General features: G+C 35.4%; 3 protein-coding genes across 8 annotated transcripts; 1 reads left to right on the forward strand and 2 right to left on the reverse strand.

Annotated features, from left to right (window-relative positions):
• Positions 1–16568: 16568 nt before the first annotated feature.
• Positions 16569–20989, reverse strand: LOC136210639 (uncharacterized). 4 transcript variants are annotated; one of them, XR_010678134.1, is made up of 5 exons: positions 20574–20988; positions 20137–20215; positions 18827–18895; positions 18143–18324; positions 16569–16873 (listed from the first exon to the last, which is right to left on the reverse strand). XR_010678134.1 is itself a non-coding variant. In XM_066001998.1 (5 exons), exons 1-4 carry the CDS (start codon positions 20885–20887, stop codon positions 18214–18216), a joined length of 573 nt encoding a protein of 190 aa, XP_065858070.1. In that variant the 5' UTR covers positions 20888–20989; the 3' UTR covers positions 16569–16800; positions 18177–18213. The 4 variants fall into 4 exon arrangements, 1 of the variants encoding a protein (XP_065858070.1); XR_010678133.1 differs by having other exon boundaries at positions 16569–16824; positions 20574–20987; XR_010678132.1 differs by having other exon boundaries at positions 16569–16723; positions 20574–20986.
• Positions 20990–21201: 212 nt separating this feature from the next.
• On the reverse strand, positions 21202–24442 carry LOC136210638 (probable sodium/metabolite cotransporter BASS6, chloroplastic). Of its 3 annotated transcripts, XM_066001995.1 has the most exons (9): positions 24067–24442; positions 23946–23990; positions 23725–23825; positions 23288–23418; positions 22688–22881; positions 22354–22606; positions 22015–22268; positions 21867–21949; positions 21202–21665 (listed from the first exon to the last, which is right to left on the reverse strand). In XM_066001995.1, the coding sequence occupies exons 1-9, from the start codon at positions 24185–24187 to the stop codon at positions 21600–21602; spliced, it is 1248 nt and encodes a 415-aa protein (XP_065858067.1). In that variant the 5' UTR covers positions 24188–24442; the 3' UTR covers positions 21202–21599. The 3 variants fall into 3 exon arrangements, with proteins under 3 accessions (XP_065858067.1, XP_065858068.1, XP_065858069.1); XM_066001996.1 differs by lacking the exon at positions 23288–23418 and having other exon boundaries at positions 24067–24161; XM_066001997.1 differs by lacking the exons at positions 23725–23825; positions 23946–23990; positions 24067–24442 and having other exon boundaries at positions 23340–23418.
• Positions 24443–32594: 8152 nt separating this feature from the next.
• Positions 32595–37845, forward strand: LOC136210640 (uncharacterized). Its single transcript, XM_066002000.1, has 4 exons — positions 32595–33131; positions 34378–34614; positions 34699–34916; positions 37293–37845. The coding sequence occupies exons 1-4, from the start codon at positions 32853–32855 to the stop codon at positions 37465–37467; spliced, it is 909 nt and encodes a 302-aa protein (XP_065858072.1). The 5' UTR covers positions 32595–32852; the 3' UTR covers positions 37468–37845.
• Positions 37846–72089: the final 34244 nt, after the last annotated feature.

Genomic DNA, 72089 nt, shown 5'->3' on the forward strand with positions numbered 1-72089 from the left:
AGCTTCTAAAAAGTTTTTCGGTTCAAGAACTGATACGAACGCAACATTATTGAGATATCTCCTGAGTTGATTTCTGGTCATCAAGGTGTTCTCAGCAGCATCAAGAATGGACTTCTCTGAGTGTCCTCTTGGAACCTTGATCTCTTTTGGTAGTGTGGAGTTTTCAGGAGTCGGTGTTTCAACAATCTCTGCGGGATTATATTGGTCAGCAAAAATAATTTCTGGTTCATTTTTACCTTTGGTCAGCCCTTGAGATAGTGACTCAGTGGCTCCATTTTGGTCAGCGGAAGCTGAGCATGGGTCATCTTCAGTAGGCTGACTTATCTTCCCTACAGGGTCAGTTTCATCGAACTTAATATGTACATACTCTTCTACGACCTAAGTTCGTTTATTAAACCTTGTATGCTTTGCAGTTTGTTGAGTACCCTAGAAAATAGCTTCATCAACTTTAGAATCAAATTTAGCAAGGTTGTCTTTAGTATTCAAAATAAAACATTTGCAACCAAAGGCACGAAAATATCCAATGTTGGGTTTTCGTCCTTTCCAAAGTTCATAGGGGGGTTTTCTTAAGTATAGGTCTAACTAGAGCCCTATTGAGTATATAGCAAGCTGTGTTGACAGCTTCACCCCAGAAATACTTTGGAAGCCTATTCTCACTCAGCATTGTCCTAGCTATTTCAACTGAAGTTCTGTTCTTCCTTTCAACTACCCCATTTTGTTGAGGCGTTCTAGGAGCAGAAAAATTGTGGTCAATGCCGCTGACTTCACAGAATTCATCAAACTGTTGATTTCTCTGCCATTATCACTTCGAATGTGAGCTAACTTTAGGTCTTTGTCATTTTCAAGTTTTCTAATCAATGTTGAGAACATCTGAAAAGCTTCATCCTTGCTACTCAGCAGGATAACCCAAGTATACCGAGAAAAGTCATCTACAATGACCAAGGAAAATCTCTTACCACCCAAGCTCAACGGCTGGACTGGTCCGAAAAGATCCAAGTGTAGTAACTCTAATGGACGCTTGGTTGAGACTACATTTTTACTTTGAAAAGACTTTTTGGTTTGTTTACCTTGCTGACAAGCATTGCATAATTGATCCTTCTCAAATCTAAGTTTGGGCAAACCCTCAACTAATTGCTTTCTTGCTAGTTTGGCTAGGAGGTCCATGCTTATATGACCAATTCTCCTATGCCATAGCCAGGAATTATCTTCCTTTGACACTAAACATATATTTTTTGAAAACTTCTTTTCTAGGTTTAACATGAAAACATTTTCAACAAGAGGGGCAGTTAAAATCAATTCATTTGTTTTTCCCTCGAGTATCCTACACTCAGTGGCATCAAATACAACCTTTCTACCACTATCACACAGCTGAGCTACGCTCAATAGGTTATATTTAAGACCCCTGACTAGGGAGACTGACTCAATAGTAGGATTACCACCAATGGTACCTGACCCTACTATCTTACCCTTTTTGTTGTCTCCAAAACTTACATTTCCTCCTCGTTTATGCACAAGTGTGATGAACTGAGTTTCATCACCAGTCATATGCCTCGAGCATGCGCTGTCAATGTACCATAGCTTTGACTTCTCCGTGCACCTCAGGCTCACCTACAATGTAACTAGTTATCTTTAGGTACCCAATTCTTTTTGGGTCCTCGTTTGTTAGAGTCAGCAGGTGAAGCATCATATTTCATTTTCTGACGGCATACATTTATGGTGTGGTCATCTTTCCCACAAAAGTCACAATAAACTACCCTTTGAGGGTATTTCCATTTTTGGTCAGCATAATTGTGTTGAGCATGCCAACATACCTTTGTGGTATGTCCTTTCTTTCCGCAGAAGTCACATTGGACATTCTGCTGAGTATTCCACCTTTGTTGACTAGTACCTGAGTACTCAGCTTTTGGATGAAACATCTTCTTAGCCGATGTGTTCAGCTGATTCTGTATTGATGTGATGTCCTTCCTCAGTTTCTTTGAATCTGATTGGACTTTAGAGACAAATCTATGCATGATTTTTAGATTCTCATCTTGCCTAGTGTTGTCCTGAAGGAGATGTCGAAGGTCACTGAGTTTAACCTCCTCGATCTCATCAAATCGCCTGCTGAGTGCTCTTATTTTCTTATTACACTTTTTGATCAGTGTATAGAGATCACTCAAGGCATTAATCATTTCATTTCTGAGCAAAGGTAGAGACATTACCTCAGTTTTATGTTCCTCATGATCAGATTCTTCAGAGAGATCAGCTTGCTCGGAGAGACAATGGTCAGCAGCTTCATCAGCCATGAAACAGATATTTGCTGACTCTGTGGCATCAGCTTCTGACGAGGTTGACTCATCACTATCACTCCATGTGGCCACCATTGCCTTTCTGCTTCCCTTCTTATCTTTCTTTAAGGTGGGACAGCTTGATTTGATGTGCCCAGCTTGATGGCATTCAAAGCAGGTAATGGGCTTTGAGCTGTCCTTTTTGTTTCTGCTGTCGCTAGACTCAGCTTTATGTTTATCACTTCTTTTGAATGGCCTTTTGTTGTATTTGTCATTTTTATTAAAAAGCTTCTTCATCTTCCTTGTGAACATGGCCATTTCCTCATCATCTGATGAGTCAGCTTTTGTTGAGTCAGCTTTCATGACAAGAGATTTTTGCTTCTTGTCCTCGGTCTTTTCTTTGGCCTCAAAATTCTTCATGGAGATCTCATGGGTCAGCAGCGATCCGATGAGCTCATCATATTTGTACGTGGTCAGGTCCTGAGCTTCTTCAACATCTGTCTTCTTAGCTTGCCAGCTCTTGGGGAGACTTCTTAAGATTTTCTTTACTTGTTCTTCTTCTGTGAAGGTCTTGCCGAGTCTCTTAAGCTCATTTATGATGTTAGTGAACCTTGCGTTCATCTTGGAGATGTCTTCATTATCATTCATCTCGAACAGCTCAAATAGCCGCATATGCTGATTCACTTTGGACTCCTTGACCTTGCTAGTTCCTTTATAGGTCACTTCTAGCTTCTTCCAGATTTCTTATGCTGACTCACAACCTGAAATCTTATTGTACTCTGCAGCATCTAACGCACAGTGAAGCATATTGATAGCCGAAGCATTATTTTGTAATTTTTTAAGGTCATCCTCTGGCCACTTAGACTCACTCTTAACAGTTTTTACTCCGTCAATGGTTTCATAGGGAACAAACGGGCCTTGGACTATAGCTAGCCATGCACTCATGTTTGTTGCCTGAATGAAGTTTTTCATTTTGTTCTTCCAAAATGTATAATTAGATCCAAAGAACAGAGGAGGCCGACTAATAGATAATCCCTCAGGGAGTATCTGTGTTGTTTGATTTCCTGGAAGGAAACGAGTGCTGTTCTCAGCCATTTACAGGGATCAGCTCAAGATAGTTTTATCTTGAATAATGAGCTACTGAGCTCTGATACCACTTGTTGGTCCCGTGTAACGTAGTAGGATTAGTTCCAAGGGGGGGTTAGGAACTAATGTAACTTTTTCGATTAATAATGCTGACTTAATTAGATGTTTGACAATTTAACTCAACTTTTAGGTCAGCAAGGCTGATTGAGGTGTGAGACAGCTTTAAGCAGACACTGACTAGAGTTGTTTCAATTGTGAGTTGGGAAGTAACACTTTAGGTCAGCTTCCAACTCAGCACTCTGATTACTCAGCGTCGGCTTGTACAAATTATTTACTGAGCAATTTAAGCAAGCAACACATACATATACATATATATCAAGAGAAAGGGTTAGAGATTACTCAGCAGACTTATCCTGGTTCGGCCTCACCGCCTACGTCCAGTCCTCAGAATCCCTCTGGGCTTTTTCAATCCACTACTGAGCTCTTTAAAGGTAGAGCACAAACCATTTACAATAGCAACTGAGTATGCAAGAGTACCGTCCTCTATTCGTCTACTCAATCCTATCTACCACTGAACACTATAACCAAGTATTCAGATTTTCTCTACCACTGAGTACTAGATAACCGAGTACTCAGCTTCACTCTTCTAACCTTTACAATTAATATAAGATTGTTCTCACAAAACGAAGAACACTTTAGATGAATACAATTCACTCTAGACTTTTACACAATGATTGGAATTGGGTGTAAGAACTTGCTTTTTCTATTCAGACAGCTTCTCTTTTGGATTTTTGACTTAGTGATGACTTTGCTTGTCTGTATCTCTCTTGTATATGTTCGGCAATGATCAAAGTAATGAACTTGTCCATTTATAGTGAATTCTAAAGCTTCAATGATTTGAAATCAGACATATCCGTTGAGAGTAAACGGTCTTCTTTCGTCATTCATTGGTCAGCTTCCAGAATTGCAGGCCAATCCTGTCGTCTGTTTTTAGCAGAGGCCAGGTTTGCCAGTTTCATCTTCTTGTGCTAGGTTCATCTTCTAGCGCCAGGTTTGTCTTCTTTCCAAATTCTAGATGGTCCATACATCTCGAAAAGGTATTTGAAACAGATTTTCGAGGCTTCTGAAATGTGTCAGACTTTGTCTCACAAGTTGACGGATAATTGGACACTGACTTGATTATCACTCAGCTTGACTTAGCGGCGTCTTGAATCTTGCTCAGCTTGACTTCGCAGCTTCGCCTTCAAGCTTTCCTGAAGAAGACATTTCTTTTGTAACGCCGAGTTGTGTTCCACTCAGCTTCTGGTGTGTGCCTTGCTCATGCTGACTTTGTTCTGTCTTTCTTTTATAGACTTTAACTTCCTGTTCTTCTTAGTTTAACTTACTCAACATTGAACAAACGTATTAGTACAATTAAATCAAAGCACTTAAATTGAATTGTTTTAATCATGGGATTAACTTAAATAATTTTGTCAAATCAAAATCATGTGGAAAGGTGTTTCAACAGAAATGAATCATAAGATTAGTTTAGATTAGAGTATTTAAGTTAGATAAATTCAATTATCAAATTAATGATTTTTTATAAGCTTCAAGAAAACAAATAAAGAAACAACATATGTTAAGTATCAATTGCGTTCTTTGTGGGATCGATATCTTTTATTACTACAAGCGAAACCGCGCACTTGCGGAATTCGCCTAACAGGTATCATTCGACTAGAGGTGCATTTCTTTGGTTCCAAGGTATTGCATTCATGTTTCTGCTTATGATTCTTTATCCATTTAGACTAGGTAAAAACCAATGGATATTTTATTATTTGAGGAGATTATTTAGAAGCATGTTGGGAAAGAGAAAAATAAAGGGATAATTGTAGCCCATTGTTAGTTCTATGTTTTTATTTCCCTAAACAAAAAAAACAGAGAAATGAGGAAAGATTGGCTAAGAAATTCAAGTCTTTGGCCAAATGAAGTAAAATGTGCCAACTAATATTGCTGAGGTGAGGCTTATTGCATTGGATATGGGTGCATTGGTTGCTGGGGCGAAATATAGAGGAGAATTTGAGGAATGGTTGAAGGTTGTATTAAAAGAAGTGGAAGAGGCATGGGGGAAGGTTATATTGTTTATTGATGAAATGCATCTTGTTCTTGGAGCTAGCTGTTCGAATAGAGGGGTCATTGGATGCTACTAAACTTTTCAAGCCTATGCTTGCTATAGGTCAACTAAAGTGCATTGGTGCTATAGCATTAGAAGAGTACCAGAAATATGTGGAAAAAGATGCAGCATTTGAGAGAAGATTCCAACAAGTTTATGTAGCTGAACCTAGTGTTTCGGATACCATTAGCATCCATAAGAGCTCGATCAAGAATTCGAACACCATGATGGCCTTCATATTCGGTCCCTTGAGCTTCTAATTTCTTTATCATTTGATCATCATGCGTTTATTTATTTCATAAATTAAACACATTGGGGGAAATTGAATGTTGATAATGCTTTTTTACATAGGGATTTAGAAGAGGAAATTTACATGGAATTACCATCAGGAATTCAAACAAATATTCCTAATCTTGTTTGTAGGTTAACTAGATCCTTGTATGGCTTAAAACATGATAGTCGTCAATGCATTAGCTTCAGCTTTACCATCTATAGGTTTTCAAAAATCTATTGCAGATCCATCTCTATTTACTAGACATTAGGATAACAAGTTTATAGTCATTATTATTTATGTTGATGACTTGATATTGGTAAGTGATAATGCATGAGATATTAAAGAAGTCAAAGATTATTTGCGTCAGTCGTTTACCATTAAGGATTTGGGTAAGTTAAAATACATTTTAGGAATTGAAGTTGCTAGAAGTAGTGAAGGTTTTTATTTGTCAAAGAAAATAGTTTTTAGAGCTTTTAGCAGATTTTGGGTTTCTAGAGTGTAAGTCATGCTCAACTCCTATTTCGATGGATAAAAATATTCTTGTAAATTCACCTTTGTTATCTGATGTAACACGTTACAGGAAATTAGTTGGAAAATTATTGTATTTAACGAATACTAGGCCAGATTTGAGTTTTGTTGTTCAACAGTTAACTCAATTCATGGATAAACCTACTGAAGTCAATTTAGCAGCATCACATATAGTCATGCGTTATTTGAAAGGTAATCCAGGCCAATGTATTTTTCTCTCTGCTAATTCTACTTTACAATTGTAAGGCTTTAGAGATTCGGATTGGGCAAATTGTTCTCAAACTCGAAAATCTATAACCCGCTTTTGTATTTTCTTAGGACAATCTTTAATAATCTGGAAGTCTAAGATACAACAGACAATTAGTAAATCTTCTTCGGAAGCTGAATATAGGGCTATCTTGCTAACATGTGGTGAACTCCATTGGATTCAATATTTGTTTTCTGATTTACAAATTATTGTTATATCTCCTGTTGTATTGTACTGTAATAACGTTTCAGCCATTTATATTGCTAAAAACGGTGTGCTTCATGAACGAACGAAACACATTAAAATTGATTGTCATTATGTACGTCAGCAAGTACAAGCTCGTAAGGTTCATTTGTTACCAGTATGCTCCAATGAACAACTTACAAACTTCTTTACAAAGGCCCTGCACACACCAACTTTTTTATTTCAGTTGCAGCATTCAGGTATCTGTAATATTCACCTTCCAGATTGAGGGGGGTGTTAACTGATATTTAATCAGTTGTTTAATTAAGTAATTAGTTAAATAGGATAAGGTTATAACGGTAATATTAATTTGATTAGTTTTGTAAAACTGTTATTATATAATGCAGATTAGAGAAACATCTTTTATTTTTTACTACTTTCATCTTCTATTTTTCATCTGTATATTCTTCTTTCAATTCAATGAAATTTTCTTTCAATTCTTCAATTCTTTAATTGTTCACATAGTATCAAAGTAATTTCTGATTTCTATGATTCCGCGTTCTTTATTTGTACATATCGCGTGTCAAAAATTGTGTCATGGCACAATTTTTAAAGTTTTACCACATGATACAATTTTTGACATGTGATATGTACAAATGATAAAAAAATTTCATTTTTTATTTATTCACATATCTAGTATATATGAAAAGATATTTAAAAAATAATTGACACGGATGTATGTCACATGTCAAACATTGTATCACGTGGTAAAATTAACAAATCATTAACTTTTTTTTTTTATCCCAAAATGGGTATATAACTTTTTTATCATAAACTTAATGGGTAAATTACACCCATGTCCACTGAACTTTACTCATTTTAACATTGTGGCCACTCAACTTCAATTCTTAACTGTATAGCCACAAAACTTTATACTTTTTAACACTCGTGGCCACTCAACTTTAACTAACTCCTCAAAATGATCATTAACGAAATGAAAATATTCAAGAATTAAAGTTGTTCAGAACGACATTTACCATGAAACCATATTTTTTTTATTTTTCAAAATCATCTTTTTTGGAGCTTTCTCTCTCTGAAAATTCACTATCTCTCTCCTAACCAAACAACACTTAAATGACCTCAAAACGAAATTTTTTAATAATTAAAGTTTCTTAGAATATCATTAACTCTCCGGTTTTTTTTAAGACCGTCAACGATCGTTTTGAGGTGTTGAGTGGCCACTGGTGTTAAAAAGTGTAAATTTAAGTGGCCATACCATTAAGAATTGAAGTTTTTTAGAATATCATTAACTCTCCGTTTTTTTTTTTGAGACCGTAAATGGTCGTTTTGATGCATTGAGTGGTCACGGGTGTTAAAAAGTATAAAGTGCACTGGTCATACTATTAAGAATTAAAATTCAGAGACCACAATATTAAAATTGGTAAAGTTCAGTAGTTAAGGGTGTAATTTACCCTAAACTTAATTAATAAAAATTGAAAAAATTAGAGTGTGCATATAAAATATAAGAGTATATGGGGGCTACATAAAAAGGTTCCTATATGAGACAGGTGATTTGAATTATGGATTGAATATATATTTTGTTCCAATAATATATACATAAGGAAATAATAAAGAAGGTATTAAGAAAATGTTAAAATAGAATGATAGAAGAGGATGATTACATTACATAACATAGATGTAGAATCATACTTAGTTTTTCCAAAAATGCATGATTTCATGCCCTCAATGTAACATCTGACTCTTTCATTTTTTGTGTTCAAACCAAGTATAATTAGCCTATACCAAAGTGGACACTACACTACCACCTCATTGGGAATGTACACCCTCTTCTAATGTTACATATATTATACATACCTACATGTATATTGCCTTAATATACTAGGAGCTCTTGTAATAGTCCATATCATTAACCTAATAATAGATTAAGGAGATATTTGGATAAGTTAAACATATATCACTTTAAGTAAATTAATGAGATTAATAGATTATTGTAACAACTTAAGAAAGACAATACATGTTTGTTGTTATTGTTTGCTATTTGTTGTTGTAAAATACTGTTTTTTCAAAAAGCAAAAATTCTTTACTTTTGTAAAAAGCTACTTTCATTACATAGAAGGCACATAAAAAGTCTCTAACCAAACGTTCAATACTCTCCCTTTCAAAATGAAAAAAAAAACAAACATGAGGAGAAAAACATAAACAAATATCCCTTAAGGGGGTGTTTGGTAGCTCATTTACATGCTCATGTTTGTCTTTTCACTTCAAAGAGAGAGTTTTAGGTATTTGGTTATTAAACTTTTGTTTGCTTTTTACCCCTAAAAGGTAGCATTTTACAAAAGCAGATACTCTCTGCTTTTTTGAAAATCAGTTTTTTCCAACAGCAACAGCAAACAGTAGTTAAAACAAACGGGCCCTAAGTTATTTTGAGCAACTCTAGGAAGTCAATAGGTCATTATAAATAAAAGGACTAGTGAGGTATCTCCAAAGTTTAAAGAGTCAATCAGATCATTTGAGCAAGTTTAGGGATCTTTGATAAATTAAGCCCATATATATTTGATTAAACTCTTAAAAAAATTGAGAAAAACTTTTAAAAATTATTATTTAGTGATTTTTTTGTTACATATTATTTAGTGAATTAGTATCGTGGTTGTTATGTTATGTAAAAATATGTTTTTTTAATGTGGTTGTTATCTCACTATTTATGAAATTTGTTATGCGTAAATTGATTGGAATCACTTTACTGAAATAAAAAAAAAAAATTAGTAACTTTATTAAAATAAAATGAAGTTAAATAATCTTTATCAACTTACCCCCAAACATCAAAGAAAATAGATGCAATTACCCTTGTAAATAGGAGTGGTAATTTCTGATACGAAAATATGATTTACGGAGAAAAATCAGACCGATACGATATTATTAACATGAAAATTATTTTTCTAACCATATAAAATATATATAAGATAATAGGAAATACGCAATTACCACTTTTATTTACAAGCAAATGGTCCTAAATTAATTCCAACAATGCCGATTAGAATAAGGCTATCCATTCTTGAATCACTCACTTTTTGGATGGTCATCTCAATCCCACCATTTTTTTTTTTGTATGCATATGCATGATAGCTACTAGCTCCTGAATTTGTATGCATATGTATGATAACATTGTTGATTTTTCGTTGTATTTTAATAGTATGATACACTGAAACTTTACCCTGGCTGGTCAATAATTCTCAACAGTATGCCACTGAACTTTGCACTTTTTAATATTGGTAGTCACTCAACACTTCAAAACGACCATTGATGGTCTTAAAATAAAAAAAAAATTGAAAAGTTAATGATATTCTAAGAAACTTTAATTTTTGAAAATTTTCGTTTTTAGGTCATTTAGGTGTTGCTTGGTTAGGAGAAAAAAAAATGAATTTTTAGAGAGAAAAAGCTCCAAAAAAAAGTGATTTTGGAAAATAAAAAATGTGGTTTCATAAAAAAAAATGTCGTTCTAAGCAACTTTAATTCTTGAATATTTTCATTTTGAGGTCGTTAACAGTCATTTGAGGAGTTAGTTAAAGTTGAGTGGCTACCGGTGTTAACAAGTGTAAAATTCAGTATCATACCGTTAAAAATTGAAGTTTAGTGACCACAATGTTAAAATGAGTAAATTTAAATAGCAATAGATGTAATTTACCCTAAAAACAATTGTACATAAAATTTTAAATAATATATATCCTAATAAATTTTATATTATTTTTAGCCCCGAATATATTAATATATTTATAATAATAAAATAGATACCTAAAGAAAATTCTTGGATCTAGACGGTCACACTTTTAGGCTATACTTAGGATTGTTCTTGTATTTCTTTTGTTTTATGTGTCAGCCTAAATCTGACGTATCGCTTACGTATCAATTTTATTTAACTTTTATAAGGCATGTATTTTTCTGCAACCGATATATTAATTCATTATATTTTAAGTAAGTTGATGGAGGTATTGGGATATTTTAAATCAGTTCAGAATATTCTAAATATGCAGAGGCCACTCAAATCTTTTTGGATAAATTTAAAATCGGGAGATGTATTAAGCCAATAAAATAAAAAGAAATTAGCAAACCTACCAGCATAAACATTTCATTGAACAAGTGCCTACAAATTAATCCCATATATCTCATTACAAACACTATGCATGTTTAAAGACATGAGCACATGATTAAATAATATTGGAGATGAACTATAATTAGTTAATTAATTAATGAATTAGGAACTGTTCCAAAGAGGGAAAGATTGTGATTAACACCTTAAGTAAGCATTAGTGATGAGTCAGTTCTCATTGGCTTATTTTTTAATGTTTTGAAGCCCTCTCTACAACCAAACCATTAGGCAGGCCAAAAGATGGTGACATTGGAAAGCATATATGTATAGAAGCTTCTATTCACCATATCACAGACACCTTTTTTTATTAATTTATCCAACAATATTTTTTTAAGTATCTAAGTTAAGTTTTACATATTATGCTATTAAGTCCTTTAATTTCAATTTTATTCATTTGACACCCTTTTATTTTATTCGTGTATGCTGTTAAGCCCAGTGTATTTTTTTTAGCTATATTATGCGGTTTTCATGGTGCGGACACACTGTTTATGGAGAAATTTTAGTATAAAATCAGTGCACAGGTAACATATAATGTATCGGATGAAGAATTTGATGACACGTCATATATTTAAAGTCTAAAATTTATTTTTGAGGGTTTAGGATTTATATTTTAGGATCAAAAATTTTATATAAATAATTAACTATTTCCGAAATTAACCACACAATTAAAATCTTTGAATGGCAGTTTTTTTTCTTCAATAAAACTATTACAATAATTTGAACATCGAAAAAAAAAAATCTTTGAATGGCAGTTCTTGGGCCATGGGTGCTCTCCCCGCTCAAGTTCTGTCTCGTCCCAATTTCTATCAAAAAAAATTGAACATCGATTTCTCATTCATTATTAAAAAAAAAAAAAACCAATTGAATTAAAAGTTTAAAACTCATAGTTAAAACTCAATCATAACTTTTATTATTATCTTTAACATACTCTCACGATGAATGCCTCTCACATGTACAACACAGACTCATCTTACCATGTATTGAGATTAGATCAACAAATAAGGTGTGTTGAGATTAAATCAACAAATGCGGTTGCCATGGATCAAACTCTTGATCACGTGGTCAAAGAGCAGACCTATCTTACTATGTGTTGAAATTTAATCAACAAATATGGTTGTTAGGATTCAAACCCGACCACTTGTCTAAGAGGTTCTGATAGCATTTCAATGAGTCAATTGAACTAAAAATTTAAACTAATAGTTAAAGATCAATAATAGCTTTTATATTAATCTCTCACAATTATTTATCTGTTTTGACACTATAATTTATCATCAAATTATTTATCTGTTTTGACACTATAATTTATCATCAAAAAAATCTCATAGAGTAGTTATTCAAAAATTCATCAATCCATGAAATTGACAAATAACCACAATATAAAAAATCAAAATTTCCGACACATATATTTTAGAAACACTTATAATTACTACTCCAATAACTTTCTCTCAAAAAATTTAATGTGAGGTTAATTCATTCTGACTTCCATTATTATTCATTATAATTATTCCTTATTGAGACTTTTTATTATTGTTGAAGATTTTGGTAAAATGGCTCTTTAGCCTTTGTTTGTCTTTTGTGACTTTAAGTATCCCACATGGGAAACTTTTGAGATAGTTGAAGAGTTTATATTGGGTTGGGCTAGAGGAGTTATTAAATTGTGTTTAGTGGGTTTTACAAAATAAACCACACGCGCGCGCTCGCTCTATATAGAAAACTTTCCGATTACATTTTTCATCTTCATTACGCTTTCTTCTCTGGGCAATTAATTATTTTGCTGTTCCAAAGCTTCGCCCTAGAGTGCACTAGTGCGTCGCTCGCTGTGTAAACCTTGGTTGACGATCGGACTTCCAGATTGCACAAGAGTTTGTCGTAATCGTTTTCAACGCAGTGGTTCTGTCCACGACACAGTTTTTCATTCCGATAAGTTATTTCGATTCCCTCTTTTGTACTTACAATTATGACTAGGGATGAACATCTGTTCGGCTAACCAAACCGAACAAGAAAAAATTAACAACTTAACCGAACTAAATTATTAAAATAACTTAACCAAATAAAAATTTCCGTTCGATTATTGATTTGGTCATCCCTAATGATGACGTCACCCATTCTAAATCCTCTCGTTACAACAAAGTTGAAGGAAACATGTAGATAAAGTTAGAGAAACTTATAAAAGAAAAAAAAAAGGTTTTGGCGGTAATATATTGATTAAGTTATGTTGTTAGATGGACAAAAATGGGGTTGCTTCCCGTGGCAATGATGAGTCCAACTTCCATCATTACCATACTAAGAGAAAGATAAATCTCTCTTTCTTTCTTTCTTTCTTTAAATTGCACCCACCATTTCCATAATTATTTACATAAGCTCCTTCCTCTTCCTATATATATCCATACCAACTTACTTAATTTCTCATTTCTTTCATAAGCCTTTCTTAGACTTGCAAACTGATAAACATGTGCATAAACAGACTACAAAACTTCTCTTCTCCTGCTCAAAGAAAGCAAAGATCAAAGAAACATAAGCTTCAGGTTCCTGCCCTCATCACCAGGTAAATTAAATTAATCATATATACATCATTATTCTTAATTTCTTGTTAATTTTAGTTAATTGATTTATTAATTTGTTTATATTCGACAGCAGGAGGAAATCCCATGAAGAGGAAGAAGATATGGAGCTAATGAATTTGAAGCTTTACTTGGAAAATAAAACTATTGTTGAAGAAAATGAGAAGCTAAGGAAGAAAGCTATTCTTCTTCATCAAGAAAATTTAGCTTTGCTTTCTCAATTTCAAAAGAAATTCCCTCTTTTGGATCTTTTTCTTTTACAAAATAATAACATATCTTAATTTCTGTTTTCTTTCTTTCTTTCTTTCTTCAAAGATCATGTGTATGTTAATAAGATGAATTAATGGAAGTAGTAGTTTGGTTTAATATATATTATTCTCTCTCTATATCTATATCTTTATAGTTAATTAGTCTTTGAGGTTGATGTATGAACTAGCTGGTTAGAAGCTTAATGATTCTTGAATTCCCTTAGTTTTAAAGCCTCAAAATCAAATTATTATTTGTTTTCTTCATTTTTACTTTTATCTGACTGCAATAATTACCTAAATTGAATTGAAGAAACTCAAAATGTTTCTATTATCTAAGCAGTTTGAAAAAAAAAATCACATTGATCCCAGCATATAATTAGACAATAATGTTTATTAAATTAAAATATTAATTATGCGTTTAAAAAAATCAAAGAAATAAGTATAAATGAAATTTTTTAAGAATTCTCGAAGCCAATCAGGACTTGACCTACCATTCGTGGTGAAGTTCTAGAATGATCCCGAATTAAATGAACCACATGGACACTATTTATATACTCTCTTTGTTTCATATTATTACATGGAGAAAAAAATTATTTATCATTTTAAATTCTTAATTTAAATTTCTTCTATTAATATTTAGCATTAATTTTTCTTTTTGTCAATTTTAAGTTTTGAAAGTATAAGAGTTGTATAATTTAATGAAGGGTAAATTCAAAAAAAAAAAAAATAGTTACACGAATTTTCAAATGCATATACAGTATGTGGTTTTTTTTAATAATAATAAAAATACTAAGGTTTCTCGCTTTGCTAAAAATGATGATCTTTTAATTTGACACTGTAAAAACGACCGTTAACGGGGTCAAAATGAAAAAAATTCAAAATTGAAGTGTAAAGTTTTGCTAAAAATGTTGATTTTTTAGTTTGACACTTTAAAAATGACTGTTAACAACCTCAATATGAAAATTTTCATTTGATGTCATTTATGTGTTGTTCGGTCAGGAGAGATAAAGCTCACAAAGTGATGATTTTAGAAAATAAAAAATATGATTTTATAATAAATGTGATACTTAACAATTTTAGTTCTTAAAAAATTTTATTTTAATGTTGTTAACGGTTATTTTTAGAATGTCAAACTAAAATATCCTCGTTTTTAGGCTTTTATCAGACCGAGGAACCTTAGTTCTCTCTTGGTTGTATAAAAAACCACAGACATGCGTTTGACAATCCATGTAATCACATGAGACTTTTTTTTAAAAATTTACCCTTTAATGAATGTAAAAAAAATGAAAATTATTAATAAAAGGATATAGAGTATTTTAATTTATTTTCTATAAATTTAATAAATATCATGTGGTGGGAATATGGATGAGAGAATGTAATATTTAGGCAAAAAGCATGATTCGGATCCATCTTTCAATTTTTTGGTCGATTAAGTCATTGATTTTTTATTTTGATATATTAAACTCCTGATTTTTTATTTTTTATCACATTAAACTCTTGATGTCCAAAAAAATCAATTTTAAACATAAAACTTAGTTAACAAATTGTTATTCATTACACATGCATTCGAAATTTATATATTTTTACTGTTTGAAAGAAATTTTGATGTGAATGTGATTATAGAAAAACTGTAAAAAACTTTAATTCAAAATGTAAAAATTATTTTTGTATAAAACTTCAAATACAGATGAAATTAATAACGTATTTTGAACAGAACTAGATGGTTACAACTTACTAATTTGGTAAGCAAAGGTTTAATGAGATCAAAAATAAATGATCATGGACTTAATGTATTCAAATAAAAATGAAGGGCTTAATAACCAAAAAATGAAAGATCGCGGATCTAATGATGTTTTTGGCTAATATTTATGTGTTGATTTTTGATTGGTTGGAATCAACATGGAGACCATTATAATTTATAGACTACCTAGAGTGTTGACTGCTTTAAGAAGTTGCACTTTATTTTCATTCAAAAGAATTAGCATTAACTATTAAGTACAAAATTAAAACTGTTAAAGTAAGATTTGAGTTTAATGAAAATTTATCTTCAATTCCTTAATTATAATGCTTAAGTGTAAACAAGAGTTTAGTTTATGTTAATCAAGAGTTTAGTTTGATAATAATAAATTTGCATTTTCAAGAAATTGAAAATGAATTAAACCAATATTTCTCATTATTTTCATTTTAACATTTCTTCCAATTGTTTTTGTTAGTCATTGATCTACATCATTTCAAGACCCTTTATTAGCATTGAAATCAGTGCTTGATTTGAAGACTCCAGTCTCAAATTCTCATTACGAAGTTTTTTACATAAAGGTTTTTACTCCATATTAAAAAAAAAATTACATAACTAAGTATTAGAAAAACTTTGACAAATCAATAAACTAATTAAATACATTATTTAGTAGAAATATAAACTTTAAAATATATATATATATTGTTGGGATCAGGTATCAAAATAGGTCTATGGTATCTATGGTTTTTGAGTAAGTATCAATTTAGGCTCCACGTATAAAATAACACCAATATAGGTTTAATGTTGAAAAAATGGTACCAATTTAGACCTCGATGACGGAATGAGACACATCATTAATATTACTCCGTTAAGTTTTGTCAATTGTACGTGGAGAGAGAAATCAGAACTTAACGGAGTAATAGGAATGACGTATCCAATCCGTTATCTAGGCCTAAATTGATACCTTTTGTAAAGGTTAAACCTATATTGGTGTTAATCTAAATTGATACTTCTCCTCTATTTTGGTACCTTGTCCCTATAGTGTTATGATAAAAAGAGACCAATACAAAAAGAGACAAGAAAAACATGGAGTAGGCCAAAATTGTCTTCAAACAAGAAGGCAGATAGAAGAATCAAACACACCCAATGAATTCATTTATCCTTAATTATGATTAGTATATCTTTTCAACATTACATTTTAGGCCCTTGCAATTCAGCCCTTGTATGTTTATATATTTGCTTTAAAGTCCAATACCTTCTTCTTCTCTGCTTTTTCATCCCTGTAATCATCTTCAATTGTTAGCTTGTCAAAAACTCAATAATGGCGAATTTGAACACCCAGCAACCATTCAAGGAAGTTTCAGATGCATCATCAGCAGCACTTGAGTCAAGAAAAGCAATAATATATAAACATGGGTTGGGTCTCACTTCTCCATAATAGCACAAGAAAATATGTCATTAATCAAGTAGATGTAGAAACACTCCAGTCAATCATACTTTATTGACAAATATTAAAATCACCTAGCATAACGTTAAATCTTTATCATTATACACACAGTTCTAACTGTTTTGTTTTGCTGCCGTTTAAGCCTTCTCTCTCCTAACTGTTCCATAAACGGTTATGCATGTTTGGACAATGTTTTGATATGGTCACAAATTTTGTCTCAATAGTATATCTTTGATATTGTACCAATAAAGTCACATGGTATATATTCCACATAAGCACCACGTAAATTCACTTAAAACAACGTGGCATACATAGTCAGACTTAGCTTTTTAGGGTTAAATGGAGCGTCACGTGGAATGGATGACTTGAGTAACATCCATATCAATTCCAGTGTGTAGCTGGAGAACTTTCAATATGACTTTATCGTAGTGTTATTTTATTGAGATAAAATGAATTTTTATGGTATTATTAAAACATTGTTCAAACATATGTGGTCCTCTGGGTCAAATGCACCATTAGTCACCGAACTTTCATGGTTGTCTCAAAATGATTACTGAAAAAGTGATGTGGCTGCCACATTAGCACTAGTCAATTTGTTTCAATAAAATCATTCAACTTTCAATTTTGTCTCAATAAAGTCACTTCGGGCACTTCCAAATCAGAAAGACACTGAAAAAGTGATGTGGCTGTTACTTTAGCAATAGTCAACTTTCACCGCTGACTGAAATGACACATGGCTGCCACCTAGATGACACGTGGCTTCCAGCGTGGCAACCACATGTCGTTTTGGTCAGATAGGTGGAAGCCACGTCTCGTTTCGGTCAATAACGAAAGTTGACTAGCCACGACATATTTCCGGTGTCTTTTTGCTCTTGAAGTTACCAGAGTGACTTTATTAAGAAAAAACTCAAAGTAGAATGATTTTTAGTAGGACAAATTGAAGTTGAGTGGCCATTTTGAGACAATTACGAAAGTTCAGTAACCAATGCTGCATTTAACCCGTGATCATCTGTATAATTTACAGCAAGCACAACATAATTAGGTTACTCATTCACTTGACTAAATGTTCTCTTTCTTAACAAAAAAATAAATTCAACTGTGGAATTTTCTGCCTTCTATGTTCATCCAATGTCCTAAAAGAAAGAAATTATTCTGTAAATATTGGGACTATATATGTGTGTATTTATGTGAATGTGCATAATTGCAGCAACTCAACTTTCAGTTAAACCCCTACAAAATAAAGCAGTCTTACCTTGAAATTGAGTAAAAGATACAGGGAAGGATATTCCTTCAGGCACATAAAAATCATGCACACTTGCAAACTCAGAGATTCTTCGGCCGTTCCTCTGAAGACGCTCTGTATATTCGGAATGCAGCAATACACATTGTGGCATTACCTATTACTGTCAGTGCTGCTTGAAGAGCTACCAACACCTACAAACCGCCGCTAAATTACTATCTTTGAAACATATACATAATTATATCAGCATCCAATAAGTGTCTTCGAATTTATTATACAGGATAGAGGGACCAAAAAACAATACTAAGACAACTGAACATCTCTTTCATTGCATCCAATACACAATGGTTATGCAAAGGAGAGCTGATTTATGATCCACTCTGCAGGCTGACTCGAGGCCCTTTTATAGGCAAGTTCGGTTAGTTATGTTGGTCGAAACAACAATTTTCGTCAAGCAAATTAGGGGCGAGGTTCACTAGTCTATTAACATTATGGCATAGTAGCAGTTCCTACTAACTGCAAAAATGGTTATAGTGAAGCCTGACTGTATGAAATAAGGTGTGAGGAATAAATAAGTTTTGAAGTCAATCAACTAGGACACTTTCAATATGAATTACATAAAAGGACATACAATCTGCAAAGAACTGCAGAACAATTGTGCAGGATTTAAAGGTAAAGTATCAAAATGGCTCTTACCTCCAGAGACTCAGAATTATAAAAGAAATGCCATGTGCATGCACAAAATGCTCCACCAAGCAGAGGTACCTAAATATTTAATTGTATTAGAAAAAAAATGTACAGTAAACGAGAATCAAATAGGTTTTGATTAAAACAATAGTATTTGTGTAATCAAATCAACTGGGAAATGTATGTGAATTATAGAGACCTGAAGGAGACTAACAAAAGAATATGTGGCCAAACTTTAATTGTAATTCCTAATTGATATATGATCCAGATCCCTCTGAAGGGTGACACTCCTTAATGCCAATCTAAGTAAATTAAGGGCAGATCTAAAGCCATTATTAATCTAAACCAGGGGAATCAATAAAAACAATAAATGTTACTAATCTTCTTCTGTTCAATCTTCTAAGAACTATATATTTTACCTGTCTCAACACTTGTAGGGCTTGAAAAATTGAGCAACAGGCTTTAGATCAAGAGGGAAAATTACAAAATAAACACGGGCCCTTGGGAATGTAACAGAACCAACATAAAAGTCACTATCACTCAAACAAATGGAGGAAACTGTTGATTAAAATTAACAGACCAACTTCAAGGGCAACCAAATGTCCGCGGCACTGAAACTGCGATTTCCATGTGAAATGAATTGTGTAAGATTTGCTTCTCAAAGTAAGCTGTTTAGGCCGCTTCCTCTATGTTCCCACGAATAAGGCAATTTAAGGCATTACACTAAAGAGAGGATCGTAAACTTTTAAATTAAGGCAATGAAAACAAATTTGTGGCAGTAACCAAAAAGTCTTAGCCATTAAAACATTTCTTTTCTTTTTTTGGTGAACAAGGAAACAACAAAACCAAAAAAGAAAAACAGAAAAACAGAAACATAAAAACTAGTCACAAAGCATTCTGGGGAGGCTAGTCCTGCCAATCTTCAAGCAGAAAGGAGTACAAACCAGCAGGAACTTGCTGGAAAAAACGAGAGGCCAAACCGGGCTGAAAGCCATTGAAACATTTCAATTATCAATTCATTGCCTAGAAACTGCACCGCAAGTGACTAGGTACAATGTTACTCAAGGCAAGGTGATTCATGAAGTTGCAATGCATAAACAGAAATTTATCATACGAAAACAGCTATTTAATAAATGTAGCGGTATTCAACACTGTAAAATCAAACAAAAAAAAGAATTACAATCTGCAACACTCATTTCCCAAATAACAACTCGAAATTCAAAATACTAACAGGTTGTTAGATATGTAATATTTCCTAAACAATAGGATTTTCCTAAATAACAGGATTATTTAGGTATCTAACACAGGTAACTACTCACCATGCCCCAAGAGAGTCCCTTCCAAGACTCAAATCCTGATTTCTCCCCATATTGCCACACCAAAGCCATTGCTGTAATCCTGTTTTCAACGGACTATATGGTATTAACATTTAAACTATGTCCAGAAAGGTATACTTACAAATAACCTAAAAGCAATAGACTCCAAATATCTTCCCACATTTCTAATTCAACCCACTATTAATTTTAGAAAAAAAAGATCCAATTTCATTCAATTAGTTAGAATTGAAGCTTGGTTCGTTTTCTCTGCAGCATTTAACCAAACACTATAATTGCAACGACAAAATCAACAACCTGGTTAACTAAGTAGTTCAATTTGAAGCTAGACTTGAAATGAACAGGGTATTATACTTGTACTATCAAAATAAACAAAACTACTGAAATGCGAATAGAAAAGAGAGGGGAAAGACGAAAGTCACCACTCAGCAACACTGGAAACGTGAATGGCCCAAGTAGGCAAAGAAAGTGCGTTGGCAGGCTCACTCAGTTGACCCAGCAACGGTAAATCAGCAGCAAAGGCGGGTCCGACTAAGGTCAAAGCCAAACCAGCCCCAAATATGCCCGCAACAGTATCATAACGAGAGGATTTTGGCTTCACGGGGCGGATTTGAGGAGCAGCAGGAGTACGGGTAGGTGGAGAAGAGAGAGAAGAGAAAAGGGTCTGTTTCAATTTGGGAGAAAAATTGGGATTCACAGAGAACAGCGATGGGAGCATTGTAGTTGTTGATGCCATGGGGCTTCGTAGGCGGGTAAATTTTGAGAATTTCTTTATTTTCAGTTAATTTCCGAACTTAAGTTAGGTACTTCGTCGGTGAGTCGAGTTCATCTTTCGGCTGATATTAGTCAAATACAGAAAGTGGACGGTTGAGATCATTAGTTCAGTATACTTTTTTCTTTAACGTCTGTTTTATTGGATTCAACCTTTATTTTGGATTACAATAACTATGTGTTTGCCAAATTAGCAAAGTTCAACATATTAGATATATTTAATGCATCTCAAACATGTAAAATGAATGGTTCAAATTTAATTAAAATTAACCCCTCTCAAGTTCTCAAGTTGAAAATTAACTTAATCCTAATCCATTTTTGCATATTTTCAGTTGAAATTTTAAAATTTCAAGGAAATAATCCTGAGTTTACATCTGTTCATGCAGCATGCATGCATCACTATTCAATTCGAATCCACAATGAGCCCAGGATACTTCTCGTAGGAGCAAGTTCATGTAATGGAAGCAAGCTTAATATTTCTCAGAAATGAATACAAGTACATGCAATCCAAATGATATTATCTTCAAGTGTTGTTGGATGCTCCAGCAATTCTTGATTCAACCAAAAACCTCAAACTTGCAGGAGCTACGTTTTGATCACCATTGCTGCTCTTCTAACTCAGCTCAACCATGCATAATCGCGATGCATCATACTTGAAACAAGGGATGCAAAATCCATCATAAATCTTTCTTCTTAGCCCAAATCATGACAAGTAAGAACCCCATCAAAGACATCAATACAGTCTGCAAATCACACAAACAGTATATGTTTTGCAACATCAATATGTGATTCTGAAAGCTAGCTAATGCAGATAAAAATGGCAACATAGCATGATCGATCGTTGCTGTCAAATTAAGTTTTAAAGAAACAGAAAAAAGGAGCTACAAAAAGGAGAACTAAACAGACACATGACTGACGTAGAAAATAAAACGTCTTTAACTTACAGAGATTGCTGGAGGCACTGCTACAAGTGGATCTTGGAAAAACCTATTTGCAAGCGCAAGGGCCAGAAGACTGCTCTGCATGCCTGCAAATGAACAATAATATCAGCTACGGCGATTTTATCTTTGCTATTGATAATGAAGGCAGTACCTGTCTCAAAAGACATTGTCCTTTGAAGTGCCTTTAGGTCAGGTGTTTCGGGAAAGACGAGACCGGTGAGAAAATAACCAGCAACAAATGCCAGCAGATGAAATGAAATAATGACTGCTACTAGGGTTGCACCAAAAGGAGATATGACAGACTCAACATTAATAGCAAGTGGTGCTCCAACACAACAGGCTGTCACAAGGACTGAAAAAGGAGGCAAAAAGGGCCTAATAGTATTAGAAATCCTGGGAAAGAACCTGTACGAGCAATTCTACAACGGTAAGAATAACTTGAAGAAATTTAAATTTCAGTCTCAGCAAGGTATTCAGAGCAAGTAATGACCTGTTAAGAAGTAACCCTGCTGCAATTGGTGTCACTACTATCTGCAGAATGCTCGATACCATTCCCTTTACATCAACAGGAAGTCTCTTTCCGATAAGCAAAAGTGACAATAATGGTGTAACAAAGACAGCAGTAGCAGTAGATAAGGATGTCATGACAATACTTAGAGGAGCCATTGATGGATCGGTGAGAAAAGTAGCATAATTTGATAGCTGCGCTCCACTAACACAAGATACCAACATAACTCCAGCACCTGAATCATAGGTTCACAAAATATTAGTTTCAATCAATCTCCAATTCTAGAGCTCGTAATGGTAGATTCTCAGTTTCTCACCTACAGAAGTAGGAAGACCAAGCACTGATACAGAAATTATGCCAAAGATATACCCAAGAATAGGCTTCACAATAAATTGGCCAATATAACCAGCCAAAATAGCTGCTGGTCTTTTGAATGCTTCAACAAAATCCTTTTCACTGGAATTCACCCCAACTGCAAACATTAGAAACCCTAATGCAGGAGCATAGTACCTAAAATGGATCAAAGTTAAGCATATAAGTATATGGCCTTCTCGAAAGCTTATTTGCATAGAAATCTAATACTCTAGTTCTTATAATTTATGCCAAAACCCTGCATACCATACACTAGTTTAGAGGCAAGCTTTAAGAGTCATTTTCCTGTAGCTATGCTGAAATAGTTACAGAACTTCACGGATGCAATCAGACAATAAGAAAATCGATAAACAAGATATCATGAAGTCATAAACTCCCACACTCTTAATAAACAAAAACATAACTCCTATTTTCCTAACGATCAATTTCTGCCTCAAAAGCGTATCATACAAACAAGTAGATTGAATAGATAGCTTAAGTATGTATAGTCCCAAAAACAAAAACACATTCCATTATTGACTTATCTAAAGTAACACTAGACAACCTCGTAGTAAACCATGTAAATGAAGGAGGATAAACAAGAGCCAAAAGTGTACTAGCAAGAACCACTTGAGGGAGGAGCGAATTCGATTGCTTCAAGATGTTCACAATAGAAAAAATTTCCTGCTCAACCATCTGAAATAAGAAATGTAGCAGTAACATCAATATAAACCTAGGACAACCAATATACCCCAATCAAACACAGACTGTTACAGAATTCCTGCAAATTAAACATACACATGCAATTTTCAAAAAACCAATGCAAACTGAAATCAGAGTAGTATTGGATACAATGAATTTCTTTTCTTTTGCATACAATTCAGAAAATATATATCTGCCCTAAACACAAGAATTGATATTGAAAAAAGGACATTCATTCTTTGAAAGGACAAATCAGCATTCAAGATAAACTCAAGCAAAAACATAAAACAAAAGAAGCACCTTATTCTTGTTGTTGATAACATTCTGATCCGGATCCTGCTCAAAGTTATCCGAGAACTTATCTGATGCGCACCTGCTAACTAAAATCCTTGACCCCTGGGCTATTATATCAGTAACGAAACAGAAGTTAGAGTTAAAAGAATCCATTTACACCATGCTCATAAACTGACTGAAATTAAAATAAGAAACTAGAAAAATAGAAGCGAAGAAAATGGTCTCACGTTTATTTTCGTTTAATTGAACTGAAAATCCGAGATTGCGCAACTCTGACAAAAAAAAAATTGAGAGCAGCACAGTCCGAAATAGAACAGCTAGATAGTGCTGAAGAAGAAAGATAGCTACCTGTAGGCTTAATGAAGCAATTTTGCGGCAAGAGTTGGAGAAGACTATAATTTCTATTACGGAAAGGAAACTGCGAGGTATGCGAAGATTGAATCAACCATCGCTTAACGTTGACATTCATTTTCGCTTTGATATGTTACAGAAAGCAGAAGGGAAATCTTGTTCAAATTCCAACTCCGCTGCTCTTTTTTATGATTATATAATTGCAACTTTTTTCTTTGCTAAAATCATTTTCCATATGCATGGGCTCACTATATTGTACTTGATCTAGTATCCCATATGCATGGGCAGCCGGCCTATCCGTCCCCCTAAAGCTTTCAATTTAGAGGGGGAGAGGGGTTTAATCTGCAAATTAGGTGAAGCGCAAGAAATAAATCAGGTATAGAAAATTAGGATTTTGCCCCAAATGGGCCGGACCGAGGATTTAATCCTCAATTGGGTCTGTATTTAACACCATTATCCACTGTACGGCTTCCACCCATTAAGAAAAAATTACATAAAACTGTAAGTTTGAAAAACTATTTACAATAAAGTAGCCCTACTTTTTGAATTTTGTCATATTATTAGAAACTCTTTTGGTTATGTCAATTACCAACCACGTTTAGTCCATACTAATAATTAAATATATATTTTTTCTCTTCATCCATTTTTTTTCCTTTTACCCTTTTTGTATTTTCCATTTTTATCTTTCTACCATTTTCATTCTTTGGTACTATTTATAAATTAAAAATTAGAGTTTACAATTTATATTTGAAAATTTAGAATTTATAAACTACAGTCTAAAATTTACTTTTCAGGATATAAAATTATGATTAATGATTTTATTTTTCAAAATATATGATTTATATTTTAGGATTCAGGGTTAGTCTATGGTTTATTGTTATAGTATATGATTTATTTTAGTATTTAACCTTTTTTAAATTAAGGTCTAAAATTTATATTTTTAAAATCTAAAATTAAAATTTTAAATAATTATATATATATATATATCAAAATCAGTCAATTATCCTGCGTGATTACAAATTCAAAAAAAAAACACATGACAGTTTTTTTTAATAGAAACCACGTTTTTATCCTATACAAGAATTAGAAACCACCACTTGACAATTGTAAAATAAAATCATTGTTTTTTATATATTAAGGATTATATTATCAATATTGATTAAAAAGTAGATAATACCATTATTTGTGATGTTTATGTAACCAACCCTTCCCAAGACGAAATCGATAGGTTTTCTAATGGTTTCAATTTACAAAGAACCCGATAGAAGTTTTCCTGGTTTCCCTTCAACCGAATTAAATTTATTATTATTTTTTAATTAGAAACCGGTAGCAAAGCTATTGGTTTCTAATTTACCGATACAAATTTTTCTTTTAATTTTTTTAAATTAAAAACCGGTAGCTCTACTATCAGTCTTATTGATGTGTCAGCCTACGAGCTGATTCAATTAAACTTTTCAGCGAGATATGTAGCACCTGTCGGTCTCGTTGCTATCTTTAATGAGATCGGTAGTGGAGTTGTCGGTCTTATTGAAGCATTTATTGCTCCTATCAATGGGAGTAGTGACTACATATTCACATGTGATTAACCATGAATACGTAGATTCTCTTCTCAATTCATCCAAATTGAGAAGGGTGGGTTCCCTGTATAAATACAACCCACTCTATACACATTTCATCCCACCACACTATTAATATAACCCACCTCATTCTATTTCTTTCCCTTCTATTTTCATTCTATTTCCATTATATTTCTTTCCATTCTATTTCCTTTCATTAACACTTAATATCCTACCCTTAACACTTAAAAATTTTACAACATTAATCGCTCCACCTATTTGAAGAGTTGAGAAAAAATTGTATGTTTTAGTATTGTTTTGCGTATATTCACTCTGGGGGATCTTCTATGGGTTGACATTGGCATGGCAGTCGGGATTTAGACGAGTTATCCTTGAACCTGACTCGAAGACGGCAGTGGGTCTAGTTGCTAGAGTCGGTAGCTACTACCAGAGGTATTTCTGGCTGATTGAGGAATGCAAGTCATTACTGAAGCAAAATTGGGATATTACAGTGGGTGCATACCTTCAGATAATGTAATAAAGGAGTTAAATGCACCATCGGTCAATGAACTTACATGGTTGTCTCAAAATGGTCATTCAACTTTAATTTGTCTCAATAAAATCACTCAACTTTGAGTTTTGTCTCAATTAGATCACTCTGACGATTTCAGTGATTAAAAAATATCGGAATGATGACATAGGTGATACGTCAATATGAGACAACTCATATTTCTAACCGAAATGACACATGATATCCACATATGTGACACATGGCTATCACGTATCGGGTATTTTTATGAAAAAACTAAATTTTATTTATTTTTTCATAAAAATAATCGACATGTGGCTGTCACATTTTGTTTCGATTAGAGATTTGAGTTAACTCATGTTGATGTGTCACATATGTCATTATTTCGATGCGTTTTAACCACTAAAATCGGCAGAGTGACCTAATTGAGACAAAACTCAAAGTTGAGTGATTTTATTGAGACAAATTGAAGTTGAGTAACCATTTTGAGATAACCATATAAGTTCAGTGACCAATGATGCATTTAACCCTATAATAAAGCTACTGATTGGTTGGCGAATTTCACAGGATCTCTCTCTTTAGGTCATCACGAGTGTGTTGTGCCGCCTATAGGCCTCCATGATATCCTTGATGCTAATATGAATGGTGCCTCCACTATTTGCCGCGTTAGGATTTAGGTTCTTTGCTTTCTGTTTTCTTTATTTTGTTTCTGGGGCCTGACCCCTCCATGTTACCAAAAAAAAAAAAAGTTAGTATTAATCCATTATTTTTTTATATTTAGTTAATAATACTATCTTTTTTCCCATTGTGGTGCATAATGGAAGAAATCTACAAGGGTTAGGTATCTAATTATTATTTATTATTATTATTATTTTGTGGAATAAAGTTTAGGTAATAGTAGGTCTATCCATTCCCAAGGTCAGGAGAAACCACAGGCCTCGATGAGGATTTACAGTGGAATTTATAGATTACCAACCAATGAGGGCTAAATTTTGACGGAGTGGGGAATCGAACCTCAAACCTGTCAAGCAGAGGTTAAAATAATTAGTTATGTGTTAAAATTAGTTAATCCTATGTTTAGATGATATGTTTAGCGAGTTCGTATCTTTTTCTGCTTCGGATTGGTTGCAGGGGACTATTTCTGCGGACTTGATTCAAGGAATGAATTACTATTTGCTAAAAAAAAAAAAAAAAAAAGATGATATGTAACATAAACCTGAAATAATATATGTATGAATAAAATTAGTGTTAAAATATGTTTTAGATATGTAATATAAATATGAAATAATATATGTATTTTTAAATAATATATTTCTTGAGTTAAATTGTTTAAAAATGAGTTATGTGTTAAAACGATATGTAAAATATATGTAATTATTAAAATGATAGAAAAATTATATAATGGTTATGTGTTAACATGATATGTAAAAGATATGTAATTATTGAAATGATAGAAAAATTAAATAATGAGTTATGTATTAATTAAAATTATATGGAAAATATATGTAATTATTAAAATGATAGGAAAATTAAATTAATGGGTTATATGTTTCGAATGTAAAGTCAGGGTGGCTAACATCTGTTATTGATCTTTCCTTCTGTTCGTTTTAATTTGAAGGGCTTATTTTCAAAAAAAAAAAATGGGTTATATGTAAAATATATGTAAATAATGAAATGAAAGAAAATATATGTAAGTACATTGTAATTAGTAAAATGATAGAAAAATAGATGTTTAATTAGCCAAGTTTGGTTGAGCATAATTTTTTTGTATACTTTTTTATAAATTGGAGTTTTTTATGTATGTGGAAAATAGATATGTTGAGGTTTAAAATGATATATCAAACACTCTATTAGAACAAAAAATGTTATATCAAACACTCTACTAGAGAATATTCAAGGGTTGTGGATACAAAAGATGATAAAGGGGCAACATTAGGGATACCATAGAATTCAAAAGTATTTGATGGAGCTATATTGAAATCCATCATTCCCGTGGTGAAAGCACCCATCTTAGGTTACTTGTACATATTACCATCGACCCTTTCATCTTGAAGGCTAACATTCACATCAACCCCAACCTCTTCCTTTTCGTGTTCTTCATCGCCATAGTCAAAATAGTCCTACTCGGATCATTACCCCCTTGTATTGAAAGTGGTAGATACAATAGTGAGTGGAAGAAGAAGGAGATTTAAGTTCGAACAGGCGTGGGTAAAGGAACCTGAATTCGAAAGTTTGGTGGAGAAAGTATGGGTGGAGAGTAAAAACAGGAATGTACAAGAGAGACTTGGGGCATGTGTCAATGCAATGGATACATTTGGGCTTGAATTTTAGAGACGGTTTAGGGGAAGGACTGAGTATCTGAAGAGACTAAGTACAAGATACATAGACATGGAAGATGGTGAATCATTAAAAAGGTACAGAGATATACAAGGGCAACTAAACACGCTTGGAGTAGGAGGATAACTATTGGAAGCAGAGGGCAAAACAATTTTGGCTAAAAGGGGGAGATATGAACACAAAGTTTTTCCACTCATGTGTGGTAGCCAGGAGAAAACAAAATACTATTTTATCCATTGAAGATGGGATGGGGAATACCTTGGTGGATCAGGTTAAGATTGGCAATCATGTTAGAGAGTATTTTCAGATAGCCTACAGTCAGAGGAGCGAAAGCCATCAGACCACCACTAATGTGTTATCCCAGTGTATCACAGAAAAGGAAAACGGGAAATTAACAGCACCATTTAAGTTGGAAGAATTTAGAGAAGCGGTCTTCCAAATGCATCTAGACAAAGCACTATGATCGGATGGACTGAACTTGGGATTCTATCAGCATTTTTAGAAGTATATCGGTCAAGAGGTATTTGAGGCGTGCACGGGGTGGTTGGAGATGATGGAATTCCCTGTTAGGGTGAATGACACGGTGACTGTGCTAATACCCAAAGGTGAAGTACCTAAGTCTATGGTAGATTATCGACCTATTTCATTATGTAATTTAATTTATAAAGTTATATCAAAAGTATTGTCAAATAGGCTAAAAATATCCTTCCAATGATTATTAGTGAATGTCAATCTGCTTGTGTCCCTGGAAGGTCAATAATTGATAGTGTGCAGGTAGCTTTTGAAACCTTACATTATATGAAGAAAAAGAGCAGGGGAGTGGAAGGTAATGTTGCCCTTAAGATTGATATAAGCAAGGCCTATGATAGGGTTGATTGGAAATTTTGGAGGTTGTGATGTTGAGACTGAGGTTCGATGTAAAATGTATAAATTGGATCTCTTTATGTGTTACAACAGTCACGTATTCAGTTTTAGTTAACAAGGAATTGATAGGACCAATCATCCTGGGATCCTCTGTCACCGTACATGTTCATACTATGTGCTGAAGTAATTTTAAAGGAAAAAAGATCATGACTAATTTGATGCTGTCAAATTTGTAGAGGTGTGTTTGTGGTTTCTCACATGTTCTTTGATAATGACAGTTTCTTGTTCTTCGAAGCATCAAAGGAGGAGACATGAGTAGTATTGGAGATCCTGACTACGTACGAGCAGGCATCGGGGCAAGCAACTAATGTGAAACAAGATGTAAAGGATGGGGTGTGTCAATTACTTGGAGTGTAGGCTCCGTTGAATACGGGTAGATATCTGAGGCTACCTTCTTTGATTGGCAGGTAAAAAAGAAGTGTATTTACCTTCCTCTTAGATAGATTGCGAAAAAAACTTGGTTGTCGGGGTTTTAATTTTTTTTTTTCTAGTGCATGAAAAGACATTTTGCTTAAAACGGTAGCCCATGCACTACCAACTTTGTATGAGTGTATTTTGTTACCTAGGTTTATTTGTGAGGAACTGCAACGTATGATGAATTCGTTTTGGTGGGCAAAAAGGAGGATGTCAGCAAGAATATTCATTGGTTTGGGTGGGAGAAGTTGTGTACATGTAAGAAGAAAGGTGGGTTAGGGTATATGGACCTGAAGATGTTTAATCTATCCTTATTAGGTAAGCAGGGTTGGAAATTCTCAATCATTAGTGAGTTGCATGTTCAAAGCTAAATATTTCCCTAATGAGTCTATCTTGTCTTCAAAATTGCTAGTTTTATTTGGAGAGGAGTGTGGAAGTCGATCGAAGTAGTGAGAAGAGGGGTAAAATGGAGGGTGGGAAATGGGGAGCGAATTAGAGTCTGGAGGATCAATGGGTATAAGGTTTCAATCAGAGATTATGAGAAGGAAGAGGAGTGCAATGAAGGGAAGGGATGATGGTAAATGAATTGTTTATGGAAGGGTCAAGGGTGTGGGATATGGGTAAATTAGAGGAGCTTTTCTTAGGACATGAGGTAGAGGAGATTAGCAAAATTATTGTACCATTTCGAAATATTCCTGATAGGTTGATATGGAAGCATACAAAAAATTGGCAATATTCGGTCAAAACTGAGTACAGGGTCTTAGAAGAACAAAAGCGGGGAGATATATCAGAAGTGGCTTGGAGTAGAATGTGGGATTTATCGATTCCACCAAGGGTCAAATTGTTTATGTAGAAGTTATGCTCTAAATGTTTACCACTATGATCACTCTTAAGGTCACAACACATTAACATACCTAATAACTGTGTAGTGTGTGAAATTGATGTGGAATATAGTTGACACCTATTTTGTGCTTGTCCGTTTGCAGTCTCAGTATAGAAGGAGGCGAAGGATGGTTGAACCTGTTGGAAATTATGATGATTTGATGGAGTGGATTGAATTTATGTGCAGGTCGGTGGATAGTGACTCTTTGATCATTATAATCAGCATTGTATATACTATATGGAAGAACAGAAATACCATCATGTGGTAAAATGACCCAGTTAGTGCTGCAGAAAGTTACAGACGAGTCATGAAATTTATTGTGGAATGACAGCAGGCAAAGGAACATAGAGGTGAAGAGGTGAAGAGGAGAACATGAGGGAGAATGGAAAATGGAGAAGGTGGGAATAATAGTGGTTTGGATTTGCAAAACGAAACCAGGGAAGGGGCGAGGAAGAGATCAGGTTTTCTGAAGGGGCTATGTCGGCTAGGGGAGGATGGCAGCAGTTCGTCGGACCAACAAGGAGTTAATGAAGAGGGGCGAAATAGGGAGGCGGCGACAACCTGTGAAGCAGGAGGCGGACAGACCAGTAGGGGCGGAATTCTGGGCAGCCAACAACGGAACTGTGCAAGACGGCAGCAACAAAGCCGGCAGGTCCAGTAGCAACGTCCTGTGTGGTGCTGGTTTAAAATTAACATAGACGGCATACTGTTTCAAGCATAAAAATATAGTGGGTGGGGAGCAGTGGTTAGGGACGAGGATGAGAAATTTATGGCAGGAGCAATGGACAAGATAGACGGAGCGTACAAAACACGAATGGTGAAAGTATATGTGACGAGGGAAAGCCTAAAATGGGTCAAGGGACAGAATATTGAGACAACCACTTTCGAGACAAATGCGAAGGAGATAGTAGATAAAGTAAATAGGTAGCACCAGACGTTTCGACATTTGGAGACTTGATAGAGGATTGTAAAGAAATTATACAAAGTAATGCATTTTCAGTATCATTTTTTTCTAAGCTAGCGAATAGAATGATTCATTCTGCAGTCAGAAAAGTTATTTCTTATGCCAGTATTTTTTATTTTTTTATTTATCAGACTGATTATGATGGATTGATTATGAGTTGTTATTCCGAAAGATATTACCGTCTCGTTAATACTAATATTGATTAAGTAGATTTTTTTAATGAATTTTTACTAAAAAAACATATAGTGTGTGATGTATGTGTGTGATGTATGGATTTAAAGCTAGTAGTTAACAGTACAAAATTAAAAATTAGTCTCTAACAATGAACGAAAATAAAATTTAAAAATCTAATAATGTATTTTTTAAATAGTACAGTCTAAAAAATGAGAGAGCGGAAAAAGAGGAATAAACTTTTGGGATACTAAAAGAGGATGCCAGCTAGTTGTACATCACACGTGTCATATCCTGGTGGATTTGTCCGCAGAAACCCGCGTCAAGCAGGAAAAAGCAACCCTACAAATTTTAACCTATTAGGCTATTACAACATGCGGTGTTTTATTTTCTGCTGTCAGTGTCACCTTCGCTAATACAGTAAATAAATACCGACGTTAAACAAACACATTCTTAACTCGGTACTGACTCAGTTCCTCACATAAAAAGCCGATCCTTCACGTGGCGGTGAAGTCACGATAACAGAACACACCACTCTATCTCCACTCCACGTCACCCACCACTTGTTCTCCCTCCACGCCACGTTAGTAACAGATACCTAAACGGCATCGCTTCCTTCTGCCCGAAAAATACAGATTATAACTGATAATTTGGTAAAGGTCGAAAAATACGGCACCGTTTCGCTTGCGGAATCTTTGTATTAACAGTAACGAATATTATTAACGGATAGTCTATTTATAGGGTCTATCAAAGGAGTTTTCTTTTGATATTTTAATTTTTTTAATTCCCTTCCGATAATTTTTTTTATTTTATTTTAATTCCCGGATTCGCTTCTTTAATGCTTTGTTGATGTCTGTTCTGCATCTACCAGTCATCGGCTTTTCTCTTCTTTTTGGCTCCCCTGAATGACCATGCATTGAGATTTTCTCTCTCTGGTTTTCTCAGGAGCCAAACAGAAAGTTGCAAATTTTTCTCGCTTTTTTTTAGGGTTTTCGTTTTGATCGAATGACTTTTCATGATGACAGTACAGGACCGGAGCTGATATTGAAAATGGAGGATGAAAATAATATTGTGTATGATACCAAAGGGGATTATGTCGAATTGAGCGAATGTGATGCGGAGGAAGGTGGGTTAATTGGGGTTTCAGAAGGGTCTAGTTTATGTCTATGGAGATGGAGAGGTTCTGTTGTTTGGTATTGGTTTAAGTTGGCTTTCTTGTTTACTTGTTTGGGATTGTTAGCTGCTGTTGTTCTTAAATGGGTCGCCCCCTATTTCATGGACAAGGTTTGCTTTTTCTCAATTCTTTTCAATGTTTTTATTATGGTTTCCAAGCATATTTTGCGATTTCAGTTCATTGATTTTGTTTGTCCAATTCGTAATTTTTCTGGGATGCCTTATACTGATTACTGCTTTTCTTGAATTGGGTTTTTCCTTAATATCCTTGCTTGGTGGTTCGGCTGATTCGAACATTGTCCGCTTTTACGAATTTTGTTTTCATGGTGCTTTTCTGGGTTTTTTCGCGGTGGTTTGGCATACTAAATTTTCCAGTTTGTTCAGGTAGAAACTTGTAGAGAGATGATAATCGAATTGAATGTTCTGTTAAAATTGTTATTGTATAGCTGAATTTACATGTATGCTCAGGGTTCATATGTGCACTCTCAGTTCTTGGTTTGATTTAAGTTTGCTTGATTTGATGTACTTTTTTCGTGTTGATTAGTGTTTCAATGTGTATAGAACCAAGGATAATGTTATACTCTGTTACCAACCCTAATGATGGACAATCATTATTATTAAAGCTCTAATAGACTTTTGTTCCGTAAGTTCCATATATGGGTAGTTGTTATCTCAATAGCTGAATGGTTAATGCAGAACACCAACATCATATTTATAGTCTTTTCCTAATGATGGAAAAAATGTTGTATTGTAAGGGATAGAAATCATGTGTTTTTTTTCCAGAAATTAGTCAGTTGTTATAGGTATTAATTACATGTTTTAACATGCCATTTATAATCTCTGTATCAGCTATATCAGTATATGAATATTTCCCTCTAATAGTTTGTCTAAAGTTTGTGATCTTCAGCATTTACTTCATCTGAGCTGAATGACCTTTAGCGATTTTCTGGTGCTATACTTTCAATATGGAATTGGTGTTTGAACACTTATGCATATTGCTTTAGGAATATTATCATAATGCTAATGTTAATTGTGCCTGAATGTACTTTAAATTTCCTTCCCCTGCCAATTTATTTGGCAAGAGGCCGCTCCTCAGACTCGAACCCGTGACCTCTTGGTCACACGACAACAACGTTTACCGTTGCGCCAAGGCTTGCCCCCAGTACACCCTTGTGGTGGGACCCCTCCCCGGACCCTCGCTAAGCGGGGACACGTAGTGCGACCGGGCCGCCCTTTTTATGAAACTCACAGTAAAACCATTGCTCTAAACCAGCCAAAAATGCTAGAAAATTTGTACCGTTTGTTGAATGTTCATGAATATTTAAAACTTGTCTCTGCCTGACTAGTTAATTTTCAGGAGGTTATTCCTATCATAAACTGGGAGACGACTACTTTTAGCACCCCAGTGCTGGCAGTTATGGTCTTTGCTTCTGTGGCATTGTTTCCTACTGTACTTCTGCCGTCTACACCTTCTATGTGGGTAGCTGGGATGACATTTGGTTATGGCTTTGGATTTTTATTGATCATCTCTGCAACAGCTGTGGGTGTATCGCTTCCGTATTGCATTGGCTCTTTGTTCCTTCATAAGATTCGAGTATGGAATTTGTCCTACAGTTTGTTTTTAATCATGTAATTTTTTTTTTCTGCATGTAATGTAGTTCTATAATAATTAATGCAGGGGTGGTTAGAAAATTATCCAAAGAAAGCTGCCATTTTGAGAGCAGCTGGTGAAGGAAATTGGTTTCATCAGTTTCGAGCAGTAGCATTGATCAGGATTTCTCCATTTCCATATATTTTATATAACTACTGTGCTGTTGCCACACATGTTAAGTATGGACCTTACATCTTAGGCTCATTGGTCGGAATGGTGCCAGAAATTTTTGTTGCGATCTACACGTAAGAGCTCTCAACCCCCAAATGCCCTTTTCAGAAAAGAAAAAATTATATGCATGTGGTTCTACTTATGCCTCGTAATACATGTTTCTGTCATCTTATTGATGTTTGCCTGACTCTTTTTGTGGTGGATGCTTACTTCATTGTTTGTTGTCACATGTACTTAATGTCACACCCATACAGCTTTCTTGCCAATTCCTTTTCGGGATGAATATGCATCTGAATTCTTGTTGCTTATTGTGTCTTTTGGTGTTACCCTCCGCTGTCACCTGATTAAACGTTAAAACTCTCCAAATTGTCTTCATAGTCAATGTTCCATCCCAGCAAACTATGATATTGCAAGAATTTACAATCCCTAAAGGATTGAGGAAGCCTATACTATAACCTAACTTCACTTGAAAACCTTTTTTGTATCAAGGTGACTGATCATTGAACAAATAGTTGTTAGAGAGAGTAGCATTTCCCCCTCATATAGTTGTTAAAGGCGTGGTTAAGGCTCCAGGTGCAAAAGGCACTTGGTCGAGCGCCTTAGCACCACCAAAGGCTTGCACTGTCGCCTTGGCAAGGCGTGTCTTTGTGTGCCTGGCCATGGGGCGCCTATATGCCACGTGGGTTTTCTTTAGGGTTTTAATCTCCACCATGGGATTAGACATATCTAGTGTCCAAAAGAAACATTGAAAAAATAAAGAAAGACTTTGAAGAGATGCAAATTCACAACCGGAAACTAAACTACTTTGTAAATGAGGATGATGAGGATGAAGAGAATCATATCCTTGAAGAAGAATTTGATGATGTTGGAGATGAGGAGAGAGATGATTGATGAATTTGGAGACTGTTGATCAGAAGTAACTATTAGTCAACTTAGGATTTACTCCCTCCATTTCAAAATAGATGACTTTCTAGAAAAAGGTTTTTGTTTCATACATAACATTTTGATTTAATCTATACACATAAATTGATTTTTACCAAATATTCCTTCATTTAAGTTGCCTTTATAAGTGATTCATTAATTAGTGGATGCAATTAATATAAAGGTAACAAAGTTTTTAGTTAAAGTAGTAAACCATTTAATTACATTTCTTAGTTCTTGTACATTCTCCTAAAATGTCATCTATTTTGAAACGGAGGGAGTACTACCATAGTTATTAATGGCGCGCGAAAGGCGCATGGCGTGCCAGGCGCAGTGCTTAGTGCCTTAACACCCTGAATGGCAGACGCAGTTGCCCTGGCGCGCGCCAGGGGCGCCATTGTGCAGTTGCCAAAGGTGCGCCTCTGTAACATAGGTGCACTTTTTAGAAGGGGAAAATACAAAGTATTCATTGCATTTATATTTTAGTTCTATAGTCTTATAATTTTTATTTTTGTAAGTGCGCCTTGTGGCGCTATGGCGAGTGCCATCGCCGTCCGCCATGTAGCAAGGCTGCAAGCCCCTGGCGTCTAAGTGCGCAATGTGCGTTTAATAACTACGAGTACTACTTAGTTGAAGAATATGGTGTTCATTGCATGTTAGAATCTATGATGAAGAATATTGTCATGATTTAGTATTTATTGCATTTTGTTTTTAGAATTTTTCATTTCTTATATTTTGAATAATCTTTTTATGGTTTTGTATATTTTTATTCTTTTAGTGCGCCTTGTGTCACTCAGGCCTGTGCTTGCACCTTGGGCCGAGGCTTCAGGACCCCCTTAGCCTTTCATAACTACGGCCCCTCAATATCATTTTTCCCACTTGATCACCTGATGTCTTCTTTCACACCAAAAATGCCTTGCATACCAATGTCATTAATTCTTGTAAATAACCTGCTTTTTGAGCCTCGTATTTCTTAATAAATTACATCTCCTTGTTTACCCTCTCTCTACACTGCTAGTGAATGGCTTTTTTCTTGAGCTGCATCTCTTAGCACTACACTTTGTCGCTGCTAACCAGATGGCTGCATGAGACCCGATATATGTATCCTAGGAGTTTTTGCCTGTGACCATTGCTGCGGCATGGACACTTGTGTTTGTGTGTGTGCTTTTGGGAACTTAGCATCCTTCAGACGAGCTTGATATTGTTGTATAACAATGTCTAGAATGCTGAATGCCTACCAAACCTTAATGCCATAGGGAGCTTCATTAATCCAGATGTTTAACATTGTTCCATTGGCATTTTGTCTGTCACTCTAATTTTGTGATGATATGAGATCCCCGTCCCCAATCCTCGCGTCACAAGCCTTTGTCTGGTCATAACTAATATGCGGGCTCAGCAGGTGAGTTTGACTATGTCACAGGCTGTAGTATGCACATTCATCTATCAAATTGATTCTTGAATATGGTTCTTAAGCAATACATATATACACATTGGAGCGGTTGTTGAACACGTGCTTTGATATATTGCAGTGGGATCCTAATAGAGGCGTTGGCAGATGCTTCGAACGATCAGCATTCACTTTCAGCTCCTCAAATTCTATTCAATGTGATTGGTTTTTGTGGAACAGTGGCTACCACAATTATCTTTACAGTATACGCTAAAAGACAGCTTAAGGTATTGCAAGATGATCCACAATTGGAATAGATTCTGGTATAGTTTTAGATTTGTTCAAACACAAATCTGCTGTCAGTATCACATATAAGCTGAATTGGAGAGGATGAAGTTTTATTTTATCGAACAACTTTATCCGTGAAAGCAAGCAAGCGTCATTGCTTGAACAAGTCAATTGTGAAATATACAGAAAATGTGGAAGAGAAGAAACATCTAACATAGTGCAAGACTATAGAGAGAGAGCCACTTGTTTTTTCACACTATTTTCTATATCAAATCCTAAGTATGTATATGTTTGATGTTTCTATATTGGGAAGTTGCAAGCAAGGCAGGGCAAATTTGTTGATTGTAAATGAAATTACAATGAAATCTTGTTCACTTGTGTAGCTAATATATATTTTTTGAAGTGTATGCCACTGGTGAATGCAAGTTTCTTCTCTGTAAATTGAATTCACGAGCTTGCTAACCTTTTAATAGATCATGGACTATTGGATTGCTGGAACTTGTGCGGTTGTAATTGCACCATTTTACAAACGTTGAAGTTAAAATGATACCAGTTCAGTTTCAAGCTCAGAGCTATAGTTGCACGGTGGAGGTGCTATTTTATAGGTTGGGTTAAATCACTTTCCTGAAACTTTTGATGCCCTGTTTGAAACATTTTCAAAGTGAAAACTATAAGCTGCCAATTGATGTGGTTAGTTTCAACAATTGTGACGGTGTGAAAAGCTCTGTGCTCCATTGGCATTTCCATATGTGCAGAGATTGATTTTTATCAAATTCTATTCCACATGTTTAAAGAAAAATGACAAGGAAAAAGAAAAAAAGAATTGGATTAACTTTGATAAATTACATTCATAGTGATTTAACTTTGCGCTTACTAATTATGCACCATGGTCACCAATTAAAACCTGACATAAAATGGAATAAAATCACCCAACTTTGCTTTTTTTTTTTTTTCTCTTTAATTACTACTATCTTTTTTCTAATCAATTAACACAAAGTTGTTTAGCATATTATTTAATTTAAACTCAATAATTGAATCAACTTATTATTGGAGATACTCCATTTGGAGTACTGCGCTTGTTCAAATTCAAATTCTCGTGACAATGATGTCGTAAGGTATTTTCTACCAGCTCTAAGTTTGGGGGTAGGGGAGAAGCGCTGCTCAGGCTAGGGTATGCCTCTGCCAGAAATTAGCCCCCCTCTCTACACTATAGGGGGAAGCCAAGGAAGTTATAGAGGATTGGCTGGCCCTCCGGTCCCCAGGGGTGGTTCCTACAGACTCCATTGTCTGCCATGGCTGGAGCCCTTAGCAATCGTAGAAGCTCTTTTGAAGAAGGAGATGAGTCCATTTTATTTTATTTTTAAAGCATCCTGAAACAAATCGATGTCGTTTTGGTTCAGGGTGATTTAGAAAAAAAAACGAAAAGAAACATAATTGGATCTGTGAGTGTAAGATTGAATGAGGTAATACAAAAGCCTTTTAATTTCTCATTAAAGCTTTAGTGAATTAATATTTGGGACAATTATAAAACTAGCACCTTTTAAGGGACTAATTTTCTTTTCTAATTCATTTTGAAAAACTCACCAAAACTAACACATTTCATTAACAAAATTCCAACCTTGCCCTCATTTCTAACACTCCGCTCCCCGCTCTTTAACATTCGAATCTCTCTAACCTAACACCCTGCTATTCCTCTCTCTAACTTTCCGACGATTCATTGCCCGATTCTGTACATTTCATCCGGCAAATCTCTGTTACTTCGAGTGGACATGGCGAGAACACGAAGCTCAGACAACGAATCGAATTCAGAAGGAAGGACGAAAAAGAGGGTAAATAACTTGACTTTACATTTGCGATTCTCTCTTGTATTGTATGTACATTTGCTGTGTTTGAGAAGGAATATTTCGTTTCGTTTCGTTTCGTTTACTTCTTCTGGTGTTAGGGTTTATCCGGGTTCGTCTGGCGTTAGGAAGTCATTCGGTTTGGTTGAAGTGTGTCGATATGTATGTTCTATCAGCAACCTAATTGTAGAGAATACATAGATATAGACAGCCTAATGGCCGATAGAACATTCATATCGACGTTCAAATGTCGATAGAACATTCATATCGACGATCTAATGTCGATAGAACATTCATATCAACGATCTAATTGTCGATAACTCTCTTATTTTAGCATACGTTAGCTCATTCTAGCTCAACGTTATAATTAGCTTAATTGCATGTTCCCTGATGATATGTCTACAATAAATTTCAGCATGATCGTGTAGACAAAAGGAAGAGAGATGAGCATTTGGAACGGAAAGCGTCACCACAGTTAGGTGTAACCTAGACGCAGCAAAACATATAAAGGAGGTGTTAACACCAAACCAAGTAGATCTATTTAGGAAGAGTTGCTTCGGGCAGTATTTGGATATGACCAATACAGTATTTGCCGGAGTCCTCTGTCATACCCTTTTAACAAGGGAGATCATACGTGAAGACCTCAAATCTAGGGAGCTTTGCTTCAAAGTTAGAGGTGTTGCGTTAAGATTTGGGGATTGGGAGTTTGGACTCCTAAGTGGGTTACGGTTTGGAGACATGGAAGCATTTATCGAAAGGTTTAGTGCGATAAATAAGCCATATAGATTTAGGAATAAGTTTTTTCCAGCCATCCCTACACCAACCTTTAAAGACGTGGACACAATTATGCTGCAAACTGTTTGGAAGAATGAATCTGATCAGGATGCAGTTTCATTTGCCATGTTGTACTTTGTCATTGGCTGTGTGTTGGATAACACTGCCACGAAACATGCTCTTCCTTGGGTTTTGGAACTTGCTGAATTTCCAACATTGTTTAACGAGTTCCCGCGGGGTGTTGTGGCCTGGGATGTGACCTACAGGTCTCTTGTTAATGAGATAATTGGTGGAAAAGATCGAATTGATCAGTTGTGTGCTCATAGGGATCGTTTCAGGACTAATCGTGTCTCATACAACCTATATGGTTTTGCACACGTATTTCAGGTATGATGTGTGTATACTCTATATACTAGAAATGTTGGTAATAGGCATAAATAATGAATTGGCACTTTGTTGCAGGCTTGGCTGTTCAAAGTATGGGATGCCACCCACGCATGGTATGACAAGAAAGGCACTCGCATCCCACGATGGATACGATGGAAAAAGACCGGTATCGCTAAATTGCCCAAAGTTCTAGCCTTTTTTGAAGTAAGTTGACCAATCATTGTGCCTATATGTGTCACTATTATGCTATACATCTGACTGACTTGTTTATTTTTAGTCGGGTATAAAACCAAATGCCACGCAAGTTACAGCTGAAGACAGGGAGAAAGAAAGCTCATGGTATCAACATCTAGTAAACCATGTGGATGGTCTGCCGTGTAATTATGAACAAGTGTTTACCGATTTGGAAAAGGGGCAAGAGGAGGAGAAGGGGAAAGAGGAGGAGAAGGGGAAAGAGGTTGCAAAGGGGAAAGAGGTGGAAAAGGGGCAAGAGGAGCAAGAGGATGAAGGCATGGAAAAGGAGGGACATGAGGGATTGGGTACATATGAAGGAGGATATGCTGATGTAGAGGATGGCAATGAATCTGAGACTGATAATGATGAAAATGCCTTCATTGTCTCAATGTATGACAATCGTACAGTCTCATTTTTGTAGTAACGATGCACCCACGCATATGCATTCTTTAATCGATGCATTGATGCAATCTTACATACATGTCTGCATGGAAACTGTGACAATTTCCATTTCCTACACGTGCATGTTCCCGCGCGCAAATTCACTATTCCACCCTTACCTCGATCGGCGATTTCAAAATTGTGAGCATCAATGGGCTTATATGAACACCGAACTGACTTATTGACATGTTTATGCATCTTCTTGTTATAAAATGCGGACAAATATGTCTCCCGTTCTCCTGCAAAAACATTTTTCATATATTAGCATATAGGAACTCTTAGTACCTTATACTAGGAATAAGGTCCTAATATCAAACCTGCTTTTGTGCGTCTCTCATGAAACCATGCTTGGAGGATTGTCCTTATATACTCAACCAACAATGTGATCGGTAGACGTCTACCATCTCCCATTCTCGCGTTGAATGATTCTGATATGTTTGTCGTCATAATGTTATACCGACGTGCGCAAAAGTACGCACGTGTCCATTTCTCTCTCCGAGCTTCCTTTAGGTAGTCCGCTGCCCCTGGACATATACTACGAAGTCTGGCAAATCTTTCCTGAAAATCAGAGGTCCGCCAGGCTTTTGCAACTTGCCAATACGCTATGTCTAACTTTTTTCCGCCCCCAAATTTAGCCTTCACATTCTGTTTCAAATGCTGAGCACAACTTCCATGTACCGCATTTGGATACACCATATTGACTGCATAATCAATGCTCTTATTCCTGTCTGATATTATGACTAGGTCTTCAACATCACCAATACATTCTTTCAACCTGGTGAAGAAATAAGCCCATGATTCATTACATTCATTCGGACCAATTCCGAATGCAATTGGATAAATTTGATTATTACCATCCTTTCCAACTGCAACATAAAGTACTCTGCCATATTTAACCTTTAAGTGTGTTCCATCTACACATATAACGGGGCGAATATGTGCGTTAAAACCCCGGATTGAAGCACCTATAACCATGAAGAAGAATTTGAAATGATCTTCATCGCCAGTTTCAATATGTGTCACCGTACCTGGATTAACAAATTTCAGTGTCTCACAATAGTCAGGTAACAATATGTACGATTCTTCAGGTGAACCACTCGTGCTATCTATCGCCCAACATCTTGCTTTCCAAGCTTGCATATAGGATAGGTTGATTGAAAATAATTTTTCAATCTCCCAAATGATGTGGCTTGGACGGTACACCCGATTCTCCATATCTAACTTCTCACTAAGTATGGTACCTGTGATTCATTTCCCCGCTTGCCTATGATGCGGTAATAGTTGTCCACCCCTATCACAAGTGTGACTGTCCATACTGTCAATTCTCCGGAGCATGAACATATCTGAACCTAGTATGACTCCACCTCTAGCCCGCCACTTGCATGTGTCAACATGCTTTCATCGAACCTCAAACAAAGACTTAGTTGATCTGTGCACCTTCCATTCGAACATATTATCAATTGAATATATCCCAAGTGCATCTTGCAGTTCTCGTTTGCTTTTGAACATATTATGCGCCTTCAACCCACCATCCCCTGAAGATTCTGTAGTTTTCATCAGAATGTCTCCCTCCTCTGGTACTTGTGGAACAAACCGAAATGGACCCATTCTCCTTCTCATTCCTGCTTCATCATCAATCTCATTCAAACTTGGTTGAACATTATCAATCGATGGTTCTGAAACGGATCTTTGGCGATCATCGTTATCATATACGTGATCATCATTGTCATATCCATTGTAATCGTTATCATATCCATGATCATCGTTATCATATCCATTACCATATCCTTGATCATCCCCGTTCACTACATTATCATACCCACAATTGTGATCCAATGTAATATCGTCTAGCCCAAGAGGAGATTGGGTATATGGATTCATGACATGTTTTGCCGGAGCACGAGTCTCAATTGCTATGTTGGGAACACAAGAACTTATTCTGGTTGCCTCTACTTCAGCAACATTTTGTGGCCATAATTCAACAACAATTGGTCGTCTTACTTCGGCAATAATTGGTCATCTTACTTCCGCAACACTTGGTCGCCGTACTTCAGCAACCATTGGTCGCCTTACTTCCGCAACACTTGTTCGAGGAGTCATAATAACATATAATGGCATCACATCGGGTTTATTCCATCTACAAAACTCAACGAATCCAGCAATATCACTGTCATCCACTATGTGTGCTAATCTTCCAAAAAGTTTATTTGGACCGTATGTTGTGTGCATTGCCATTTGTATGTCAAAACAGGTTGCATCAACGTTCAACGAAGCGTGAATTCTATCTCTCAAAGTTTGATAATCAGTTGGCGTTGAAAAATGGAGCACCTTCGATTGACCACCAACGTATATCATTGTGTCCATAGGCCCCTTCTTTTTCCATTCTCCATCCTACGAAAGCATACACAGACAAGTATTCGGGGTGGACATATTTCTGCATTATCATAAAAACAGCTTGTAAATTATATATTATTTGTAACTTAACGAAGAAAGCTAATGAAGCATATCATGGTATACACATTTCAAACTATAAGATATGTCGATATATGTCGATATATGTCGATACAACATATATATCGACACCTATCGGCACATATCGACACATAAGACTGGCTACTCCGTCGATATTTGACATATATCTACGATGCATTCTCGTGATAGCTGTCGATAGTGATCATATATCGACTAATATCGACGGAAGATCAAAAGACGTTTTTCTAGAATGATCTGTTAATGAGCATTAAATGCATGTAATGATCACTTTGACTTTCACTCTTCTTCGAATACCACTTTAAGCATTAAATATGAGGCTTGTCTGTTGAGATTCCCCATGAACAATACGGTTTTTTCTCCTATAAATAGACGCTTTGTCTGTTCATAGTATATTCATTCTAGTAAACTCTCAAACACTCTAGTTTATCCAAAAATGGAAGCGCCACCACCACCACCTCCTCTGCCTGAGTTCGAAGCATTAATAGCTACATTCGGCGAATCCTTCCGTGAAGGTGACACGGACGAAATAGTCCGATTCATGAGGGGCATGGCGCACACCATGTATTTTGCTGCTGAGGCCATGGCTGACCATCTAGAGTCAGTTAGGAAAAAAAACAGGCGGCTCAGGAGGACAATTAGGCGCCTCAAAAGGCAGTTGGAGAAGTCCAAGATGGACTACGCTGACACCCTTTTGGGTCCTGAGTACCTGAATGTTTAGTTTATGTATTTTTTGTGTTTAATGTTTATGTACTTTTGTTGTTTTGTGTTTGTTTCTCTTTTCTTTATGTGTTTTGTGTTTGTCTATTATGTTTTATTGTGTTTTTTTTCCGTTTTTTTTTCCGTTTTGTGTATTTTTTTCTTTATTTTAATATAAAAATATTGTTCTCATCTATGTTTATGTGTTTTGTGTTTGAATATTATATTTAGAATGGAAAATCTCATTTAATCGAGGTCGATATACGTCGATATTCTTCATCTATCGACGCCGATATGTCTGTCGATATTAATAAGATATCGACGGTTATCGACCTTTTCGGTAAAAAAATCGCTGAGTGAAGTTCCAAACGAAATGCATCTTCCTACAACAATGTCACTGTTTTTAGGGATTCGCACGAACAGGAAAAACATGAAAATGCAACAGCAACAATATACATTGGGTTTTAGAGAAACAAAATGCTACATCTTAACCATGAATATGACGAAGCTTTAAATATTGTAAATAAATAAAAAACTTACATGATTGTGTATAAAATCTTGAAGCATAAACTGTGGGTTGGATAGATTATTGTTCGTTGTCTGTAAATTGATTTGTTCTTTAGAGAGAGAGAGAGAGCGAGAGCGAGGGCGCGAGAAAAAAGAGGAAAATGGGGGGAAAGACAACGTTATAAAAGGATAGAGAGGAGGACAAGGTTGGAATTTTATTAATGAAATGTGTTAGTTTTGGTGAGTTTCTCAAAATGAGTTAGAAAAGAAAACTAGCCCCTTAAAAGGTGCTAGTTTTGTAATTGTCCCTTAATATTTACATTCTTATACTAATGCTAGGTTTGCTCAACAAGTAAACAATCAAGGACAGAAAACAAGTGACTTAATCATAACCTTTGATCAAGATAAATTATGATGAGTGGTTGACATGAACTGGGCATTGTTAGCATATGTTGTGATGTATCCTACCATGATGGGTTGCTTCTGGAATGTGCTATTAATGAAAGAAGTTTAAAATACTCATTGGGTATTTGAAAGGTCTCGCGTGAAGAGACTTAAAGTCTCAATTGATTGCTTGTACTTTATCTAACCAGAAAACTCTTCTTCTTCTACCTTACCCTTCTCTCTCTTCTTTTGGCCTTTCATTTTCTTCTTGTTTTTTTTGAAGCTTTGTGTTTCTCCTTCTTCATCTGTTCTTTCTCCATTTTTCTTCAAGATTATTCTAGGAGCAAGACTCTTCTGTTGATTCGAGTTTTGCTCCATATTAGCCTCCCTCAAACTAGACTTGCGTAAGGATTTTGTAAGCCTAGTTTGCCAAGGAGAAAATGGAGATGAGGAGAATGTTGAGGTTTTGTGAAGAGATCAGCGAGTTGCAGAGCTGAGGAGATGGGCATCAAACTGATAAGGTCGGACTGAACACGTTCGTGAATCACATGGCAGTCAACGTCGATGTGTTTGGTCCGTTCATAAAAGATGGGTTTTGAGCTATGTGCATGGCGGAGGTATTGTCGCAGAAGAGAAGAGGCGTTTGGGGTGAGCTGTAAGTCGCGAAGAATATTTGTGATCCAGTGAAGTTCACAGGAGCTAGAGGCCATAGCCCTATATTTGGCCTCAAAAGAATACTTGAAAACGATGCTTTTATTTCTTTGATCTCCATGAGACAATGGTGGAGCTGAGAAAGACATCATAACCAGTATTGGATTTACGAGTGGTGGAGCAAGTAGCTCATTTTGAGTCTGAAAATACCTGGTCTGAGATCATTGCATGCAGGGAAAAAGAGGCTCAAGCTGTCACACCCGACCCTAAACGACATCGGGTAGGAAAAATAAGATAACAGATGTTTGTAAGTAAAAAAAAAAAAGAACCGATTTTCTACGAATAAAAAAAATTAATTTGGACAATTCTATTAAGCTTCCTACGTATCCCGAATGTCTTTTAATCTTTAAACCGGGAATCAAAGCCACGTAGTGCTACCAATTTTAGGTAGTTCTCTTAACCTATTGGCACGTTAATGATTTAACTGTATACTTCGCTTTATTACTATATAATTTTATATATAAATTATTTTATCAAAACGAATCAAATTAAATAAAGTTTTATCAAAACGAATTAAATCGAATAATATTTTATCAAACCAACTCGTAATGAAATAAACATTTTATCAAACCAACCCGTACTCAAATAAACGTTTTATCAAACCAATTCGTATCCAAATAAAATCATAATCAAACAAATTGTTTTAACAAACTAACTCGTAACCAATCAAACGTAAAACATTATAATTCAAATCATCAAACATTTTCAAAACGTAATATAAAATTTGTGTTTGTCCATCCTCAAATTCCACCCGTGTAGCTTATCATAACATCAATCATATCAACAATCGAGATATCCCATTCATATCTCGCATTGCCTAACGTTAGGACTATCAGCCGTGCACTCTGGCTATACCGCCCTTAGGTATGGTCTTACAATTACAACTCCTACCCCGGACAATCCTAGATGAACAAAACCATTTTATCTATCTTTCAAAATATCACAACTCTTGAAAATCATATTTAGACTTCAATCCAAAATAATAACCACAATCGTAACAATTTTCTCTATCCAAAAACAAATCGTATAAGATCATCAAATTCGTTATCTTGACCAAATTTTAAAAATACCACGATAATAAATAATTAATCTTCAAATTACATCTTGAACAATCTTGAACAATTTAATAAAACGTATTCAAAACCATTTAAATTATTTAAAACTGAAATTATTATTTAAACCGAACATACCGTTGGACTCGTTATATGGTCATAAGTCTATTTGAACTAATTTTACATTCATATTCTTGTACTAATTTATATTCAACTTTATACCGACTCTAATTGGTAAATATCGGTATTAGTCCTTTATAACTTATTTTAACTCGACAAAATAAAGTCACTTAAATATTAATTAAATAACTCAAAACTAAATTTTACACCAAACACTTTATCGGACTATTCTTGTTTGTCACCGAAACTGTAACGTGTAAACTAAACTGATATCTCAAATTCCGACCGAAGGTTCAGTTAGACTCGTGACACTGCTATGAGTGTATCCGTACAAATTTTTCTTTTCAATTTCTTTACATTATTATTATTTTTAATATATAAAAATTCAGACAGACAATTTAATAATTAACTAGCACCAATTCTGCGACAATTCTTTCCGTGTCAGAAACTTCTAAATAATCGTCTATTGTAACATCTAACTAGAACAGTAGTAAAGAGAAAATAATATTAACTCTTAAACGTTACAAATAATATTATCTCGTGAACGTTGCAAATTCTAATATGTCCACACGAAACCGTTTGCTTTAACTCGAAATCAATCAAAACCTTTAATCCAAATTTTCTTTTCTTTTTTTACTATTTTCTTTTCTCCTTCCTATTGGAATAACCCCAATCTATATATGTTCAGCAAAACCTAGGTCTCTCCCCTCACTTTCATAATCCCACTCCTCTCTCCCCTTTCTCTCGATTTCTTACATATATATTAGAAGAATAAATTTTTTTTTTAGGGAAAATTACAAAACTAGGTCAAATGGGAGGCTCATTTACATATTTAACCCATTTACTCAACCTATTACATATTTAACCCATTTTGTGTGACTTTCCAAAAATACCCCCAATATTTACGCGCGGCTCGCCCCATCCCGTCTGACTTCGCATATTCCATACTATGCGAAGTCTGCGAAGTAAATGTTTGGGTTTGCTTGATGAATTTAGTTCGCATATGCGAAGCCTGAATGTGTTTTGAAGCTAATTCGCGAAGTGGTATATAACAAAAAAGGGCAAACAACAACGGATTCTAACATTAAAATCATAACATTATCAAAATTTACAACAAGATTGCCACAATAACGACATTCAAATCATAACATTATCAAAATTTACAACAAGATTGCCACAATGAACTCTACTAACATTATCAAAATTTACAACAAGATTGCCACAATAACGACATTCAAATCATAACATTATCAAAATCTACTAACAAGATTGGCACCATGGGATGGACGTGTCCCATGGTGCACCCCGAGATTGACACAACCTCTCCTAACGAATCATTTCAGGAGTGAATGTGTCAATCTTGGGGAAGTTCATCCCTATATAGGAAGGAAAATCATCTTCCCTGCAGCTCAGTACGCCGCCTTCCAGAAAGGGATGTTACGTATTCAACCATCTACAGAAAAAATTAACCGTGTTAGTTATGAAAAAGGACGATTTTGGATTCGCGAAATGAAAATTAGCGAAGCATGTGAATGTAAATGTGCAGGGGAAGAGGTGATTTTACTTCGCATAACGATTTTTTCGCGAAGTCTGCGAGGTCTGAAACGTAAGGATCTATTCGCAGACTTCGCGAACTAATAGATTCGCGAGGTAGATCCATACGTTTCAGACTCTTTCTCTTCGCAGAACGTCGCGAAATCATCAATACACGAAGTATATCATCACTTTCCAGGCTCGTTCTCTTCGCAAAGCTTAGCGAAACCATCGATTGCGAAGTGAATTCATGATAAAACGCAGAAAAAAAAACAGATACTTACATTTTTCGCCCCTTTCACCCCCAAAAGCGACAATAACAATATGATAACATGGGAAGAACGAAGGAAATAACGTAGAAAAACCATTTCTTTGATGGTAACAAGAAGAAAGAAACCAAGCAACGAACATGAAGATGAAAAACCATGGCTTCGTTTTCTAGGGTTCGGAAGTTGCAGAATCAAGAGATGAAAAGAGGAAAATGAGAAATTCATTGTAATTTTGACGAAATGGTGCAGATTTCGTGCAATTTAAAGGAAGAAATGAAGATCAAAAGTCTTGAAATCATTAATGCAAGAGCAACTTTTCGCATAACCAAGGAGATAGGGGGGAGCGGTGATTCGCGGAGATAGGGGGGAAGTGGGAAGGTTGGGGGTATTTTTGGAAAGTCACACAAAATGAGTCTAGATATGTAATAGGTTGAGTAAATGGGTTAAATATGTAAATGGCCTTCTCATTTGACCTAGTTTTGTAATTTTCCCTTTTTTTTAATAAATAATGAGATACACCTCATTAAACAAGTGTCCACCCCTTTCCTAGATTCTAACGCCTAACCTACACATGTCACTCTTTTTTGTTTATAATAATAATCATGATAATTTAATTATCGGTCCGGCTAACCTATGCCATAAGGCAGAGGTTAAGATATAATTAATACCACTCAATATTTAGATTTGTTAGATAATCATATACCATTAATAAAGGTAAAGAGTATAATTAAGTTCTTAAATTTTATAAGTTTTAAGGATTAAACTCTTAATCAATTATTTTTTCATATTGAGTCATTCATCATTGATTTTGTTACGGATTTAGCCTTTATTTAAATTTTCCGTCGAGTTTAGAAGTTGAAAAGATCGATTTGACGATTCTAATGTTAAAAATCACAAGCCGAATTCTAATTTCGTTTTAGCTTTTAATTTTTTTTATCTCTCCTAGTCAAGGAACTCTTATTTTTATTTGTCCATGTCAACAAGATGAATCGCCCTAACGATGTATGCAGTCCAAACTCGATGAAAAAGTTAAATAAGGGTCCAATCCATAATAGAATCAATGATTAAAGGCTCAGTATGGAAAAATAAATGATCAGGGGCTTAATCCTTAAAACGGCCAAAGTTCAGGGACTTAATTATGTTTTTTTGCTATTAATAAAACATAATTAATATTTTCACATAAAAATAATAAGCACTATACTCATTTGGTAATTTTATAAAAAATTATAGTATCTCAAAGGTAATTTTGTCCCAAATTTTCAGTTCCATGCAATAGGATGGAGGAGGAAAAGGCTGTAAGTGAAAGAAATAGAAAATAAAGTGACTGTTATGAGAAAAAAAATTCAGTTCTATGCAATAGGATGTAGGAGAAAAAGGGTGTAAGTGAAAGAAATAGAAAATAGAGCAAAGTATGCAAAAAATGTTCGTGGTTTGCCTTATTGGCAAATAGAGGTCCGTAGTTTAAAAGTTTGCAAATAGAGGTATGTGGTATGCTTTTTTGTACAAAATAAAGTATTTAAAATTAAACTTTTAAGTAATTGATGACAATAAGAGCATTTTTTTTAATTTTTTTCAATTATATTTATATATTGACAAAACACAGATCCCAAAATCAAATTGAAACGGTGTAAAATGAATTTAAATATCAATTTAGTTCATAAACTGTCATATTAGTAAAAAAACGTAAAATTCCATTATATTATTTATTGTTTCGATTTAGAAAGTTATTTTTTTGGGGTTATATGTTTTGCTGATATGTAAGAATAATTTTTTTTAAGATAAAAATGTCTTTAGTTGTAATCAGAACTTAACTGTGTAACTATAATACTTTGTTTTGTAAATAAAACATACCACAGACCTTTAATTGTAAATTTTTAAACTACCTACATCTATTTGCAAAGTGGGCAAACCACATGCATTTTTTTCATACTTTTCCCTAGAAAATATAGTGTGAGAAAAAAAGTGCTGATTTTAATAGAGTTTGAAAAAGCATATGCATTAATTTTTTATTTTTTTTTAAAGCAATATACCTGTGCCTTATGGCACAGGTTAGATTTGGCGTTCAACTATACCTCTTTCTTATTTTGTTTTACTAATAATACAATTCTTTTGTTCTATTTTTTTTACAGTAAAAACGTGAATGACAACAAAAAATACAATTATATATTATTATTTATGAAAATATTAATTAAGATCCTCTAATTTATAACATTTTATAAAACTTACTCATAATTATTAATTTACGCTTAAAAATATTAAATTAAACTCAATAATATATTTAAATTCATAATTAATTAACACTATCTATTTTAAAAAAATAAGTATTAAATTTTTTTAGACATGGACGTGACACAAGCCGATAGTCCCTTTGAGGTAACGTAACACTCTGTATGCTTTGTTGATATCATCTGATGTGGGTTGGGTGAGGTGTTGGGATAACTGATTGGCTATATAGGCAATATCAGGTCTTGTATGGGTAAGGTATATTAATTTGCCAATTAACTGTATGTATGGGGTTATGTCGGGAAGATTTGTGGGATGTGTGCTAGGTTTTTTGTTTGGTAAAGATGGGGAAGAAGCAGGATTACAGTCTAAGAAGTTGGTGTCCTGAAGTAGTTCTAACACATATTTTCTTTATGACATGTGCAAGCCCTGTAGACTTCGGGAGAATTAAGAAATCAGAAAATAGTGCAAAGCACCCCAAATCTTTGATGCTCAAGAGGTGTCTAAGTGTCTTTTGGAAAAGGTGATTGTTGGGAAATGATCTCCAACAAGTATAACATCATCTATGTAGATGAGTAAAACGATGGTGTGATTATCCTTGACCATGACAAGTAGAGAGGGATCTGCTGTGGACTGAGTAAAACCCATATTCCGGGCAGTTGTGGTAAGTTTGGCATTCCACTGCCTGCCAGTCTGACGGAAGCCATAGAGGATTTTGCAACTTGCAAACCTGTTGTGGTGTGGCTTTGGGATCCCTGGTGGCAAAGATATGTACACGTCTTCGTGAAGCTCTCTGTGTAAGTAGGTGTTGTCTATGTCTAATTGTTGTATATGCCAATTTCTTGCAGTAGTTAGTGTTAATATGACCCTGATGGTGGTAAACTTGGCTACAGGTGCAAATGTGGTGGTAAAATCCACTCCTTCTTGATGGGCGTATCCCTTCGCTATGAGACAGGCTTTGAAGCGTGCAATGCTTCCATCTTCCTTATGTTTGTGCTCGTAAACCCTTATGTAGCCAATGGGCCTTCTGCCTTTAGGTAATGAGACTAAATCCCAAGTGTGATTTGCCTATAGGGCTAGTAGTTCTGTATTCAGAGCTTGCCTCCAGTTTTCATCTAACCGTGCCTCTTTATATATTGTAGGTTCTTTGTGGTATGTAACATTGATGAAGAATGCTTGTTTGGATGGTGATAGTTTGGAGTAAGATAAATGTTTGGAGAGAGCATGGGGAGAATTGGTAAAGCAATGCAAATGGGAACTTGCTGCTAAGGCTATGTGATAGTCTTGAAGGTATAAAGGCATTCTTCTTATTCTAGTGGGTCTACCAATTGTTGGTTCTGTTGTTTGAATTATTTGGTCATTGTCACTCTCATCCACATCCTGTATAATATTTGGTAAATGTTGTTCTTCTTCTGTGTCTAGCTGTGTATCTTCTTCGTAATCAATGAATGATGCATATATTGTGCCAAGGCTCTCCTCGTTGCAGAATGATGTGTCTTCCATTTGATTGTTGTTTGAGAATGGAAAGTGCTGCTCGAAAAATTTAACATGCCTAGAAAAGAAAACCATGTTAATGGTTAAGTTTAATAGTTTAAAACCTTTAATGCCATGTTTGTAGCCTAAGAAGACACATTTAACGGCCTTGTCTATGAATTTGGTCTTGTGTCTGTCAAGGGTGGTAGCATAGGCTAAGCACCCGAAAACTTTGAGGTCTTCTAGACTGCTTTTCTGCCCATATAGGCATTTATAAGGTGTTTGTTTCTGAACTAGTTTCGAAGGCAGTCTGTTGATTAAAAAAAGGGCATGACTGACTACTTCAGGCCAACAGAGTTTATGCAGTGAACTTTGGAACATAATAGCATGAGTGGTATTCATGATGTCTAAGTGCTTCCTTTCTACTCTGCTATTCTGTTGTGGTGTCTCTAGGCACGATGTTTGGTGTATGATGCCATTGGTTGCATAGAAATCCTTCATAGTGAACTCAAGGCCATTGTCTGATTGTATTGTCTTGACCTTTTTGTTGAACTATCTGCTAATGTAGCTATACAATTGTTGTAGTGTGGTAGTAGCATCTGCTTTAGTGTGCATTAGCGAAGTCCATGTATACCTACTGTAATCACCAAGTATAGTTAGGAAATAATGTTTATTGGAATAAGATTCCTAGACTGGGCCCCAAATGTCTATATGAATGATGTAAAAAATGCCTTTAGCTATGCTCATTAGTGAAAAAATGGCGATTTGCATCGGCCATTTAGAGCCATTTGCATCGGCCTTTAGGCGATGCAAAAGCCCTCAACGCAAATGACTTTTGCATCGGCCCTTTTAAAGGACCGACACAAATGCTTCAACCATTTGCGTCGGCCCTTTAAAAAGGCCGATGCAAATGAGACTGCATTTTTTATAGGTGGAGGCCCTTCAAATGCTCATAAGAGGGACGACCAAAACGTAAATGCCACACATTAGCTTTGATCGAAAAAACAGAATGATCATTCACTATATTAGGGATAGGATGTTCTAAGTAATATATGCCTTCATGCTCCTTAGCCCAGCCAATTTTCGTCCAACCTTTGGTAACCTGTATCACACACATTGATCCAGTTATAATCATGCACATTTTGCTAGTGTCTAGCAGTTTACTGGTTGATATCAAATTGTAGTCGAAATTAGGAATGCATAATGCACAATGTAAAATGAGTTCTGAACTTAACAGTACAGTGCCAATATATTCTGTTTTAACTCTGTCCCATTTGGCAAATTGACCCAAAAATTGTCTATCTTGGTGTATGAACTATAGAATTTAATATTGCATACTATGTGGTCTGTGGCTCCAGTGTCTATTATCCAGTAAGGTTTGGTAAGTTTACCAGGAGTAGTGTTTAGAACCATACCAGAGTTGTCTCCTTTAGCAAAAATGTTGATACTACTGCTGGTTGCTGGAGATTTCCTTAGGTAATTTTGTGGTAGTAATGCAACGAGTGTCTGATACTACTCATTGGTAAAGGAAAATGGCCCTAGGCTGGTCTCTCTGTTGTCTTCTTCACCTGAGTCTCCATTTTCTTTGCTTTGATTAGTTGTTGCATTTGCCTTGGGTTGTGTGGTTTTGTAATTGTTCCCTTTGTTTCGATTGCCATAGCTTGGGGGATAGTCGTGCTTTTTGAAGCAAATGTCCTCAATGTGCCTTGTATTTCCATAAAAGGTGCACAAGGATGAACTTTTGTTGTTGTTTTTGTGATTTGCATACCTTGGGTTGTGGTGGTTACTGTTTGGTCTATTTTGTGTGTTAATGAATCCTACAAACGAGGTGCTTTCACTTCCTTCTCCGTTTTTGACAGGCGCAAGGCCTATTTGTCGTTCGTGCTGAATGGACAAGGCAAACGCCTTATTAAGTGAGGGCAGAGGTTCAATGAGAAGGATTTGGGAGCAAATAGTTAAGTAAGACTCATTTAGTTCCTGCAGAAAGGTGATGACTTGATCTGCATCTTACTGATCCCGTAAGATTTTGAATGCATTATAGTTGCAAGCAGGCCTACATGTGCATTTAGGCACGGGTCTCAAGTTCATCAGTTCATCGTAGAGTATCTTCAGGCTCGTGTAATACTCAGTCACATTTCTGTTTCCATGCTTCAGATTGTGGATCTCCCTTCACAAATCCAAGATTCTTAATGAATCCGTTTGAGCAAATCTTTCTTTCAAGTCTGTCTAGACTTGATCTGCTTTATCCAGCCACATTATGCTTTTGGCTATTGAAGGTGAGAGTGCATGATGAATCCAAGATATCACCATATTATTGTATCCTCCTACTGGTTGTACATACTATCTTCTAATGCATGTGCTTTGATGGTTCCATCAATGAAAGAGAACTTATTTTTTTTTTACTTGAGAGCCACCTTGATGGAACGTGACCATTGATGGAAATTAGGCCCCGTGAGGACCTGTGACACTAAGGCTAAAGTTGGGGTCTCATTTTGTGGAAGATGATAGGGACTGCTGGAGCTGATAATAGGAGCAGCCATTTGTAATATTTGAATAGAAAATCAGAGTTGCTCTGATACCATAAGAAGATTGAATGAGGTAAAGCAAAAGCCTTTTAATTTCTCATTAAAACTTTAGTGAATTAATATTTACATTCTTATACTAATGTTAGGTTTGCTCAACAAGTAAGGAATCAAGGACAGAAAATAAGTGGCTTAATCATAGCATTTGATCAAGATAAATTGTGATGAGTGGCTGAGATGAACTGGGCCTTATTAACATGTGTTGTGGTGCATCCTATCATGATGGGTTACTTCTGGAATAAGTTATTGATGAAAGAAGTCTAAAATACCCATTGGACATTTGAAAGGTCTTGCGTAAAGTGACTTAAAGTCTCAATTGATTGCTTGTACTTTATCTAACCAAGAAACTCTTCTTCTTCTACCTTATCCTTCTCTTTCTTCTTTTGACCTTTCATTTTCTTTTTGTTTTTCGAAGCTCTGTGTTTCTCCTTCTTCATATGTTATTTCTTCATTTTTCTTCAAGATTATTCCAGGAGCAAGACTCTTCTGTTGGTTCAAGTTTTGCTCCGTATTAGAGTGTCATTTCTTCTCTTCCCATTAAGTCAGTGCCTCTCTCCATTAAATTAGCACATATTCAAATTTCCCACTATTAATATTAGAGAAAATTACAAAACTGGATCAAATTTAGGTATGTCAATTAGTTGGGGATTCTCTATCCCAGTTGGAAACCTGGTCCACTGGGGATGAGGAATCCCCGTTTGGAATCCCCATGGGACGGGGATGGTTTTTATTTTATCCCCGACAGTCGGGGATAGGGCGGGTATAGTTATTATAAGTGTCCCATTCCCGTCCCCGAATGTCCCCCTACGGATTTCCGACTAAATACCTGAATATAAAAAAATAAACTAAACAAATATACATGTGATTTAGATAAACTTAAAAAAAATAAACTAAAAAGATTGAGCTGTTGGTTGGTTTAAAACGGAATATATTCTAAAAATAAATTAAGATAGATTAAGTAAGAGTTATAACTAGGTTGGTTTAAAATTAAAATGGAACATATGCAATTAGGAGTAGAAATTATAAAATAAAAAAATTGAAAGCTAATCATTAATGCATGCACCGGGGTTGGGGATTTCCCGCGGGGATGGAGATCTGGGTCTGGGTAAGAGGGACGTCTGTCCAGGATCCAAAGTAACCTAGATGGACACACAACTGAGGCATCACCACGTGGGAGTTTACTAAAATATAAGGTGCTCTCAAAAGCTACTATAAATATCAGATACAACACCAAAATGTACTCACATACTCATTCGTCTTTCTACTCTAAAGTAGAATCACCTCTGGGCCGGACATGAGGGGTGTCTATCTAGGGTCCAAATTGGGGGGTGTCCAAAAGTAACATTAAAAAATACAGAAATTAAATTTCAAAAGATAAAAATTGTTAAGACAATAATTTTAGGTCTGAACAAATCGCAATACACATCCAAAGAGTAAAGGACAGAGGGGCTCAAAAGTAATTCTTTTTATTTTAAAAAACATAAAAATTAAAATAACGACAATAATTATAATACCTAGACCTAAACAATTACAACATACATTCCACCTAAATCAATTTCTTAGCTATAAAAATGCAGTGGTGAAAATTTTGAAATCATTGGATAATTATGAATTAAGAAAATCTTATACAAACTTTATGACTACCGTTTTTTATAATAATTTTTCGGATGTTGATGTAAATGATCTTTTTTTTAGAAATAAAAGTGTTTCAAATGACTTCGCGAAATGTGTTTATATCAAAATTTAAAATTCTTGAGTTTATCAAAGCAACAACTTGTTATCCAAATATTTCAATTTCTTTTCGAATCCTCTTAACTGTGTTAGTGACTGTTGCGTCTGTTGAAATAAGTTTTTCAAAGTTCATATTATTGAAAAACTATTTCAGATCGCCAATGTCACGACAAAAATTGAATGACTTGGCCATTTTATGTATTGAGAGAAAAATGCTAGAGATGTAGATATATATTATTAGTGACTTTGCATCTAGAAACACTCGTAAATAATGTTTTGTATAAGCAATTTAATGTTTTTATTAGATTCATTATTAAGTGTAATACCTTGTTAACTATAATAAAATGTATCATTTTTAAATAATTTTTCTTCTACATAATTGGTTTTTTTTATACTTGAACTTATTTATTAGGGTTTTGCCCCTAGGTTTTCAAAATCTTAGGATCAACCCTAGCCTTAGGTGTACCACTTGTCATAACACATGTTCAAACCAAAAAGCTATGTACTCCAACGAGTGTATATCATTGGTTTTGAAATACGCTCATCGAGACACTATATATCTCCAACGAGTATATAGCATTTAACGCTCTCAAGTGTATACTAGTCGCATGAACTATATATTTGTGAGTATGAATGAGTTTGAGAAAGAGATAAGATTAAGTTTGGTTACATACGAGTGAGAGATGTTGGAAATATTCGTTTATGGGCTGAATATAAAGTTTGTCCGTGACTGGAAGGGGTGGATCTATTAAGTGAGAATGAGACTAAGGTTTGTCCTAATTAACCACTCTTTATAAATATAAGGCTTATTGTTTATTAAAATAAAAGTTAATCACTCTAGCAAGCTAAGAAATAAAAAAAATTGCATCACCTTCTCCCTCGTAATATATGTCGCCCTCCTTTCTTTCTATCACGCATAATCACTCTTAGTTTATGGATCTATCTTTTTTTTTCGATTTAACCTCGGTGTAGTCGAATTCGAAGCGTAATCGGTAATACAAAAATCATGGTGATCCGTTCTTCCAATACTAATCACATCAAATGTTTCATGCTTCAATTAGTACGTGATATTTTTTTTTCCTTCAAGATATATAATTCGAGCTAATTGTCATGTTTCCTTTACCATTGTTATTTTGTTTTATAAGAAGCATAAAAATTGGCATAGTTTTAAATTTATAAATTTGAACCATATCCTGAGGCAAGAAATATATGGTATTGATCATTACAACTTAAAAGAGAGGTTTTGTGTTTATAAAAACAACAACATAAAGCAGCTAATCAAGTTTTGTGTCTCTAATACAAGCTACATGTATCAATGTGCATTAAGACCAATTATGCCTACCTAGTATAAACAAAGTACTATTATGCTTTGACTATATTTAACAAGACATGATTTTATTTTAAACATAATAATAATAATAATAATAATAATAATAATAATAATAATAATAATAATAATAATAATAAGCATTTATTACATGCATAAATTATAATTTCTGTGTTGCTAAATAATGTGTTCTAGGTTTATGGGGTTTTTTTTTTATTTTTGCTAGACATATAGTATCACTTTTCTTAGTGACCTCTAATTGACAATGAAAATGCACACCAATAATTCTCCAAGAATGAAATAGTATTGCCCAAATTATGACATAATTTCTTTATCCTCATTTGATACCGTGTGATAAAGCGTGGATTTCACTGAAATCGTGACGTGTTAGTTTTAATCGTAAACTAACAAAGATGTTCTTCTCTAGCTAAACTAGAAGGAGTGAATCCCAAGTTTCATGGACTAAATCCATAGGAATATGAAATCTCCATTGTTGAAGGTGAAAACCTTAACAAGCTTCTTGAAGAAGTTTAATATTTGATTGATAAAAAGTTAAGCAATTACAATGAAATAGATGAATTTATATCATCTAAAACCTAAATGCTAAATTACATAAAAGGGTAAAAAGCATAGCTAATCAAAATAATAATATAGGGGTAAATTGGGTTAAATAATAAGGGGTGACATGGGTGTAAATATAGGAGTGGTAGAGTTGTAATTAGGGAGTGGCAAAGGTGTGAATAAGGAGTGGCAGGATTGTAAATAAGGAGGAGCTGGAGTAAGGAACAAGTTCCTGAAAAGTGAAAGTACGCGGGACGTGCCCAAATCTACACGGGGCGTGGATTGGCTGATGAGCCCTTCTCTGGATCAGTAGCCATTTTACGCGGGACGTGCCCAGATCTACGCGAGGCGTGGATTGACTGATGAGCCCTTCTCTGGATCAGTAGCCATTTTACGCGGGACGTGCCCAGATCTACGCGGGGCGTGGATTGGCTGATGAACTCTCCTCCGGGTCACCTTCCTTCACGTGTAGCGTACTTTTGTCCACGCGGAGCGTGTCTGATCTGCTGGTGTGTTGTGTGGCACTGTTTTGGCCTCCTTACTCGCTTGTTGGTCGTGTTTGGGTCTTCCTCCAACTTCCCTCGTCCGGACCCGATCCTAGGGAAAGATGCCCCGCATCATACACTCTCTCTTAAAAAGAACTTGACCCCAAGTTGCTTGCCACGTATTGATGAGATGTGTTCGTTGTGAACGGACCCAAGCCCTCAAATCGAACCAAGGTGTTCTTCGAGATGAATTCAAGAAGTCCAGTCCATATATTGTCGGATTCACCTTCTCCTCACGAGCTTTTCCCCATATCTCCACAAGTGCCTCACCCCGGACTTCATTTTCCGTGGTACTCATCTCCCAATCTCCACCAATCTCGGATGCTCTACCAACATCGAATGGTATGTCTTGGCGAAGCTTGTCAAACCACTTCCCCATAACTGCTTGGGTGATCTTCTAATGTCCCTCATTTGGTTGCACGGACCACCCATGGACCCTCTTGATCTCCCCATCACGAACTTGAGGAGTCAACACAATCTTCTTCCACTCTTGGCCTACCTTAAATGGAAGGTCCCGACGACATGTATCAACCCAATTAGGCTCAATCACACACATGCTCTTCAAAACCCCAATATGGCTTTGAGTCGAATATGTCCGGACCTCAATGTACCTCACGCCATCAACCCGGATGCTAGGCTCAACTTTTACTTGCTCATAGCCGACCTCGAATGTCATGTATCGGTGCCATATATCAACCCAAATTGGAGCGATCCCTTGAGTACTCTCCACAACCCAAACATGATTTTGAATTGAATAGGCCCAACCTTCGCTTTTACTCACTCCACTAACCCGGCTATCATGCACAATCTCTCCTTGCCCATGGCCCACATCAAATGGAATATCCCGGCAACACTCGTCAACCCACATCATAGTGAACCCAAGCACACATATAGTAGCTCTTCCCTCATCTTCGGTTAACAATCCCGGAACTTCAAGACTTGCCACCTTACTAACTTGGCCCTCAATCCCCAAGTCTTGAATTTCTTCTACCTTCTCAACATCCCTCGGGCGGCTATCCCCATTCATCAAAGACTTCATAAACCCCACTCTCTTCATCACAAGATCGCTTCTCATTGACCCCTCATAGGGTTGACGCTTCTTCAACAAGCACCACATATACCCCCACACATACATAGCAATAAAGAGCAAAATAATGAGTTCCGAGTTTACCAAGTCTTGGCTTTCTTCCATCCTTTCTATGTTCCCCGGGAAGTCAGTCCCCTTCAATGAACAAACACTAAAGCCCCCAACAAGATCACCCTTCATGGTTCCATCATAGGGAAGGTTCTCCCTCAACATAAAGCTCACATTTCTCACAACAATATCCCCTCTCATGGGCTCATCATAGGGAAGGTTCTCCCTCAACATACACATCCAAGATTCCAACACAATTATCTCAACAAAGCACAAAAGAATAAGTTCAGATTTTACCATGTGAGGGACTTGATTCTTTTGTATGTGGCATGTGCTAGGTGTCTCGGTGCTATCAATAGGCTTCATAGAGCAACCTTCATCCTCCTATCTAAAGCTCAACTCACCATATGTAGAGCTAGGTGCACTATCCCCGGATCCCATGCTATGTCTCGTGGTAGTTTCCTCAAAGGTGGAAGCCCTTTAGATGGCTCATTGAAAGACACGTGCTTGTCACCCTCGGACATCGGCTCAACTCCCTTACTTCCAACTTTGCTCTTTCCCTTCTCAATCACATTCTCTTCCTTAGTTTTAGCTTCATTAAGAGAAAGGTTAGGTAAACCATCCACCAAACCCAAGTCTTTGCGAATCGGCATTTCTTCCGTGCCACCAAGGCATCCATTCTCACTCAACTCCCAAGTTGGATAAGCTCTCAAGGTGGTCTTCCTCCTCTCAACCTCATTCTCCTCTTTGGATTTGACTTCATTAGGAGAGTGGCTAGCTAATTCCTCCATGGAACCCAAGTCAAGATGATTCAATGTCTTATCCGTTCCACCAATGCACCCATTCACACTCAACTCCTGAGTTGGACATTCTTCCAAAGTGGTCTCCGTTTTCTTTCTAGGAGAACTCTTCAAAGGTGTAAGGACATATCGGATTTCCAAAGTTGCTTCTTCCCGCATGTGAGGCATCACAATCAAATTGCCATGGCCTACCAAGTAGCACATCACAAGCACCCATCTCCACAACATCACACATAGCTTCATCCACATAAACTCCAATAGTGAAAGGGACTTTACACTAATGAGTAACTTGAAGCTTTTCCACCTCGTTGACCCAACCAAGGCGGTAAGGTCTAGGATGTGGCTCGAGAACCAACCCAAACTTGATCATGGCGGACTGACTAATGATGTTCACTTGGCTTCCTCCGTCGATCACCATCTCACACTTCTTCCCAAGAACTAAGCATCGAGTTCTAAATAATCGATGACGTTGGCTATGCTCCTCTTCACTAGGCATTGGCACCCTAGTCACCAAATACACATTGTGCCCATTGCCATCATCATCAACTTCATAAGTGTCTTCAACATGGCTCCACTCAACACTTCTCAACTCATTTTCATCTTGGAACCGATTTTCTTCTTCATCATAAGCTTCTTCATTTCGGTTCCATTCTGTTGGTCCCTAGTAATTAGTTCCAAGGGGGGGATAGGAACTAATGTAACTTTTTCGCTTTTAATTAGGCTGACTTAATGTTATTTTAAGAGTTTGTTAACTCAGCGTGTTGGTCAGCACGGCCGATTGACTAGTCAGACAGTGTTAGTTCTATGCTGACTAAGACTAAGTGACTTGAGAGTTGGGAATTGACTCTTGAGAGGTCAGCTTCCAACTCAGCACTCAGATTTACTCAGTTTCAGTTTTAACAATTTATATGCTGAGTAAATGTTACAAGCAACACATGCACAAATATATATATATATATATATATATATATATATATATATATATATATATATTGAGAGAAAGAGTTTAGAAGTTACTCAGCACGACTTATCCTGGTTCGGCCTCTCTGCCTACGTCCAGTCCCCAGTTCCTCCTGGGATTTTCAATCCAATACTGAGCTTTTTCAAGGTAGAGCACAAACCCTTTACAAGGCAGTGAGTATGCAAGAGTACGTCCTCTATTCGTCTACTCAGCTCCTACTAAGTACTACAACCCAGCACTTAGATTTTTCTACCACTGAATGCTTACAACCAAGCACTCAGCATACACTCTCAATATTACAATTGATAAACACTTGTTCTCTTTTCAGTAAAGAACACTTTAGATGATTACACAACAATCAATCTAGCATTTACACAAAGAATAGAAGATTTGGTGTAAGATCTTTGTATTTGAGTGCTTTGAAGATTTCTCTCTTGGATTTTTCTACTTTGTAATTCGGCAATGATCCAAGGCTCTTGATTGTCCTTTTATAGATGGAAATCTGCAGATGGATCATTTGAATTGTTTTAGCCGTTAACACCAAAACGGCTCTTTTAGGGAACATCTTCTGGTCAGCTTCAGACTGTTCCGCCATTCCCTTCCTCTGTTTTCTTCAGGCGTCAGGTTTTGTCTTCTTGCATCAGACTTGTCTTTTTATGCCAGTTGTCTTTTACCAATAATCCATTGACCCATATTTCTTGGAATTTGTCTTCTGTGTATTTTTGAGGCTTCAATTATTGGTGCAGAAGATTGGCAGACTTTGTCCTTTAGTGAACGGATCCTTCATGCTGTCCTGACTGTCACTCAGCTTCACTCGTTATCTTCGAATGTTCAACTTCCATGCTGAGTTCCTTCTTAGTCAGCTCCGTTCTGTTTATACGATTCTGAATGAGTCTTCTAATTTAGTCAGCTTCGTTCTGGCAACTTAGAAGGAAGCTTCTGATGTTGAGTTCTACTCCACTCGGCTTCTATTCTTTTATGCTGAGTTCCGCTTCACTCAGGTTGGCTTATGCTGACTTTTGTCCTGTCTAACTTTATATATATATTTTTGCACTCAATATTGAACAAACACATTAGTACAATTAAATCAAATCATTTAAATTTAATTGCCTCTTAATCATGGATGATTTTGTCAAATCAAAATCTTGTGGAAAGGTGTTTCAACACATTCTACATGTCCCAACTCATCATCATGATGGAACCTACCTCCATCATACTCATAGATATCTTCGTTGTAGTTTCGTTCAACATCCTCCAACTCATCATCACAATAGAATCTACCTTCGTTATCTTCATAAGGAGCCCCGTGTCGATCCCACTCAACACGCCGACGCCCATTCTCATCATAGTAGACCCCATCTCCGTCTTCCTCATGAGCAGCCCCATATTGGTTCCACTCAACTCTTTGACGTTCATCCTCCTCATGGTAAACTCTACCATCTTCATCATAATCAAACTCATATGCACTATGACAAAGTTCACCATCCTCACAGATTTCATATTCGGAAGCGTGCTCTCTCTCTTCAACCTCATCCTCGAATTCGCCTTCATAATAATCACATTCCTCATTTCTTACTAGCTTATTCTCGGATTGGTTTTCCTCTTCATCAATCTCCTCTTCTAACTCCTCTTCTTCATGGTTATATTCAAATTCATTTCCATCTTCATCCACGATCCGTCTTTTCCCACGACCTATCGTTTCCTCACACTCCTCTTCATAATTCGAACCGACTAATTCACGTGCCAAGTCGTCCGACTCAAAAGACATGCTACAACCCAACATGGTAGAACCACCAACATCTCTCCCATCACCATAGCCATCAATCTCCACACATAAACTAATTTCATCTTTCTCCTTAAAGAGATTAATAAGCCCAAACTCCTTCTCCCCCTCTTGAAGACAAATATCCTTAATGTCCTTAAGCATACATATGTGGCTATGCCTAAGGGGCATTTCATCAAACACTTGGGGAGTACCCTTCTCAACATGGGTTTCCTCAAAATTACCACACACAAATTCAACATTCCCCATGTTCTCATGTATAAGCATCCCTTCCTCCTCATCCACACATACATTTAAATCCTCATCAACAATTTCATTAACAATAAATCCACAATGAGAACTTAAATCTACTTCAACATCACAACCAACCAAATCCTCACTATTAATAAGCATACTCATAACTTCCACATCAAGAGTTGAAAGCTTTGGATTTACCTCTTCCTTGTGCAATAGAGGAAAGATTTGGGATGAATCCTTAGAAGGTGAGATAATGGTTTCGCCATCTCTTTTCCTTTGGGCTCGACGTTGTCGCCTCCGGCTACTTCGGGTTCTCCTTTGGAGTCTTTCCATCTCTTCTTGCTCCAAGTTCTCTCTTGTCTTTCTTATCATCTCAACATATTGGAGCCTCATCTCCATTGTCTCGGCTTCAATACGTTCCTTTAAGTCTTGTGAATAACTCGGTTGAATCATTGTCGAAAGAAGTCTCCATTCAAGGAAAACGATCGGCTCTGATACCAACTGATACAGCATGGATTTCACTGAAAATCGTGACGTGTTAGTTTTAATCGTAAACTAACAAAGATGTTCTTCTCTAGCTAAACTAGAAGGAGTGAATCCTAAGTTTTATGGACTAAATCCATAGGAATATGAAATCCCCATTGTTGAAGGTGAAAACCTTAACAAGCTTCTTGATGAAGTTTAATATTTGATTGATAAAAAGTTAAGCAATTACAATGAAAGAGATGAATTTATATCATCTAAAACCTAAATGCTAAATTACATAAAAAAGGTAAAGAGCATAGCTAATCAAAATAATAATATAGGGGTAAATTGGGTTAAATAATAAGGGGTGGCATGGGTGTAAATATAGGAGTGGTAGAGTTGTAATTAGGGAGTGGCAAATGTGTGAATAAGGAGTGGCAGGATTGTAAATAAGGAGGAGCTGGAGTAAGGAACAAGTTCCTTAAAAGTGAAAGTACGCGGGACGTGCCCAAATCTACGCGGGGCGTGGATTGGCTGATGAGCCATTCTCTGGATCAGTAGCCATTTTACGCGGGACGTGCCCAGATCTACGCGGGGCGTGGATTGGCTGATGAACTCTCCTCCGGGTCACATTCCTTCACGCGGAGCGTACTTTTGTCCACGCGGAGCGTGTCTAATCTGCTGGTGTTGTGTGGCACTGTTTTGGCATCCTTACTCGCTTGTTGCTCGTGCTTGGGTCTTCCTCCGACTTCCCTCGTCCGGACCCGATCCTAGGGAAAGATGCCCCGCATCACCGTGTAATGACATTATAATGAAATGTCTATTATAACAGAGGTTCATTACTGTTTAGTTAGTTATATTGTTTTCGTGGTCATGAAATCATAAATACATTACTTGGTTTTTCCTTGCAAATTTAAGTAATGAATATTGCGAAAAAAATAGATATGAATCCTCATTAAAACTAGTTTTTGTAATTTTATTATTAATGGCAAAAAAAAACATGAAAACACACACAAAAAAAAGAAAAAAACGGAAACAAAAAACGCAAAAACAGGGGGAAATCGGGAAAAGGAGAAAAATGAGAAAAGACGCAAAAAAAAAACATGAAAACAAAATACGTTGGTAATATAAAACGACATATAAAAATGAACAAGTTAAACGATATAATATAAAAAACGGAGGGAGTAGCAATATACTGTTAGGAGGAAAGAAAACTAGATACTTCGTTCTACAACAATTTTAATTATATTTTTTTGAAACAAAAGGTTAAAAAAGTGAAAATAGTAACAAATTGAGTGAGCAACAGGTGGACAATAAGCTTAATTACAAAGTTTCTCATTACCTTATCTATTGATTATCTTTGAATCTGTTTAAAGTTGCATATTAGTTTTAGTGGTAAATACATAACTACTATATTGAGAGGCTAATTTTACACTTATGTATATAATTCTTTTTTCCACGTTATCTTCATATTCCTATCCTTAGTCTTCTGAAAACAGAGAGGGAGAACCATTCTAGTACGTGTGATTCCAACTTCCAAGCTATTGTCTCTCTCGCCTATACACAAATTCTAATTTCACACCAATACAATTGCGTATTGGCAAACTACTTTTTCCATGGATTTTGTGTAATTTTAAATTTTAATAGTCGAAGATGCATTTTTTTCTATTAATAAAGCATGTCTAATTTTAAATATTATTGAGTGGATATGAAATTAGAGGACATAAAATTATACTTAAAAAAACTCATCATCATCCGTTGATGAGATCTGAAATTAAACCATCTAGTAAACACTAGATATAACATTATATTATTTTGGAAGTGATGGTTAAATTTGTTACTCCGAACAATGAAATTAAATTTACATTTTTATATCAAAATAAGTTTAAAGCTTTTAGGTATTAATTTTGGCTCTACCTAAAAAATAGTATAACTATAGGTTTAATATTTATAAAAGAGCACTAAATTAAGCATCGACAGCAGAACGTAACATGTCATTCAATTATTCTGTTAAATTTTAATTTCTTTTTTCACATACAGTTGACAGAACTTAAAGAGCAATATAAATGACATGTCACGTTCCGTTATTAATGTCTAAATTGACATTTTTAGTAAATATTAAGAACCCGTTTGATTTTACTTGCTGTTACAGCTTATTGTTTGTCATTTGCGGTCTGAAAAACAATTATTCCATATTGAAAAAAAAAATTCACGTTTTTTTTGAAACCAAACAAAATGGTATTAAGAAATCAAAGAAGATTCATTACACACTATAGAAACCAAGAAATCAGGGATAGAAAAATCACTAAAGAAACTAGTATTGGACCGAGCATGCCTAACCATAGCATGAGCCGCTCCGTTCGCTAATCTCAAAATGAAGGTCACAAAATAATTTGGACGTCTAAATAAAATCTGTCTAATATCATCAATAACCACTCCCATCTCTGAACGATCCGAAACAGTACCAAATAATTTGTCCGTAACAACCTTCACATCGTTCTAATTTTTAACGTCTTTAATTTTTTTTTTTTTGTTTTAAATATGAGAATGCAATAAGAGAGAGAGAGAGGCTCCTCCATCTCTCTACACTTTCTTCTTCCCCTTTGCTCTTCTTCTCCAACTTTTCGCAACCGTCACCGTCTCGCTTCCTTCTTTTGTTCAGGTTCCCTTAGAGGAGTTCCTTCTTCCTCCTCCCATTTATGTTTTAGTCTTTATTTTTTAGCTTCAGTTTTATCTTTTCTTCCTAGTTTGAAGTCTATATACTTTCTCGAATCTCTTTTCCGTCAGATCTACACCTGTTAGCTATACTTTTACCGTTTATTCTTTTTTCGGTCTTAGGAAGAGCGGAAAAGGTTCATCTTGTCCGCAGATCTATAGATTTGCGTGGTTGGAAAAAAATAAAGGACTCAAATCCGAATGTCCGGAAGAAGCTAGATGATGAATAATGGATTACAACTGTTTTTCGATAGGATTCGACTTCCGATGAGTATATGATTTTTATTTTGTTGTATTTGTATCCTTTATGGTTTTTTATTAATTTTTGTAGTTTTTTTTATTGCTCTTTGTAATCTATTTTATTTCTTTTATGGTTTTTATCCTGGCTATAGTTTGTATGAATATTTGTGATTCTATGAAATGAAATAGAAGGTTTTTGTAAAAAAAATATATATATATATATAAAATATGAGAATGCAATACATTGGAGTAGGCCCAGAAACCTACATATTTTAGTACCTTATTAAAAAAAAAAAAAAAAAAAAAAAAAAAAAAAAAAAAAAAGGGAAAACATGACATAACTGCTATGCTACCAAACACGCATAACTGCAATGCTACCTTATTGAATGCCGCAAAACTGATTGGATGGAGAGCTGTCCAAAATTTATTTACAGGTGTGGTTCCAATTCACGCGCTTCGTAAGACCTCTTACTACACGCGCTCGCATTACGCTTAACTTAACGTCGATATGGCAGACTGGAAGGCTGTGATTTAGTCTAAGTAGGGACCACTAAAGAAGAAGGTCTTGATAATTACGTAGTCCTTTACCTCATTCATGAGTATTAATGATTTTGTACCAGCTCACTATATTTATTTGTTTCCTGTCATACTCTTACAATTTACTACATTTTGCTATCTAAGAACCTTTGATTCCCCAAGAACAAAGCTCCCTATATTATTACCCACAACCAAACCAATATCAGTGATATTTTCTTTATTAAAGCGAGCAACATCAATATTGCATTTATAAAAGCGCGACTGAGGTCTATGTCACCTAACAACAGAATGAACGATATTCTGAAAAACAACATGCAACGATAGAATACTAAAGTACTGTCGGACTGTGATCTAGTTATAGAGAAATGATACAACATGGTGGGTGTTGAGTTTTATATCATATAGACAATTATTTTAGGATATAAACTAATTGTAAATGAATTGTTTGTTTATCATTTGTTTTATGAGATATAGTATGTTTAGATATTCAGATATCTAGGCAGCGCCGTCTTAAACATTTTTGGGGTTCTACGCTACATGAAAAAAAATTAGGCCCTATTCATTAAAAAAAATTAATACTTTCATATAATAATAATGTTTCTACAAAATGAAACACCAAAATACTTTTAACTTGATTTTTAACATAATAAATATAATAAAAATAATTAAATTAGATATTGTATAATAATAAAAAAAATGGGCCCTTTAAGACTCTTAGAGCGTTAATTTTCTGGATAAGTTAATATTCACTTAATTTTTCACATAATAATTAATAATAATAATTTATTTAGATTTTTATAATAAAAAAATTGGGTCCTCTTAAATTTGGAGCCCTATGCGAAGAGCTCCTTGTACACCCTTCTCCTACTCCCCTGCTAGGCAGTTATATGAATCCGGTGAAGGAGTTCATTAGGATTATGGACCCGACTTGAGATAACAGGATGGATGAATTTATCTAGTGTTACATGTTTCATCTCAAAGATATTAGTAGGTATAAGTGTTGAAACACCTTTCAACATGATTTTGATTTGACAAAATTATTTAAAGTTAATCCATGATTAAGGGGCAATTAAATTTAAGTGCTTTGATTTAATTGTACTAATATGTTTGTTCGATGTTGAATATAAGTATAAACGAAAACAGAAATAAAAAGTAAGACAGGACGAAGTCAGCATGAGAACACAACACAAGCTGAGTGGAGTGAAACTCAGCATTATAGAAGAAGAGTCATCTTCAGAAGTAACAAGAAAGACGAAGCTGACTGAAGAAGCTGAGTGGAACACAACTCAGCATCAAAGAAGAGAAGTCTTCATCTAAACTAAAGCTTGAAGTCGAAGCTGGCTGAAGAAGTTGAGTAGAAGATGACTTAGCCTCGCCAGAGACAAAGAACAAAAGCAACGTCTATAAAGTTCAAGCTGAGTATTCGTCAGGACAGCGCGAATGATCCGTTTGCTAGAAGACAAGATCCGACAACTGTCTGCACCAATAACAGAAGCTTTGGAATTACACACGGAGACAGTTTCGAGATGCATGGGTCAACTGTCCGTTAGCTAAAAGACGAAACTGACGCTAGAAGACGAACCTGGCGGAAGAAGATAAGCCTGGCACTTGCGAATTTCAGATGACAGGATTGGCCTATGAATTCTGAATGCTGACCAAGCATGTGACGCAAGAGAGCCGTTTGAATCCAACGGATACTTCCAGATTCAAATGATTAGAGCTTCAGAATCAACTATAAAAGGACAAGACCATTTCTTGGATCCTTTGCCGAAAATACAAGAGAAAAAGAGCATACATACAAAGCACATTCAAACAAGAAAAAGATCTTACACCAAATTTCTATCTCTGTGTAAAAGCTAGATTGATTTTGTAATCATCTAAAGTGTTCTTCATCTAGAAAGAACAAGTTTGTATCAATTGTAAAAGATTGAGAGAGTGGTGCTGAGTACTTGGTTTTAGTACTCAGCAGTAGAGACAAATCTGAGTGTTCGGTTATAGCGCTCAGTAGGAGTTCAGTAGACGAATAGAGGAAGGTACTCTTGCATATTCAACTGCCTTGTAAAAGGTTTGTGCTCTACCTTTAAAAAGCTTAGTATTGGATTGAAAAAGCCTGAAAGGACTCTGGGGACTGGACGTAGCCGGTGAGGCCGAACCAGGATAAATCTTGCTGAGTATTTTCTAACCCTTTTCTCTCAATATATATGTATGTGATGTTTGCGTAAATTACTCAGGATATAAATTGTATAAGCTGACACTGAGTAATCTGAGTGCTGAGTTGGAAGCTGACCTTAAGTGTTACTTCCTAACTCACAAGTAAAACGGTTTTTGTCACGTCCGTGTCCTTAATTTTTTATTTATTATACCCCAAACCCTAAGTTATATTAAATTCATTATAGGATTGGTAAATTAATTGGGTATTACGGGTATAGTTTTGAGGGTAATTGCACATTTTTATAACAATTATAAGTTTAGGGTAAGTTTTAAAAGAAATTAGATTTTTGGAGGACCAAAAAGACTAATTAACCACTTAATTCAAGGCCTATATATAGCCTTATTGAGAATTGAAAATCATTTGGATCAATTCATCCTTTTACATTGTTCTTCCTCCTCCACTCTCTCTCCATTCTCCTCCACCTTCCACCACCACCAAAAACAGAGCAGCTCCACCGTTTTGGGTGTTGCCGGAGATCTAACCGTCCAAATGACCTCAAATTTTAACTGGAGACTCTAGACACATAGAAGCAACTTCTAACTGGAGGGATTTTGATTTGGAGTAGTGTACAGAGAATACGGGCTAGGCAGATTTGGGACAGATTTAGGGTTTTGGTGGTGTTGTTCTCAATTAGGCTAAGGTAAGTAACTATCAACTAGTTTTTGGTTTGCATGTATAAATATATGTATATTGAGCTATAAATTTTCTTGAATTTATCTTCTAAGGGTTTTCCTAGAAATGATTTGAGTATTGGTTGTTGATTTGAGTTTGTGTTCAAGTTTGAAGAAAATTAGTTCACAATGGTAATTTTTGGACTATTTTGATTCATACCATGATGTTGAATTGGTTTTCTTAAGAGTTTGATTATGATTTAGTTCAATTGATGTTGAAATTGGTTTCCCTAAGGGTTTAAGTGCTATTTGGGTTCAATTGATGTTGATTTGAATTTCTTTAAGAGTTTGAATGTTATTTTGGTTCAATTAGTGTTCAATTGGATTTGTTTAAAGGTTTTAATGTTATTTTGGTTCAATTAGTGTTCAATTGGATTTCTTTAAGGGTTTTAATGATATTTTGGTCAATTAGTGTTAAATTGGATTTCTTCAGGGGTTCAATTGCCATTTTGGTTCAGTAAACGTCGGATTTCGATTTATTTATTATTGAAGTAAAGTTTGATCTATTTGATGAGAAAATATATACAATTGAAGTTTGGTTGGATTTTGGATAAAGTTTGTATCCATCAGGAGTAGTCCGGACGGGTGGTTTGATATTTGAAGACCATGTTCAGTGAGGAACATGGCCTGTGTACACAGTCAAAAGACCTAGTCGGGTATTGGCAGCGAAGTGTTGGGTAAGACCAATACGGGATTAGGCATGGTTACAGAGACGTCTCGATTATGTTTACATGTTGTGGATCGATTTACGAGGGGATACTCGGTGATGGATACGATATTGAATTTGATTCGAACTTCGGTTCTTAGTAAATGTTTATATAAGAATCGTTGTGTTTTGATTAAGTTTGATTTGAGGTTATTGATTAACATTCTATTTTAATTTGATGTTGTTTACAAGTTAATAAGTTTAAGGTTTGGTTTGGTTAAATGTTTTCACAAATGTATACATATAGCTATTTTACGTAAAAACTAGTTTTTATAGTTGATAGTTGCTTACTGAGATTTTTGTCT

This window comes from Euphorbia lathyris, chromosome 1 (genome assembly GCF_963576675.1).
Source record: "Euphorbia lathyris chromosome 1, ddEupLath1.1, whole genome shotgun sequence".
Classification (NCBI taxonomy): Eukaryota; Viridiplantae; Streptophyta; class Magnoliopsida; order Malpighiales; family Euphorbiaceae; genus Euphorbia; species Euphorbia lathyris.

What these genes read in the sequence shown, in the direction of transcription:
- LOC136210639 (XM_066001998.1), bottom strand. Translation starts at nt 20,887, where the DNA reads ATGGCATCAACAACTACAATGCTCCCATCGCTGTTCTCTGTGAATCCC. An exon ending in AGGGACTCTCTTGGGGCATG is followed by an intron (nt 18,896 to 20,136) that starts GTGAGTAGTTAC and finishes TTAAATATTTAG; the next exon opens with GTACCTCTGCTTGGTGGAGC. An exon ending in ATAATTCTGAGTCTCTGGAG is followed by an intron (nt 18,325 to 18,826) that starts GTAAGAGCCATT and finishes GGCGGTTTGTAG; the next exon opens with GTGTTGGTAGCTCTTCAAGC.
- LOC136210638 (XM_066001995.1), bottom strand. Translation starts at nt 24,187, where the DNA reads ATGAATGTCAACGTTAAGCGATGGTTGATTCAATCTTCGCATACCTCG. An exon ending in TCAATTAAACGAAAATAAAC is followed by an intron (nt 23,826 to 23,945) that starts GTGAGACCATTT and finishes CTGATATAATAG; the next exon opens with CCCAGGGGTCAAGGATTTTA. An exon ending in TTTACATGGTTTACTACGAG is followed by an intron (nt 22,882 to 23,287) that starts GTTGTCTAGTGT and finishes GATCCATTTTAG; the next exon opens with GTACTATGCTCCTGCATTAG.
- LOC136210640 (XM_066002000.1), top strand. Translation starts at nt 32,853, where the DNA reads ATGACTTTTCATGATGACAGTACAGGACCGGAGCTGATATTGAAAATG. An exon ending in CCCCCTATTTCATGGACAAG is followed by an intron (nt 33,132 to 34,377) that starts GTTTGCTTTTTC and finishes GTTAATTTTCAG; the next exon opens with GAGGTTATTCCTATCATAAA. An exon ending in ATTTTTGTTGCGATCTACAC is followed by an intron (nt 34,917 to 37,292) that starts GTAAGAGCTCTC and finishes GATATATTGCAG; the next exon opens with TGGGATCCTAATAGAGGCGT.